This window comes from Zea mays, chromosome 1 (assembly GCF_902167145.1).
Source record: "Zea mays cultivar B73 chromosome 1, Zm-B73-REFERENCE-NAM-5.0, whole genome shotgun sequence".
NCBI classification, from domain to species: domain Eukaryota; kingdom Viridiplantae; phylum Streptophyta; class Magnoliopsida; order Poales; family Poaceae; genus Zea; species Zea mays.
Genome location: NC_050096.1, coordinates 251,804,925 through 251,874,711, shown reverse-complemented (window position 1 = coordinate 251,874,711; position 69,787 = coordinate 251,804,925). Strand labels below are relative to the sequence as shown.

The window sequence follows — 69,787 nt, the reverse complement described above, 5'->3', positions numbered from 1 at the left end:
GGGAGGAAGAAGACATGGTCGCCTTCCGAAAGGGGTCTCCCTCCTTTTTGAAGGCAACTCTCCCTACGTGCGCCCCCAAACGCCACGGGCTGAGTCTTCTCCAACACGCTCCAAGGCCCTCCCCTGCGACTCGGGGGCTGGGTCCCGCATGTCATGCAAACCGGCTCAGAGCAGAAGAAGCCAAACCGCCGCGCGTGGTGCGCACAACCGCCCAGCGGTTACAAGCGACCCCCCACTTTTGCCCAGACCAACGGGCGGAAGGGGCGGGCAGCCATGCAGGCGGCATGCAACCGCGCCAGGTGGACGCGCTTCTCCGACTTCTGACACGCCAGCTTGGAGGCCCAGGCCCACGCGTCACGCAACCAGCGCGCCAGTTGCTGCATGCAAGCAACCGCGCCACCACTTGTGCCACCGTCGCGCCTCTTTGGTTGCGGAGCCTATGCCGCGACTCGAAGCGACCCAGCGCACGACCCAGCGGCGCCAGCCTGGCGCGACGGTCAATACGGCCGAAAGTGGGCCGGCAGTAATGACGGTGGCAGGCGGGCGGGAGCAGCAGTCACGTCGTCAGCCAGGCTCACGTCCCATCCAGGGACAGCGAGAGAGCCTCCTCCCACGGCGTGAAGACGGTGCGCCCGTGATCCGTCCCTCGAACGGCTCGCGCACGCGCAACGGCCGCCCCGCCAACCACTCGCCCCGTCGCATTAACTCCGCAGCGGGACAGGCGGTGCTTCCGGCAGGAGAAGCGGACGACGCTTCGCCTTCGCCGTAATAACCGTGCCAAAAAAGGTACGCCACGTCGTTCGATTTCGTATCCTTTTCCTTTTTTCCTCTTTCTCTATCTCTTGCAACAGGGACCGGGAAAGGGGGATACCCCGAAAAGGATCCTTCCCTGTGAAGGAACCGGGCTCCGAGCCCCCCCTACTGATCAGAGGTTCGAAGGCTGGCCCTCCGAAGGGTTCAACAGTCGCCTCAGATCGCGTGGGCCCGACACCCACTACTGGTCAGGGGTTCGAAGGCCAGCCCCCCGAAGGGCTCCATGGCCACCTCAGGCTACTCGAGCTCCGCGCCCATTACTGATCAGAGGTTCGAAGGCTGGCCCCCGAAGGGTTCACAGTCGCCTCAGACACCGAGCGAGGGATGACCAGGGGTACGTTCGATACATAACCGAGGCTCGGGCTGCGCTCCCGAGGTACCCTAGGACATTTCCGAGACCAGCGGGAGCGATCTTGTAACGGAATCCCATCGGAGGGAGGCATCGAGCCCTCGGACCCCGTCGCCAGGGGACCGGGTCCGGCAGATCACCCGCAGGTACTTTTGGGCGTGCCTCTGCGCCCCTAGCCGACCCCCAACGAACGGGGCACGGACGTCCACTCGGATTACCCGCTTGCAGCTCACCGGAGACACCATGTTCGGTGCCCATCGAGGGTAACATGGCGCACTCCCCCCCTCCTCCTTGCGGAAAGGCGACGTAGGGGCGTATGTAAAAAGTCGAGTCTGTCCCTGATCGCCCTCTCGCCCTGTGCGGAGGCTCGGGGGCTGCTCTCGCAAACCCGGCTCCGGCCGAACCGTTGACAGCGTCAACATACCAGCCCGAGAGCTTGGGCCCCGACCGTGCACCCGGGCTACGGCCAGTTCGCATGAGGGAACGACCAGACCAGCCGAAGCGTTACGCAAGGCATTAAGACCTCGAAGGAGTGAAACCACTCCTCCGAGGCCTCGGGGGCTACACCCGGCGGGTGCGCTCGCGCGCACCCACCGGAACAAAATGCAACCGAGAAAGGCTGGTCCCCTTGCAAAAAAGTGCGACGAAAGCCTCCAAGCGAGTGCTAACACTCCCTTCGAGGCTCGGGGGCTACTGTCGGGGACCATAATTAGGGGTACCCTCAAGACGCCTAATTCTCAGCTGGTAACCCCCATCAGCATAAAGCTGCAGAGGCCTGATGGGTGCGATTAAGTCAGGGATCAGTCCATACGAGTGACTCGATCACGCTTCACCCGAGCCTAGCCTCGGACTCGGGCAGCCGACCTCGAGGGACTTCCGTCTCGCCCGAGGCCCCCCTTTTAACGGCGGACACATCTCCGGCTCGCCCGAGGCCTTGGCTTCGCTAAGAAGCAACCCTGACTAAATCACCGCACCGACTGACCAAGTTTCAGGAGCATTTAACGCAAAGGTGGCCTAACACCTTTATCCTGACGCGCGCCCCCCGGCAGAGCCGAAGTGACCGCCGTCACTCCGCCGCTCCACTGACCGGTCTGACAGAAGGACAGCGACGCCTGCGCCACTCCGACTGCAGTGCCACTCAATAGAGTGAGTCTGACAGGCAGTCAGGCCTTGCCAAAGGCGCCATAGGAAGCTCCGCTCCGCCCGACCCAGGGCTCGGACTCGGGCTCAGCCCCGGAAGACGGCGAACTCCGCTCTGCCCGACCCCAGGGCTCGGACTCGGGCTAAGACCCGGAAGACGGCGAACTCAGATCCGCCCGACCCCAGGGCTCGGACTCGGGCTAAGACCCAGAAGACGGCGAACTCCGCTCCGCCCGACCCCAGGGCTCGGACTCGGGCTAAGACCCGGAAGACGGCGAACTCCGCTCCGCCCAACCCCAGGGCTCGGACTCGGGCTAAGACCCGGAAGACGACGAACTCCGCTCCGCCCGACCCCAGGGCTCGGACTCGGGCTAAGACCCGGAAGACGACGAACTCCGCTCCGCCCGACCCCAGGGCTCGGACTCCGCCTTGGCCTCTGCCGAACGACCTCCGCCTCGCCCGACCCAGGGGCTCGGGCTCGGCCTCGGCCATGGAAGACAGACTCGACCTCGGCTTCGGAGGAGCCCCCACGTCGCCCGACCTAGGGCACAGGCCCGCCACGTCAACGGGAAGCGCCATCATCATCCTACCCCGAGCCGACTCGGGTCACGGAGAACAAGACCGGTGTCCCCTCTGGCCAGCTCCGCCAGATGGGCAATGATGGCGCCCCACAAGCTCTATGACGACGGCGGCTCTCAGCTCTCTTACGGAAGCAGGGGGACGTCAGCAAGGACTCGACCGCTCCGACAGCTGTCCCTCCGCCAGGCTCCGTTGCTCCTCCGACTGCCACGACATCACGCCAGCAGGGCGCCAACATCTCTCCGGCTGCCAAATTGGCATGTACTTAGGGCGCTAGCTCTCCCTCCTCTAGACACGTAGCACTCTGCTACACCCCCATTGTACACCTGGATCCTCTCCTTGCGCCTATAAAAGGAAGGACCAGGGCCTTCTAAGAGAAGGTTGGCCGCGTGGGACCGAGGACGGGACACGCGCTCTCTTGGGGCCGCTCGCTTCCCTCACCCGCGTGGACGCTTGTAACCCCCCTACTGCAAGCGCACCCGACCTGGGCGCGGGACGAACACGAAGGCCACGGGACTTCCACCTCTCTCACGCCCGTCTCCGGCCACCTCACCTCTCCCCCCTTCGCGCTCGCCCACGCGCTCGACCCATCTGGGCTGGGGCACGCAGCACACTCACTCGTCGGCTTAGGGACCCCCGGTCTCGAAACGCCGACAGACATGAACTCAAGACTCCCGAAACGGAGCACCGTCCCGGGCTGGAAAGGTTGCTGGAGACTGCCCATCTAGAGCTTGACGGGAAGCTGTTCGTCAACACGTAGCAGGCCCCTACCTGGCGCGCCAACTGTCGGCGTTTCGAACCCGGGGGGTCCATAGACCGACGAGTAAATTGTCGCCGCGTGCCCCAGCCCAGATGGGTCGGCGCGAGACGGAGCGCGAAGGGGGGAAGAAGCCGGAGGGAGACAGGCGTGAGAGGTGAAACCCGCAGCCTTCGTGTTTGTCCCGCACCCAGGTCGGGTGCGCTTGCAGTAGGGGGTTACAAGCGTCCACGCGGGAGGGAGCGAGCGGCCTTACGCGAGCGCCGTCCCGTCCTTCCCCGCGCGGCCAGCCCTCTGTGAGAGGGCCCTGTACCTTCCTTTTATAGGCGTAAGGAAAGGATCCAGGTGTACAATGGGGGGTGTAGCAGTGTGCTAACGTGTCTAGCGGAGGAGAGCTAGTGCCCTAAGTACATGCCATCGTGGCAGTCGGAGGGGTTTTGGCACCCGGTTCGTGTGGTGTCGTGGCCGTCGGAGGAGCGCTGGAGCCTGGCGGAAGGACAGCTGTTGGGGCCGTCGAGTCCTTGCTGACGTCCTCTTGCTTCCGTAAGGGGGCTGAGAGCCGTCGTCGTCATGGAGCGTGCGGGGCGCCATCATTACTTGTTTAGCGGAGCGAGCCAGATGGGACGCCGGTCTTGTTCCTCGAAGCCTGAGTCAGCTTGGGGTAGGGTAATGATGGCGCCTCCTGTGACGTGGTCGGTCCGAGCCCTGGGTTGGGTGAGGTGGAGGCTCCTCCGAGGTCGAGGTCGAGTCTGTCTTCCAAGGCCGAGGTCGAGTCCGAGCCCCTGGGTCGGGTGAGGCGGAGACCGTCGGCTGAGGCCAGGGCTGAGTCCGAGCCCTGGGGTTGGGCGAAGCGGAGTTCGTCATCTTCCGGGGCTGAGCCCGAGTCCGAGCCCTAGGGTCGGGCGAAGCGGAGTTCGTCGTCTTCCGGGGCTGAGCCCGAGTCCGAACCCTGGGGTCGGGCAAAGCGGAGTTCGTCGTCTTCCGGGGCTGAGCCCGAGTCCGAGCCCTGGGGTCGGGCGAAGCGGAGTTCGTCGTCTTCCGGGGCTGAGCCCGTGTCCGAGCCCTGGGGTCGGGCGAAGCGGAGTTTCCTATGGCGCCTGAGGCTGGACTTGGCTGCTGTCAGCCTCACTCTGTCGAGTGGCACAGCAGTCAGAGCGGCGCAGGCGGCGCTGTCCTCTTGACAGGCCGGTCAGTGGAGCGGCGAAGTGACTACGATCACTTCGGCCCTGTCGACTGGAGGGCGCGCGTCAGGATAAAGGTGTCAGACCACCTTTGCATTAAATGCCTCTGCGATTCGGTCGGTTGGCGTGGTGATTTGGCCAAGGTTGCTTCTTGGTGAAGACTGGGCCTCGGGCGAGCCGAAGGTGTGTCCGTTGCTGGAGGGGGTCCTCGGGCGAGACGTAAATCCTCCGGGGTCGGCTGTCTTTGCCCGAGGCTGGGCTCGGGCGAGGCGTGATCGCGTCCCTCGAATGGACCGATCCTTGACTTAATCGCACCCATCAGGCCTTTGCAGCTTTGTGCTGATGGGGGTTACCAGCTGAGATTTAGGAGTCTTGAGGGTACCCCTAATTATGGTCCCCGACAGTATCTTCATATGAAAATTTACCATAAATAGCTGGAACGCTCTCGCTCCACGAAAACGACCGGACGCGAGCGCTCTCCTCCCTCTCATCCCATCTACACTCATACGGCTCTCCAACCAAACAAAGAAAGAAGCGGCTCAACTCTATTCTACTGTTCAACCAAAAAAAAAATAGAGCGGTTCTGTTCTTCTTGCTAAACACATAATAGAACGGCTCTATTCTCAAATACTGAAATAAAACTACTCTATTTTATTTAACTCAACCAAACGCATCCTAAGAGTTGAAGGCCATTCAGCAGTAACGTGCTCACATGACACCTCCTTTTTTTTGTTTTTGTTTGATGGTACCCATCTACGTAAGCAATTAAGCATCTGTGGATATGATTCTATTCTAGCTAGTTTTACTGGAAAAGTCTAGAGCACATCTGGAGCTGGTCGTCCTACAGCCGAAACGCCTGTGCACAAGCGCCCGGCCTACTATTTCACGGCCACAGCACTACGCGATGCCGACTGCACCAGATGGCTGCGCAAGCTGTGCTCCTCCACCTGCAGGGTTGTGATCAAACAATGAGACTTGCAAAACGTACGCGAGGCATTCGATCAATCAACGAAAGAAACATCACTGCTGTCTATTATTACCTGCAGTGCAGAGACCAACCTAAGCAGCTCGACGCACTCTTGCAACGTAGCTTGCTCTTCCCTTGCCACAAGCACCAGCTTTGAGATCAGTGACGCCGTGTCCTCAGCCTGGAGGGAGCCAATGATTAGCACAGGTGAAATCGTCCTGAGCTTATTTTTCACGTGTTTATTAGCTAGCCTGTTACCATCGGACTGGATGATCTTGTCACTGTCTTGGCCGTCAACGTGAGCTCAAGAGCTTGCTGCAGAATGGTCGCCAATGGCGCTAGGGATACCTGTGTCGAGTTGCGTGTTTCATTCATGTTGCTATTGTTGACAAAAAAATATTCATTGCTGAAAAATGCAACCAAAATACCTTGGCACCATTGGTGACGGGAAGCCTGCAAACGGCTGCTCGGGCGCAACCCACTGTTGAGGCCAGGGCGGAGTCATGTGCGGTCTGCAGCTGCTGCCCCCAGCTCTCCAAATCTTTTATCTGCAGGCGTATTCATGACCATCTCATCGTCGTCTCAGAAACAGAAGTATCAATGCGGAGTCTTTTTAAATGGTATACAAAATCGCAAAATTCAATTGGGTATTAACTGAACCTGGAAATAGAGCACGGTGTCTAGTTTAATCTTCTGCTTCTCCTTCTCAAGCTGCACTCGCTTCCGCGCCACCTTCCCTCTCATCTCCGACACGCTTGCCCACGTGCCCATCAACTCCAGCTCGGCGCTGCCCGTCTTCCTCTTGCGGACGGCGTCCGCGTTAGCGTTCGCGAAGCGCCACTGCAGGAGGCGGCAGTGCGCCATCCTCACGTGGTGGCCGGCCTCCCCGCCGCTGCTGCGCGATGACGATGGCACCGGCGAGGACAGCAGGGTGGCCGTGGCAGCGGCGGCGATGGACGCGTCCTCGGCCGCGTGCTTCCGCCGGTGGAAGATATGGCCCCACCCCAGGCTGATCAGGCTCTTCTTCCCTTTGCTCTCCGGCACCGTGGCCAGCGTCGTCGTCGTCGCCGCCTGCTTGAGCGGCGACCCGCTGCGCCGACCCGGCGAGAGCGCCCACTGCGTGTTGCTCGACCCGAGCAAGCGGACGGAACCCGTGCGGGGGAGCAACGGAGACCGCGGCTTGGACGCCGTCCTCGGCGTGGTGGTGGAGCCCCTGGAGGCGTCGCTGCACTCCGACCCGGAGCTGGCGACGTCGGCGGCGGCGTCCAGGGAAACGGCCATGTTGCCGAGCCTGCGGAGGTCCGACGGCGCGACGCGGCCCGGGGTGAGCGTCACGCCCGCGGGCCTGGTGGACGGGAGGAAGCGCATGGAGCGGCCGAACGCGTGCCCGGCGCCCTTCCCTGATGCCTGCTTCCCGATCTTCCTGGCCTCCGCGTCCGCGTCGGCGAAGCGCGGGACCTCGGTGCAGCTGCGCTGCCGGGAGAGAGAACGTGGCGAGTCGTCTTTGACGAGGTGGTCCGCGAGGGTGGCCACGGACGGCGACGGCGGCGGAGGTGGCGCGGAGGACAAGGGAGACGGCGGGCGCGGGGCCTTGCTCTTGCCGCTCTTGTTGCCGGTGGACGAGGAAGGCCAGAGCGTGCGAGCGATCGAGACGGCCACGGGGGATGTTGTGGCGCCGGGTTCCGGTCGGGAGACTGAGCGCCGGGCGCTCTGGCGGACTGGCGAGAGCGCGGAGGCGGGTAGGGGCGACCGCCCAGGCAGCTCCGCCGTGCCGGAGGCGGACGTCCACCGCTTCGACGACGACATGATGGCACCAGCGCGATGGTCAGGCCAGGTAGAGCTCGGCACGCCAGGTGTGCTTTGGATAAGCAACGACATATATGATGCTCTCGCGTTGGACGTGGGCATCGGCACTCTGGCCGTTTGGCGTAGCAACGGCCGGCCGGCCGCTAGCGATCCAGAGCGAGGCCGGCCGGCGTCCGAGAGGAGAACGAGTCAGCTGCGTGTTCCGCCGTGCAGGACAGCGGACGACGCCGTCGCCCCGTGATGAGAGACAAATGGAAGAGCATCCTTGATGGCTCGGCGACACTACGCACGGAGACGGGAGACGTCGACACCAGAATCGAAGCAACAAGCGAACAGGTGATCTGACGACTCACAGAAAGGGAAACAAATCATATTCCATTCAACAAATTCGATTGATATATGCGATGCGTGTGTATCTTTGCTTCAGCTTGATATATAGAAACTTACATCTCTAGTTTTTTCCATCCATAAAAAATTCTCCATCTGTGCGTGTGCGGGCGGGTGAGCGCGGGGACGAACCACGTGTTCTGGGACCTCGTCCATCCGACGGAGGCCACGTCGCGGAAGCTCACGGCCATTGCCTTCGACGGCTCCCCGCGCCATTGGTTTCACCCATGGATGTGAGGAAGCTGTGTGGCTAGCTTGCAAGCCAGGAGCGTTGGCGTACCATTGTCTACTATACTACTGTTAAGAGCATCTTCAACAACTCACCAATAATTCATCTTCAATGTGAGGTTATCTTTTGTGATCTTTCTCGGTTCAGGTTACGATTAAGCCTTTTCTTAATATAATATTGTGAGGCGGTTTTTCTCTACTGACCAAGTTTATGTGACGATATTAGTGGCCATGCACCAATACTGATTTTGTTACTATTTGAAAGACATGCTCTAGCAGATCATCAGTACTCTCCCTCAGTATGTATGACCTATCGATCAAAATACAATTTATTTATTTTCTTTTTTCCCCTCTTCCCCTGTCTCATCTTCTCCCACACATCGTCCTGACGACTGAAGCTGAATATTGCCAAAGCCTTTGATAGTGCTAGATGAGATTATCTGCTTGAGGTGTTGCATCAGTTGGGTTTCGGTGCTAGATGGAAAGCCTGGGTTTCAATTCTCCTCAGAACAGCCAGCTTCGCAGTCCTTAGGCAGTTTTTTCAACCATGGCTGGGGTTTGAGACAAGGAGAACCTCTCTCTCTCTCATTTGCTTTTCATTCTTTCCATCGACCCCATGCAGAAATTGTTCGCCATGGCATCTCGAGAGAGTGCCCTTACCCCTATCCTCTCTCTCATTCTGCAAGGAGAGTGAATCTGTACGCGGATGCTGCTGCTATTTTCTTAAATTCGAATAGATCAGGAGAAGTGCATGTCACAACTCTGCGGTACCTCGTAGTGCTAGACTCGCTAATGGCCCTCATATGCAGATCATGCAGCGGGCACAATGCAACCTCTGTCACAAACTTGGCCTCTTGGCCAATGACGGAACTCCTAATTTTGATAATGCTTTCCAGGACTTTCAGGCTTGGTTCCAGAAACCATTATCTAAGGAGGTAGGGGCGACTTTGGAAGCCCTGTTCAACATTCATATGCCGGACACCGAACACGTTGACAAGGCACTGATGGGAATTGCAGGTGAAGCTATAGAAGAAATACATGATGAGATGGATAATCTGCAAGCGGAAGCAAGGAGCAATGCTGCAGCACGTCTGGTGGCTGTCTGGTTCCTTGCCAGCCTGTCCGGGTGTATTTTGGTTTTAGATGATGTACTGCAACTCAGTTTTAGTCCCTTTTGCAATCGGCTGCGCTGAGCTGCTGGTTGTGGGTTTTATTTTGGTCGAGATGTTGTACTGCATCTTAGTTTCAGCTTCAATTACGAACAACTCCGGATATGTTGCGCTGCTGCTAGCTTCCAGCCTTGTTGTAGAATACTATTCCAAGGCAATGATGGCCCTTATTAATTTAACAACTGTTAATTGTGTGCTGCTATCAGTCTGGGGTTCATCTATGAATTATGTCAGATTTTAGCATCCTCTCTTGGAATGTTAGGGGGCTAAATCAGCAAGCACGCCGCGATGCGGTGCGTGAATTGATCTCTGCCACGTCCTGCCACCTTGTCTGTTTGCAAGAGACTAAATTATCAACAATCGATAGGTTCACAGCAGATGCTCTAGGAGGGCCAAAGCTCAACAATTTCAGATTCAAGCCTGCTGAAGGAAATAGTGGAACCCAGGGAGGCATCCTTTTGCTTTGGGATAGTGACGTCTTAGACCTGTCTAATGTAACTGTTGGGGAGTTCCACTTATCTGCAAGTGTGACACTTAAGGATCGCCGAGCTTCCTTCTCCCTAACAGTCGTCTATGGGCCAACCTGTAGAAGCCGCAAGCCTTCCTTCCTTAGAGAGATGAACGATCAGAGACCTCCTTTGTCTTCCCCATGGCTGATCCTCGGTGATTTCAATTGCACATACAAAGCTAGTGACAAAAATAATTCTAGAATAAATCATCGCCTTATGCAGTTGTTCAGACAAGCTCTCGATAATTGCGACCTAAAGGAAATTCCTCTGCAAAATAGAAAATTCACTTGGAGCAATGAGAGGCGACACCCCACTTTGGTCAGGCTTGATAGGTTCTTTTGCAACCCAGAGTGGGAGGAGTTTTTCGACAACTATGGGGCTGCACACTCTTTCATCTTCAGTCTCTGACCACTGCCCGCTGCTTCTATCTAATAATGCTAGGCTGAGGCGTCCGTGCTCCTTCAAATTTGAGAATTTTTGGACGGTTTTACCGGGTTTCAAGCAGGTGGTCGAGCACGCTTGGTCGAAGCCGACCCAACATCATGAACCTTTCCATAGACTGTATTATAAACTCCAGAGCACAGCCCGGGCGCTCAGGGGATGGAGCTCCATGCTTGTTCCTGATTCTAAGCTGTTCATGCATATGGCCATGGAAGTTCTCCTTAGGCTAGACCTAGCACAAGAAAATAGGCGGTTGTCGGACTTCGAGTCAAGTCTCCGAAGCAGACTGAAGATGCGTATCCTTGGCTATGCTGTTATTGAAAGGGCACAGAAAAGGCATAATTCCCGTATGTTAAGCCTTAGATTCGGTGATGCCAACACCAAATTCTTTCATCGAAAAGCTAGCTCCAGGAGGCGAAAAAATTTCATTCAACGACTAAAGGTCGGCAATGGATGGGCCCTCTCTCATGAAGACAAGGCCCAGGAGATCCAAAACTTCTTCCAGAATGCGATGAAACAACCACCGCCTAGGAATGTTGACCTTAACTGGGAGATTATTTCTAATAGGCAACATAACCTCTCCAGCTTAGACGCGCCTTTTTCAGAGGTTGAAATTAAAGCAAGCATCGATCTTCTGCCTGCCGATAAGGCACCGGGACCCGACGGCTTCACCGGCTCTTTCCTCAAATCTTGTTGGGCCACTATAAAATACGATTTCATGGCAGCGGTGAATGCTTTCTACAACCTTCGTTGTTGCAACCTTCATCTAATAAATTCGGCCAGCATCATCCTAATTCCTAAAAAAGATGGAGCGGAAACAGTCGGGGACTTCAGGCCGATAAGCCTAATTCATTCATTTATTAAGATTATTACCAAAACACTTGCTCTTCGGTTGGCTCCGAGAATGAATGAGATTATCTCTCCTTTTCAAAGCGCCTTTATTAAATCACGGAGCATCCATGAGAACTTCCTTGCTGTGAGAAGCATGATTAGGCGTTTCCAGCGTAACAACTCACCAACTCTATTCATCAAGCTGGACATTGCGAAGGTATTTGACTCTGTGCGATGGGACTACTTGATATCCTTACCCGACAGGTGGATTGACTGGATTGCTACAATCCTTTATACTTCATCCTCAAGAGTAACCGTTAATGGGGTGCCTAATCCTCCTATTCGCCATGGCAGAGGCCTTAGGCAGGGCGACCCTCTCTCCCCCCTTCTTTTTGTATTGGCGATCGACCCGTTGCAAAAAATCCTGAATATTGTTGCTGAGTCTGGAGCTTTGAGCAAGCTGGGGAACCGCTCGCCTATCCTCAGGATTTCGTTGTATGCCGATGACGCGGCTCTGTTTGTTAAGCCAAAAAAAGAGGAAATTGAGACAATTGTCAGTTTGCTGACCTTATTTGGAGAGGCTTCTGGTCTGATGACCAATTTTCGAAAGTCCACAATTGTGCCCATTTGTTGCCAGGGACTACCGCTTGACGACATTCTTGACGGCCTCCCTGCTGGAAGAGCAACCTTCCCGATCCGATACTTGGGTCTGCCTCTCACTTCGACTAGGCTAAGGAAACGAGACCTTCAGTTTTTGGTAGACAAGGTCTTGGGCAAGCTGAGTAGTTGGAATATGAGGAATTTCTCGTTGGCGGGCCGTTTGACTCTTGTTAAAACGGTGATCACCTCGCAAGCAATCTACATGCTATCCGCCCTTAACGCGCCCAAGGAAATTATAAATCTCCTTGACTCCAAAAGAAGACAGTTCCTTTGGGCGGGTTTAGACAGGCTAACTGGAGGAAAATGCAAAGTTAATTGGAAGCGTGTGGCGAGGCCAAAAGCCCTCGGGGGCTTGGGGGTCTTGCATTTGGGTGCTTTTGCGCGTGCCTTGCGCTTAAGGTGGTTATGGCAAATTTGCACATCTCCTTATAATGCCTGGGGAAATTTGGAAACGCCTTGCACTAATGTTGATTGTCTGCTTTTTGTGGCATCAACAGAAATTAAGATTGGAGATGGCTCCAAGATATCATTTTGGGATAGCGCTTGGGCAGGGGGAAGGAGGCCGAAAGACTTGGCACCTAGTCTATTCTCCATATCAAGACATAAGGGCAAATCACTGGCAGGGGCGGTTAGGGACAATGCGTGGATCACAGATCTCGCACTGCTAGGCAGTGTAATTACGACCCACCACCTTCATGAGTTCTTTATTCTTTGGTCCGAGGTTCAAAAGATCCAGCTTGACCCAGGGGCTCAGGATATCATCACCTGGAAATTCACTGCAGACCATCGCTACTCAGTGAAATCAGCATATTTGGCGCTGCTTTTAGGCTCAGTTCGCACTAACTTAGACCTCATCATTTGGAAGAATTGGGCGCCACCAAAGTGCAAGTTTTTCAGCTGGCTAGCGATTCAAAATCGCATTTGGACTGCCGACCGTTTAGCTACCAGAAATTGGCCCCATTCCCCGACTTGTGTTCTTTGTCAAGGTGTTCTGGAATCAGGTCTGCATCTATTTGTGGAATGCCGGTTCACTAAACGGATTTGGGAGGAGATTGCTGTTTGGGTTGCCATTGAGGATTTGAAGCTGTCTAACTGGGAGCTATCTCACACGCTGATGCATTGGTGGGAGAACTTGGCTATGATATCGGGGTGTAGCAGAAAGGGGCTCAGATCATTGTGATCCTTGTTAATTGGATAATATGGCGGGAAAGGAATGCGAGGACTTTTGATCGCAGGTTTTCGACCAGTCAGCAGATCATAACTCTGATTAAATGCGACGCGGCAGCCTGGATTGCAGCCGGGGCTAGGCAATTAGCTACCCTTTTATCCTCGTCAACTTAGCTAGGTTGCTTGTTGTGTGTCTTTTTTAGTTGCTAAGGGATGCTTAGAGAGTATTGTTGTGCTTGACATCACCTGTGTATTGACTCTTTTGCCTTAAGGCATTTCTCTTCTTATCAATATATAAGACAGAACTCCTGCCTGCTTGTTAAAAAAAAAACTCAGATTCTTACTGCTTTTAGTGAAGCCTCTGGTTTAACTGTCAATCTAAGCAAATGTGCAGTATACCCCATATGTTGTGACCTCTTCCAACTAGAGAATATTACGCAGCCTTTCCCGTGTGCAATCAAATCCTTACCGTGAAAATACCTTAGATTACCTCTGATTTGGCGGCCCTTGCGTAGAGCGGAGTTTTCAATCCTTGATAAGGTGGCTAGAAAATTATCAGCGTGGAAAAGAAAGCTGCTCGACAAATCCGGGAGACTTACTCTAGCGAACTCAGTACCCTTGCGTAGAGCGGAGTTTTCTTTCCTTTGAAGAAGTGGGTCATAGAAAGCTTGACAATATCAGTAGGTCTTTTATTTGGAGAGGATCAGAAAATGCAAATGGTGGGGGCATTGCTTGGTGAACTGGATCAGAGCAGCTAGGCCAAAATATCTTGGCGGTTTGGGAGTACTCGATCTTGAACGTTTCAGTCAGTCCTTGCGACTAAGATGGTTATGGTTCAGTTAGACTGACTCCTCTAGGCCATGGATTGGATCTAAAGCACCCAATGACAACACTGACATTGCTCTTTTCCGTGCTTCAACAATTTTCACAGTCGGCAATGGACAAAAGGCTAGTTTTTGGCATGATTGTTGGCTTTCTGGGAAAGCACCGATCGGACTTGGCTCCAGGTCTATATCCTCTAGCTTGGCGAAAGAACAAATCAGTGCCTGAGCAATTAACTAATCTCAGCTGGACTAGAGGGCTGTGGAGGTATGGAGGATGGAAAACACACAACAGTTTACTGAATTCATCTATCTCTGGAACCTTCTTGAGGGCGTTCAACTCAATGATCAACTGGACGATATCCAGTGGATTTGGACTGACAATGGCGCCTACTCCTCCAAATCAGCTTATCTTGCGCAGTTTAAAGGGTCTTTCTGTACCTTCAGAGCAAAGTAAGTGTGCAAAGCTCATGCGGAAGGAAAACACAAATTCTTTGCCTGGCTCCATATTCAGGCCAAGATCCTCACAGTTGACAAACTCCTCCTGAGAAAATTGGCCTTGCAATCCTGTGTGCGTTCTTTGTGATCAAGAGCCGGAGATAGCTATGCATCTATGCATCAAATGCCCTTTTGCCTTGGAAGTGTAGGAGAAAGTCAGGTCTTGGACGAACAATCTCGTAGTGCCTCCTAGCCCGGACCCGGACACGCAAAGCATTGAACTATGGTGGGATTCGGCTCTTCACAGCAGATCCAAGGCTTACTGATGTACTTTACCTGGAATATTTGGAAGGAAAGAAATCAGTGCATCTTTGACGGCAAATCGACTTCGGTTTCGGTGTTTTTTTTCAGACGACACAAGATGAGATGGCTTTGAGGCGAGCTGCAGTTGGGCATCCATGTGTACCTTATGGCGTGTTCGTTTGTTGGTGTTAGTTTTGAGTTTATCCATTTATGTAATTTCAACTTTGTATGAACTGTTGCTTTCTCCCTTCCTTAAATGAAATAGCAGAGCCCCTGTCGTTTGTTTTTCTTTATAAAAAAAGAGCATCAGCCCCGCCACCCCGTGAGAACACGAGCCTCACTCAGATCCCAATCTATCGTCGCCTACTCAGGCAGCATCAGCCCCCTCTCCATCGCGCTTTGGCCTTCATTTGGGAATCCTCGGCCCAACATTTGATGTTGACATGTTGTCATGCGTGAGCCACAAATGTTGTCATGCGTGAGCCACTCATCATGCGTCAATTCCATGTTGGTGGTGCGCAGGGTTGACAATAAACTCTAAATTTTACACTATAAAATTTAAAAATTGAATTGAATAAGGTTTAGATTCTATTTTTTATTGATTTTTAAACTAAAACTAATTGAGGGCCCTAACTTATTGTGAAGAAATATTTGGATGGTGATATATTATCATCTCTAGTGGTACGTTTGGGGTGGTGGAGAGAAACAGATGCCAATGTTCAGCCTTAGCCTCAGCCTCGACGTCCGCCCAAGTCCTCTAGCGAGCCATGAACTAGTGCTGAGAATTCTCTCTATCCTTTATTAACTGTTATTGTAGAAATATATTGATCAATCTTTTTAGAATTTGACTTGATATATAAAAATATTAGCAATATTTGTATCTCTAAATAAGTTTATTACAACAAATAAACTTAAATATTTATCAGATAATTTAATCGAAGTGAAATATATTTAACTTTCTAGGAAGCCAAAAACGATAGTTACATAGGGGACAGAGGGAGTAGGTCAACACCGTCCAGAATTAATAATCTATATCGCTGTCTCTTTGACTCTTTGTCGTGTGTGAACGGCATCCAACACAATACACACAAACAAATATGGATAGCAGGAAGCATGCTGGCATACAGATCATATTGATGAATGACGATTCTTGAGAATGTGAGAGAATTGCTTGACCTTGGAAGCCTCATAACAATAACATGTAGCAGGCACCAGGCAACACACACGTCGCTAGCTCTAGGCAATACTACATAACTAACTAGGCAGAATATCGATTCCTTTGCGCGTTTCCATCAGTCCACCTCGTTTTCGGCACGCACCGCCCTCCGTACGCGACAGCTAGCGCGCGGTGGCACACTAGCGATGGGGAATTTGGGATCAATCCGCTCGAACTGCCATATGGTGCTATTATAGATGTCTAAATGGGCGGGCCATGTCAACCCAGTCCGGATTAGCTAGCGGGTCGTGCTGTGCCGACCCACGAGCCCCAAGCGAGACCAAGCACGACCCGCTAGTGTCGGGGACCATAATTAGGAGTACTCCCAAGACTACTAAACTCGGCTGTTAATCACCATCAGCACAAGCTGCAGAAGTCTGATGGACGCAATTCAGGTCAAGGCTCCGTCCACTCAAGTGACACGATCTCGCCTCGCCCGAGCCCAGCCTCGGGCAGGAACAGTAGACCCAGGCGGATTCACGCCTCGCCCGAGGGCCTCCTCAAGCAACGGGCGCACCTTCGACTCGCCCGAGGCCCAGCTCGGACAGGTTTCGCAGTGAAGCAACCTTGGCTAGATCGCCTAGCCAACCGACCGTATCGCAGGAGCATTCAAAGCAAGGATCGCCTGACACCTTATCCTGACGCGCGTTCCTCAGTCGACCGAAGTGACCGCAGTCACTTCGCCTCTTCACTGACTGACCTGACAAGAAAACAGCGCCGCCTGCCCTGCTCCGACTGTTGTGCCACCCGCCAGGGTGAGGCTGACAACAACTAAGTCCCGCCTCAGGCGCCACAGGAAGCTCCGCCTCGCCCGACCCCAGGGGCTCGACCCCCGCCTCGGCCTCAGAAGGTGGACTCCGCCTCGCCCGACCCCAGGGCTCGGCCTCGACCTCGACCTCGGAAGGTGGACTCCGCCTCGCCCGACCCCGAGGCTCGGCCTCGACCTCGACCTCGGAAGGTGGTCTCCGCCTCGCCCGTCCTTGGGCTCGGACCGACCGCGCCACAGGGGGATCATCATTACCCTACCCCTAGCTAGCTCAGGCTACGGGGAACAAGACCGGCGTCCCATCTGGCTCGCCCCGGTAAACAAGTAATGATGGCACCCCGCGTGCGCCATGACGACGGCGGTTCTCAGCCCCCTACGGAAGCAAGGAGACGTCAGCAAGGTCCCGGCAGCCCCGACAGCTGTGCTTCTATAGGGCTCAAGCGCTCCTCCGATGGCCACGACATCGCATGCACAGGGCCCTAGCGCCTCTCCGACAACCACGTTGGCATGTACATAGGGCTCTGGCTCCTCTCTGCCGGACACGTTAGCATATTGCTACACTCCCCATTGTACACCTGGACCCTCTCCTTACATCTATAAAAGGAAGGTCCAGGGCCCTCGTACGAAAGGGGCGGCCGCGCGGGAGGACGAGCTGACGAACAGGCTCTCTCTCTCCCTCGCGAACGCTTGTAACCCCCTACTGCAAGCGCATCCGCCCTGGGCGCAGGATAACACGAGTCGCGGTTTCCTTTCCCCCTTGTGTTCCATCTCGCGCCGACCCATCTGGGCTGGGACACGCAGCGACAATTTACTCGTCGGTCCAGGGACCCCCAGGGTCGAAACGCCGACAGTTGGCGCGCCAGGTAGGGGCCTGTTGCGTGTTGACGAACAGCTTCTCGTCAAGCTCCAGATGGATAGTCTCCATCAACCTCTTCAGCCCGGGACGCTGCTCCGTTTCGGGAGTCTCGAGTTCATGTCCCTCGACGGCAGCTACGACATGGTACTCCTTCCTCCGTCGCGCGACAGCGACAATGGCGGCCGTCAACCCGCCCGGCGGCGGCGGACTCGGCGACGTCTTCTCCCCATGGCGGAAGAGCCGCATCCGGGTTTGTCCCGTCGCCTTCCTCGCCGCAGGAGAAGGAGGCGGGGCAACCACGGCCAAGCAGGAGGCGGCACCTCGTTGGTTGTCGAGCGAGTCGACGACGCCGACGCCCCAGCGGGGGACACGTCGGGCGTTGACCTCGCGTCTGAGACGAAGACGAGCGTCGTTTCCTCGCAACACGCCAACCCCAAGCGGACAGATGACGCCAGCACGCTCGCGAAGGACTTGCTGGGCGTTAGCCTCGTACCTGAGATAACGGTGCAGTACGTCCCCGACGCGACTTCATCACCATCCGTCGATCAAGAGGTACCGTCCGTTTTCCACCCTGTGCCTGTTAGATTCAGCTTCGACCCACCAAGCGACCCCGCTTCGGTGGATGCTTTCATAAAGGCATATCCTAACCTTCCGGGGTACCATATGTGATCAACCTAGGACCGACTGACGGCCGTCTCGACCTACGGGCCCCCGGGTTCCGAGGAAGATGACGAGCCCGACTCTGGTTGGGATTTCTCCGGGCTCGGTAATCCTAGCGCCATGCGAGACTTCATGACCGCATGAGACTACTACCTCTCCAATTGCTCCGATGATGGCCACAGCCTTGACAACGAGGGCTGTGGCCCAAGTCGCGAATGTTTCCACGTCGATCTAGGGGGTCACGACGAAGGCAACCACCTTGGTATGCCAAAGGACGACGATCCCCCTAGGCCTGCGCCTCGCGTTGACATCCTTCGGGAGCTAGCTGTGGTCCTAGACCCTGCGGGGGTCAGGACACATAGCTCGAGCAATTCCGCGAGATGCAGAACAAGCTCGACGAGGAAGCAGGACAACTTGTGCAGCTCCAGCAAAACATCGAGCAGTAGTGGGCAGGCCGAGCACTAGCCGGAGAAGCGCGTCATCAGGCCCAGGACGTCCAGCACTGCATCGCTGACGATGCCAGGGCAAGGCTACCCCTGGCTTCCAGTGGGGTCGGCCAGAACCTAGCTGCAGCGGCAATACTACTCCGAGTGATGCCGGAGCCATCCACCACCGAGGGGCAGCGTATCTAGGGAGAGCTCAAAAATCTCCTGGAGGATGTCGCGGTCCGATGGGCCGAGAGCTCTGCCTCCCGAAGGCAAGGGTACCCCCCGGAGCATCACGTCGCGACTTCCCGATTCATGCGGGAAGCCTCGGTCCACACCGGGCGCACGTGGGACGCAACGCCTGCAGCCCCGGGTCGCCTCGGCAATGAGCACCACCGCCGCGACCGTCGAGCCTACCTCGACGAGAAGGTGCGCCGAGGCTACCACCCCAGGTGTGAGGGACGGACAGCGGGGAGGATCGGAGCCCCTCGCCCGAACCACCCGGTCCGCAAGCTTTCAGCCGGGCCATACGACGGGCGCCGTTCCCGACCCGGTTCCGAGCCCCGACTACCATCACTAAGTACTCGGGGGAAACAAGGCCGGAACTGTGGCTCGTGGACTACCGGCTGGCCTGCCAGCTGGGTGGAACGGACGATGACAACCTCATCATCCGCAACCTCCCCCTGTTCCTCTCCGACGCCGCCCGAGCCTAGCTGGAGCATCTGCCTCCTGCGCAGATCTCCAACTGGGACGACCGGGCCAATGCGTGCTCGGGCCGGGCTGGCCCGGCACACACAGTTGGACATGTATAGACCCTGTCGGGGAGGAGAGATCCTAGGGTGTGTCTTGGTGGCGTAGGTAGACCACCCAATACGCCTCTAATCGACATAAAACCGTACAAAGATGAAAATTCGTGGTAGAGGGAGGCTAAACTAGAGCTACTCCTAATGCATAAAGTAAAAATAATAAGTAAAATTGATTTGATCGATTGTGGGGGTTCAATCGACCGTAGCCCTTTATCTATATAAAGGGGAGGTCTGGACCCGTTACAAGTAAGTTCTCGAGTTAATCCCGCATTTTTAGCTAATAAATCTCGCAAGAAATCTGGAACACTAACTATGTGATTGGTTGTGGTATTGTAGTAGAATGGTCCGGCTTGGCCAGTATGTAAACAATCAAGCTTCTTATGTCCTAGGTGGCTAGGTACATGAGTAGACTTTTGTTTGGTTGTTTGCGTTAATATATTCAGATTGGATATAGTTAGTGTTTGGTTGTTTGCATCAAAATAAAGATCACATAAAATAAATAAATAAATCTTCAATATTTATATAATAAATGTGGTATAGTTTTGTTTATAAAAATGTTAAGAACATATATCTAAAATCAGTTTAGTGATTGGATATTTGATCTAAGAGATATGGTAAAAAAGCTAAAGAGAATATTTTTGGAATCTGTCTCATGGCATAGAGGTGCATGCCGTCAGCCTGCATCCGCTCAAACGCAGGTACGCACGTATGTAGCGAGCCTGGCCCGATCTCTGAATTTACATGCGCTCGGCTTGATACACTTAACCAAACATGACATGTTTTGAAGATCCACGGGTGCAGGTGCAGGTACAGGCTAGATGCTTGAAACACTCAACCAAACATGACATGCTTTGAAGATCCACTGGTGCAGGTGCAGGTACAGACTAGATGCAGCTAGTCAAACAGACGCTAACTGATTCTACGCATGTGCGGACAGTCCACGTCACTATGACGAATAGTTCGGACCGTGGACCGTTTGGCTTCATGGCCCGCTGGGATTTTTTTGTTGAAACATTTCAGCTAGCTAGGCACACGCCGCACACCTCATGGTCGGGTTTTTCTAATATCCTCCCCGTCGTTGGACACGATCGAGCGCCGGCTTGTTATTGCTGAATAATAAAATTTGGGATGGACGTGGACCATGTGAATACGTCCCGCGGGAGAGGCGGGCGCACGGCGAATCAAACAGACAGGTAACAGCAGAACCCATCGGCCATCGCCCTATCGGTATCCGAAGACGGAAGCTCCACCCCGTCCCACACGCTCGCCGATTGCCTGCTCCCGCGCGCGCGGCGCGCCATATGCCCACGCCGTCTTCTCCACGCGCCACACATCTGATACACACTCGTACGCTTGACAACTGCGTACGTCCACCGCTCCGTCCCCTCTCTCCCGGTACACACCTTAGTGAGCAAGCTCCATCACTTGCTAGCACTGCTTCAGGTCCTCACCCGGCTCTCTAGCTATAAATTGGCCTGCCCAGCGGCAGCGAGCTCACACATTCATCCATTCATCACCCATCGTGTGCTTCAGCTACTACGCATAGATATAATTAATTAAGCGCGGACGACGACGTACGTAACAGTATGGCTGCTGCTGCTGCTACTGTCGTCACACCATCCTCGCCTCGCTCCATGGCTGTTGCCGCCGCCATTATTGCCTTCTTCTTCGCGGTGACCGCGGCGGCAGCGTCGCCGGTGCCCGCGATCTACGTGCTCGGGGACTCCCTGGCGGACGTCGGGAACAACAACCACCTGGTGACGCTGCTCAAGGCCGACTTCCCGCACAACGGCATCGACTACCCGGGCCAGAAGGCCACCGGCCGCTTCAGCAACGGCAAGAACTCCGTCGACTTCCTCGGTACGTGCGGTTCCGATCGATACGATTTTCGATTCATCTGCATATGCATTCCAATTTGGATTTCTGATCGACCAGCTTCTTTCTCATCACGACATTATTATTACTTTTATTGTTTGGAGCTTACTTTGCATCGATCCCAGCAGGCCAGTGGTAGGCTCATCACTCACAAGGTGTGAGCTCACACTGTTACTGCGCTCTGCTATTCTTTAGTTTTTTTTTTGTGAGAGGTTTACTGCATCTCCTATTCTATTTGAAGCTAGTACATCACAAGATTAGTAAGTCGACCTAAACTAAACTTCGCACATGGTCTGTTTGGTTTTCTGTCTAACTTACAACAATTTGGCTAACTTTTTTCGCTTAAGGTTAATTCTTTAATTTGGAGATTAACCTTATACAAAGTGTGACAAAGTTAACCGTGAACCAAATATGTCTTATAAACACAGCACGCTAATCAAACTCTGTTATAGGAGGGGGACTGGAGAGAAATATCTTCTGAACAATGTCATCATTCATCAACGTTCTGATAATTTTAAGTACAGTGTCACACTATCAGTACTTTGTATTTTAGTGTACGCATGTTCTTTTATTTCGGACCTGTTAAAATAGGTTTAAATTTCACAGGATTGTCTTGATGTGACAGGCAGCCGAGCAGTAACTAGTGCTGTTGCATAATAACAGTCTGAATTTGGATAAATTATTAATGCAAACAACGCTTTATTTCTTGCGTTCCCTATCTGAAAACCAGTGGTCTAGGTAGCCCAATAGTAAAATGTATATATGAGATATTGAGATGCATCTAGGACCAAGAAAAATCTCCATATTATTCTTCTTGTTTCTCTATTTTTTGTTTGGCTTCATGCACATGCCTTCCTTTTCCTTCTGAAATAAGAGACGCAGAAATTGACTCTTGGTGATCAGTCACCAGTCAGATAATGATCCCACAGGTTGGCATCATTCTGCATGCATTTCACTTTCGCAGCTCGAATACATTCAGAAAAGAATAGACCAGCAGAGCGTGTGGGCGCGTTAACGAAATTCTTGCAAACATGACCTGTCCTCCGGTCCGAGTTTGATGTCGACAACTGAATTTCCTACACACTAGAATTGATTGGCGGTATTGTTTTTCTTTTTTTCTTATCCAGTTATGCTTGCATGCATTGACCGACTGATATTTAGGCCATGTTTGAAACCCTAGAGCTAATAGTTAGTCAGCTAATTAACTAGTTGTTAGTTGTGAGGTAGCTAACAATTAGATGTGGTATTAGCTAATAGTGTTTGAACCCAACAATTAATTTTTAGTAGCTAACTATTAATTTTAGGCTCTGTTTGGAACCCCCTAGAGCTAATAGTTAGCCAACTAATAAATTATTAGCTGGGTTGAGCCAGCTAATGAACTAATTGTTAGTTGTGAGGTAACTAACAATTAGTTGTGATATTAGCTGATGGTGTTTGGAACCAAACAACTAATTTTTAGTATTTAACTATTAGTTTTAGAGGTTTCAAATAGGTCCTTAAAGCATCTCCAGTAGTTTTATAAAAAAAAAGCTTCCTAAAGATATATAGATGTGAGGAATTGCTAAATGATAGTAGGGTTTAAAATAATATATGTTCTCCATTTGTTCCCTATTTTAGCTGCCAAATATTTCAAAGTATGTCAGCTAGAAACTCTTCTCGCTCTCACGTTTTAAAAAGTTTTATGTTCTCATCAAACATGATATTGTTCTTGCAATGGTTCTAAAATTCTGCGTACAAAACAGACACAAATCTCTATGATTCATCGATTTCAAACATGGCCTAAATTACAAACTATAGAAATAAAAAAGTGTAACATGCAGCAAATTTCTTTTTCACGTAGTAGCCCGAAGTTTATTAATAAAAAATAAAAGAGAATAAAAACAAAATGAATATAATAATAATTTCGTAGAAAAAAGTTCTTTAAGGAGTCCCTCTCGGATTGCTAAATGTGGGGACAAGAAAGGATAAAATAGCAACTTTTAAATTTAGCCACATCGATTAAGGTACCCATTGAAGATGTGTTTTTTAATAACTTCGTAAACTGAGATTTAGGAACCTTTTTACATAAGAGAATTGGAGATGCTCTTAGAGCAAATCCAATAGTTCTCTAAACAACTCTCTAAATTTTAAATTTAAAAAGTGAACATAAAAATGCTTCTCCAATGGTTCTCTAAATGGACTTGTTAATTTTACTTAGTTGCTATTCAACTCTATTTACTCTCCACATTTAGCAACTCGGTAACAACTCCCTAAATGCAGTTGACGTCAATTTCTTCACACTAGCGTGATTATTTTTCCCTTTCCTACACAGTGAGGTAGCCAGGTATAGCACGCTCTTTTTTCACTTTCTAGCATAATGAGGTAGCTAGGTCAAACACATATGACACTAGTTTCTCCTTTACCGTCGAACCCAACTTCCTCATAGGTTGCGTCACCGGACCACCACTCCTCCATAGTTCATATCGATCGGCCTTTTCTCTTCCGTCCTCATATCCTCTGCTCTCAACCTTCTTGTCAGGCAGATCTCATAAGGGCAGAGCCGCTAAAGCTAGATTCTAAACCCTAAACTACTTCCTAAATATGAGCAATTATTGGAGACTAAGTTATTTTTTTACTTTCAATAGCTATTTAGCAACTTGCTAAACATGATTTTAGCAAGCTATTTTTAGAGAACTATTGGAGTTGCTCTTAGAAAGCTAAATCATTCCGTTCCGTATCTTGGGAGGAAAGTTTTAAATTTAGTTGACACATGCACATGATGAGTTAAGTTTGTACATCTTTCAGAGAAATTCAAACATGTCATATTTGTCATCATCCTTTGCAGCCGAAAACCTGGGGCTGGCGACCTCGCCGCCGTACCTCGCCTTGTCGTCGAGCAGCAACCCCAACTACGCCAACGGTGTCAACTTCGCTTCCGGTGGCGCCGGAGTCTCCAACCTCACAAACAAGGTGCGCCAATCTCAAATCATGATTGCTAGTATTTGAGATGGGAGAAAAGATGTCGGACAAGCATGTATGAATGATACGATCCAGGGGCGAATCTAGGGGGGTTTATCAGGGTCAGCCGACCTCGATAAATTTTATAAATCCTTTAGTAAAATACTGTTAAAATTCATAAAAATTTATATAATATAGCAAAGCTGCTTTTGATGACCCCGATTATATTATCGGCTAGATTCGCTACCGATACGATCGATGATGATCTATATGATATCGATGTTGCGCACGCATGTATGCAGGACCAATGTATCAGCTTCGACAAGCAGATCGACTACTTCGCGACGGTGTACGCGTCGCTGGTGCAGAGCCTGGGGCAGGCGCAGGCCACGGCTCACCTGGCCAAGTCCCTCTTCGCCATCACCATCGGCAGCAACGACATCATCCACTACGCCAAATCCAACTCCGCCGCCAATACCAAGCAGGCCAGTGCCAGTGGCGCCGCCGCCGACCCATCGCAGCAGTTCGTGGACGCGCTGATCCACATGCTCACCGGGCAGCTGCAGCGCCTCTACGCCCTGGGCGCGCGCAAGGTGCTGTTCCTGGGCACGGGGCCCGTGGGGTGCTGCCCGTCGCTGCGGGAGCTCAGCCCCGCCAAGGACTGCAGCGCCGAGGCCAATGGCATCTCCGTGCGCTACAACGCCGCCGCGGCGTCCCTCCTCGGCGCCATGGCCGCGCGCTACGCGGACATGCACTACGCGCTCTTCGACTCCTCCGCCGCGCTGCTCCAGTACATCGACCACCCTGCGGCGCACGGGTTCACCGAGGCCAAGGCCGCCTGCTGCGGGCTCGGGGACATGAACGCCAAGATCGGGTGCACCCCGCTAAGCTTCTACTGCGACAACAGGACCAGCCACGTCTTCTGGGACTTCTACCATCCCACGGAGACCACCGCCCGGATGCTCACCAGCACGGCGTTCGACGGCTCGGCGCCGCTCATCTTCCCCATGAACATAAGGCAGCTCAGCGCCATATAGCTAGGCCACCAGAATTAGAGTGGTGTCCTTCTACCTTGTATATGTTGTTGTGTATCACATAGTGGCCTTGGACGTATGTACGTCGTCCTAGAAGAAATCAAACGATATAGCAAACCTCATAGAAACTTGCATATCTCCAAAGAATGTATGAATTCTAGATTCATATACAAATTAACAAATCTCATAGAAGCTTGCATTGGCAACGCACGCGTTTAAAGAATTTGAATTCTACCTTAAGTCAAAGTCAACTTATCTTAAGTATAACTAAGCACATAAAAATTATATATATATGGGTCCTATGGGTCCGTTTGGTTGGGCTGTGGCTGTGGAAAAAGTTGCTGTGGGCTGTGAGCTGTGGAAAAAGCTACTGTAGGCTGTGTGCTGTTAAAAAGCTAAAAATCGTTTGGTGGAAACCACTAAAAGTCGTTAAAATTTCTTCGATATATGTTTTCACAGTTCCATACAAAAGCCACTAAAAGCAGGTCCAGGGGTGCTTTCAGTTTTGCACTATGAGAAAGTCGGCTTTTAGAAAAAGCTGCTTCCTGGATCCAGCCCTTTGGTTGGCTTTTGGCTTTTAGAGGGCAAAAGCCAAAGCCAAAAGCCAAACCAAACACACCCATAATTTATCATCTACTTTGAAGAGCTTCACCCAGTCGGTAATAATCGATGAAGCTATGATATATGTCAACTAAGGTAAAGCTTCACCCAGACCCAAGCAATCAGCCAAACGATCCATCAAGCGAACTAGCTAGCACACCAAATTGCCCTGTGTCCGTAATCTACTAACGGGTCGTGTGCCACGCGCGCCCTTCCACAACCCACATGCGCCCACCCATGCGCCATGTCATCTTTCGGTAATTTGTGTCCTTTCAGTCATTTATCGCTCAATTTCAGTAATTATCAGCAAGCACAATAATTGTTATTGCAAAAAGAATAATTACTAACGAAACATTCAACAATTTATCACTTCAGCAGTGAAGAAACGACCGATAATTACTGACGAAACGTTCAGTAATTACTGGCGTTATGCTCTTTTAGTCATTCATCGTTTAATTTTAGAAATTATCAGTAAGTACAGTAATTATTAGTGCAAAAAATTGCTAACGAACCATTTAGTAATATATCAATTCAGCAGTGAAGAAACATTCGATAATTATGGACGAAACATTTAGTAATTACTGACATTATGATCTTTCAATCATTCATCGCTTAATTTCAGCAATTATTAGGAAGCATATTAATTGCTAGTGCAAATTGAATAATTACTGACCAAACATTTAGTAACTTATCTCTTTTCAGCATTGAAGAAACGTTCGATAATTATTGATAGAACGTTTAATTATTAATAACAAAATGTTCAGTTATTCTGATGAAACGTTTAATTATTACTAACGAAATATTTAATTATTACTTACGAATATGAATAACCGACGAGTTGGATCGAGCATGCGGGTGGTAGGGGAGCGGATCATGGACCCATCGCGACGTGGGTCTCGAGGCGACCGGGCACCGGATTTTTTGAATTTTAACTTTTTTTTGAAAAATATTCACGTTTAGACCTCTGGATAACTTAATTTTATTTTTAGACCCTTTGCTTTGCGCTACAGGCTGTGGCATCGAGGTAACACGTCTTGGCGCCATAGATCTTGACATGGAGGTGCAAGCTTTACTCACGACGAGAGACTGACATGGCACCAAAATGGACACGTTGCAGGTTTACAGCGACCTCTGCTCTCTCCGTTGACCTGCTGCACTGCACATTAGCAGTAGTAGTACACTAGTGTGTACTGGTACTGAGGTGGAACGTTCAGCGACAGCGATGTACTCAATCCGACACGAACAATGGCAAAAGCCAGGACACGATGAATCCTTGACTGGAAGTATAACTCATGGAGATCCCCGCGGAATGGCAGCTGCAGGCGCGGGCCGGACCTGGAACTGTGCAAGAAACAATAGGAACTTGAGATGCTGTAAAGCTTTTGATTGTCTGATAAAAAAAATCGAGAGCCGCTCAATCAAACTAAACGTGACGTGGGAAGTCTGCCGCTTAAGGCCTTGTTCGGTTATTCCCAATACACATGGATTGGATGGGATTGGAAAAAATTCTTAAGAATTTTGACTTGTTTGAGATTCAAACCCATCCAATCCCACTCAATCCACATGGATTGAGAGCTAACCGAACAAGCTCTAATAATGCCGTAAAGCTGATGTAACAAAGACATCAATATACAAGTAAAGAATTGGGACCCGTTTTCTCTCTACGTGGAAGATGGGTGAGATAACTGCTGAGACTGACTGAGAGCATCTCTAGGAGCTCCCCAGAAAAATGGCTCCTCAAAATCAGTTTTAAGGATATCTAAATAATTAGTGTGGGTAGATTTTAATCTTTTCTCCAACAGATCACTTAAAGCGGCAGATTGTTTTTAGGGAGCTAAAAAATCCTTAGGGTGTTTTTGGTTTGGCTTTTGGCTTTGGCTTTTGCCCTCTAAAAGCCAAAAGTCAAACCAAATGGTTGAATCTGGAAAACAGCTTTTTCTAAAAGCCGACTTTCTTGTAGTGCAAAATTGAAAGCACCTCTAGACCTGCTTTTAGTAGCTTTTAGGTGGAACTGTGAAAATATATATGGAAGAATTTTCAGCGACTTTTAGTGGTTTCTACCAAACGATTTTTAGCATTTTAGCTGTTCACAGCCCACATCAGCTTTTTTCACAGCTCACAGTCCACAACAGCTTTTTTCACAGCCACAGCCCAACCAAACAGACCCTTATTTGTAGCTACAAATGAGGGAGTTTTAAGGGCTATGAAAAAGTTTGGAGCGATTTAGGGGAACTGTTGGAGACACGTTTTTGTGTTTTTCCAAAAAACTGGATTTATGAGAGACTTCTGGGGAGCTCTTGGAGATGCTCTGAGAGCTGTGTATCACACAAGCCGTGGTGGGAGACAAGAGCTCGGCGTCATGATTCATGACGCGGAGCTCGGCCACGTCAGTGCAATATTAGCTTCTCGTCGCTAGCAGAGCACATACCTCGACGTTAAAATCTATGGCGTTGAACAAAGGTCTAAAAATAAGATTAAGTCATCAAGAATATAAACGTGAATATTTTCAAGAAAAAGGCTAAAATATAAAAATTCGGCGACCGGGCACATGAGGCTAGGTGCGCGCCGGGACGGGGTGGGTGCTAGTCCAGATGAAGCTTCACCATTAACTAGGTATATGCCCGTGCGTTGCCACGGGAGTTAAAACAATGAACATGCACTTTATAAAGACAACATCAACGACCACACAAAGTAAACTTAAAAGAATATGTGATGTAGCCAACAAACATCCAATTGATAGGTCCAACCAAACACATTCATAAATCAATCACAACTGCGGAGCTAGTTACTATTAAATTCATGATGACTACACACTACATGTGCCGCCCCCATAGCCACAATGGACTGTAATGCAAAAACACACTACATCGGTTAAAAAACAAAAATCGTTCTACATCCAGTTGTTACAAGCCATTGGTGAAACCCTTGACGAAAGAGAAAGAGCTATTCTCGATGACAAACCAGAGAACACCATAACATGCCATGAAAATCAAACGAGCCAATTTAGTATAAGATTAAATACCAAAGATAAACAAAAGACACAAAATCCTATTAGGCTACCAAAGAGAAGGCTCGTACAAGACCACAGTTGGCACAGAGAACAACTGAAGAAGAGTATAAACACCAAGACAATCAACACAGTGAAGTAATAGAAATAATAGAAAAGGACACAATTCTAAAAGATTAGTAAAGAAGAGTAGAGAAGTTAAAAAACATTCATTATAGTAACTACAGTATTCAAATTCATTACCACGGCTGCTGAAGAAAAGATGTATGTTAGCCGACCGTTATCCTATTCCATTCCTCCCAAACTTTTAGAACACTGCCTAGATGTAGTATGAACCAAGCACTAAACAACAATACTAATTATAATCGACACTAAATAATATAGGCAAACAACAATATGCTATCTTGAGACTAAGACTTCACCCCTAACAATCCTAAAAATTGAATAAAGCACGCATTATAATAGTAGATAAATGTTTGGGAAGAATGGTGCCAAACATCTTTATGGTGCCCAACATAAAAATTGAATCTTTATGGCTGCATTATAATAGTAGAGAAATGTGGTCAAAACTTAGAACGTCATGTGCTCTAATACAAAGTTTATAATAGGCTACTCTTTTTTGTGGGAAGCACACATAATAAAGCACGCCTCATACTCTAATGATGGATTATATAAGCACCATATATTTGCACACAACGATTTATCAAGAGAGATGCTTTCTATAGTACTCGATTAGAAGCACCAGGAGCTGAAGCAGTAAAACAATGCAGAGGAGGTGGCAAGAAAATAATTTTAGCTTTCCGATAGCAACACTGAACTAAGCAAAAGCTTCAACCTAAAAGAACTCTAGCAACATTTGCATAATTCATTTATGTCAATATATACAAAACTCGAGTGGGCAAACTATATAAGACTGCTTACTTATCTTGTCCCATCTGGATGGCATCATGCTCTGTCACTGATTAGCGCTGCTCTTGCCTGTTCTAGTCTTCCTCCTTGGCAATCCTCACCAAGCAGTGCTGCAGGCGTCGGAGTTCTGTCCAGCTCATTAGCAATCTTCCTCTGCATATCAGCTAGGAGGGAGGGATACTGCTCGCAGAGATCACCATCTATCACATCCTGTAACAGACAAACACATCAGTAACAACATGTTTCAAACTGCATGTGCAGTTCAGCTGTAACAACGAAAAAACAAACATATCAAATTGTGAATGAGCAGCAGCCCACCTCTTGTTGTCTCCTGCTTGATCTGGCCTTCCCACCTCGCTGTAGTCCTGTGCTGCGCCCTTCTGTCCTCCAATCTCCGTGTCTCCACTGGTAAAACAAAACTGGGAAGGAAGACAACCCAAAACCCGTGATAAATATGTTAGTCTAGGATCCATTAAGTCTGTGCATCCTAGGAGTAAGTGGGACGATCATCAATAGATCTTAATAACATGGGCAGTAAAGTTGAGGTAAATTACTCAGCTTTCGGACTCTTCTTTCTTCTAACTGATTCTCCCTTTCTCTCCTTCCTGATCAAAAGAATAAACAACCATGAAACTGAACTTTTAGAACAGTTCAGGTAAGAACATGCTTGGTGTCAATGGACAGATATGCCCGAGGGGGAGCAGGTCACCGCGGCGATGGATGAGTAAGCAGCGGCGTCAGGGCACTCAATGGCCAGATCTGGCTACTGTCTCCGCGGAGGCCCGCTCGGCGTCGAGCTCATGCCGCAGCCCCCGTGTGGCGTCCTTCGCGGCCTCCCTGCGTCGCAGCCGCCTAGGCATCCTGTGTACCCGTCTCTTGCCGTTATGCGGCCACGAACATCCTCCTGAGCCCACGCATCATGGCAGAGAAGAAGTGGGGAGTTCAGGCAGACAATGAGCTAGCAAAGAAGTAGAGAAAGAAGTAGCTTACCTCAGACATCATGAGCCATGGAATGGCACCCATACCAAACGAGAAGGTAATGACGAAAGACTGAACATATACAGTTGCACGGGTCATTATTTTGGCATAGGTTCCACATTTGTATCCATTTTTTCAGAAGAAACAAAACTGACACATACCACAATACCAACAAGGGAGATCATTCTTAAGATGTAGTACGAGTTAGAATCCTATGAAATGTTATCCTGAAAAAAAAGAACCATAAAAAAGGATTAGAAGAAACCTCAGTAGATATTGTACAGGATCTGCATAAGGCACGCATTACCAATAAAGTTTTATCATCTTCTCACTCGAATCCTAGATAAAGAAACCTGAACATACCTTGAGAAAAAATACCACAGAAATGGCAAGAAGGCATAGAGTCATGCCAGAGGTAGAAATCTGTCATTTGAAGACAATGCTAAGTCAATAGTTACAGAGAAAACATGCATGCTAGTTATTTCACAGGGAAGCGACAGTTACAATGAGAACTGAGAAGGATGCGTCGTCCAGCTCTGTCTAACAGCCATGTTGTAACTCCAGTAGCAAGGACCTGACGAAATGCAGTGATCGGCTCAATAAAAATTACAGATAAATTGTACTACCTCCGTTCTTAGATATATGACATCGTTGACTTTTGAAATCAGCACTGGTAACTGAAAAAAATCACAGGTATGCTAAGTGATGCTGTTGTCTGATCGATCAGCAAGAGAGTACACTTAACTGTAGGCTGTAGCGCTAGATCTTAAGTTACATGATCAAGATGTACTGCAACTGCAGAAATAACCATCTAGCACTGGTAACTGAAGAAAAATCACAGGTATGTTGTTGTTTTGTCAGTGTAGCACTGCAGAAATAACCATCTAGCAATTGCAATGCCCTAAATTTATGGCGGAGACATGCACAAGTAATTGGGGGAGAAACACGACCGTTTTGGAAGAAATTTTAACTTCCAAGTTTGTTAGACATACACATCACAACAGGAAAACAGATATAACTGAACGATCACAAGAGAAGGTTACACTATAGAGAATCCAAGTATTCCTTTCAGCGCTCATGGAAAACGGAAAGAAGTAAAGCCCAGACCTGGGTAAATCTTCTGGAGATAAAACAGTGTAGTTATACCATCTTCGTTTTTCTTCTGAAGTTCAGCCATGTTGTAGAGTACAATCTCAGAGTAATATGGAGTAAACACACTGCATAACAAAACATGAAGACACAGAATGTAAGAAAATAGTATAATTGAACAGCCAAACCAGGGGAAAAATGCACAGAACAAAATAATCAAATTGCAACCAAAAGAGAAGTGGCAAGTCCACAACTAAATGAACAAGCAATTAGACTAAAGGAGCCCCACCTAAAGGAGACCATTTCCGAAACAAGCCGTGCAACAGGCATTTCCATGAACAGTGAGTTCGTAAAGAACTGAAGTCTTCGCCTTCCTTCTAAATTTTTAGGGACAGTTGCAACAGATTCTTTAATTGTCAGAAGTGAATACAATCTCTTGATCAAGTCTTTCTGGGCAGATTACAAAAGAACAGATCAGACTAATGACTAAAGAAAAATGCAGGCTACCAAAAAATAAAGACACAATAGCAAAATGTGCATTCAGTACTTAGAAAATACCAATTTGGGATAATTTGGCCACTTGAGTTTATTGAAGAGGCGACCTTCAGCCCTTGCTAAATTAATTTGATCCCAGTCTTCAATGTGGCCACTAACATATCTAAACAAAGGGCTTTAGCAAAGTGAAAGTGTAAGGGCACAAAATCTGAGGATAAGGTAGAAGGAACACAGACAAACAACAGACCTCATATCAACCGAAAACGCTTCATGATGAACAACATCATATAGGTCTTGAATAGCATTAACCAAACCTTTTTTCAAATCACTGGACTCCGTCGTACCTCGCTACAAAACAATGTTCTCATAGTTAATATTCACAAGCACACACTTGAACCATCCAAAATAAAATGTTCAATTAGTGAAAACGCAAGTGACACATACACCGTATTTTACATCAGAAGGAAAATTTTGCCACTAACAAACTGCTGGAGAAAGGTCGATACGGCTGTGGTTAGGGGCTAGGAGGTTTTGGCATAAATTTGACGATCCATGGATTTTACTCTATATTCTACTGAAAAGATAGAAAAGCAATATTATAGGAGATTTCTAAAGGGATTTTAAAATTGTAAAGGAAAGCCAAATTTGAGATTTGACTCATGAATATGGTGATCCTGTAGCTAAGTTAGATAATTGGCTCGCCAATAGGGTGATTGCATAGTAAATAAGCCTCAGAAATACAAAGAGTCAACTTCCCTAAAAAAATACCAAAACATCATACATACCAGTATTCCCAATACAACAACAAGCTTGGCAATAACATTAAGCAGTTTTTTTGAATTGAAGATCACTTTGAATGGTCCGCTTCGAAATGCTGTCTCGGATACCACCATAAATTCTTTCCACCCTAAATTTTCCAAAAAAACAAAGCAACATGAAAATATGTCAAATTTGTGAGGTGAAATGAAACATCAGTGCCAAATTATTGTGTTTGCTGTTGTGATGGGCCTTGGCCCAGCTCATGTATTTCCCTCTGTGAAATATATAATACAACACACCTTGTTTTCGGGTTACGGTTTCCAACATGTTATCTAGCCAGCAATTTCTCTTCTCTTAGCCATCGTCGGCCTCTCTCCGACCATGGATGGCGCTCCCCTCATCTTTTCCGTTGTTGGGAGGTCATCGTTGCTAGATATTGGCATGCAGAGAACAATGTCTGAATAAAACTTTGATATTTAGTAGGAAAAACATTGCAATGATTTGAACACTATCTTTTCCCTAATTACAACATATATGTGTTACCAAGCATTAGAAAAAATATGTTACCAGAACTTACATGCCAATTGGTGCAGACTATCAACATGTTGCTTCTAAAGTCTGGGTTCTTTTTGCTCACTTGGTAATGAGGATGCTTCATCAGCTAGATATATTGGCATGCAGAGAACAGTGTCTGAACAATCACACGAAATAAATAGACCAACTTATGAAGTACAGACCACAGAGAATGCAAAATAAGTGACATTGAGATAAACCAAAAGGCAACACTGGGTTGATGTTCAGTGCCAGTGGCATGTTATCTGCAAAGTCAAATGGACGACACAACCTAGGGATCAGACGATGCAAGGCATCAGCTGTACGGTGGGATCGTTGGAGAGGACAGCCTGCACCATTGCCAACAAGCCATCGAGCTGCATAGGACAACACCAAGAAAATCATATCTGAATTCGACAGATCGAGTGCCACCCCGTGAGGGAGTGAGGGAGGGGGACACCGCTCCTTCTGCTATAGCCGGGAGGAGAGCCACACGGCCGCCAACGCCGTCCCGCTGGACGAGGCATCCGTGCCCAGGTTCGTGCACGACACCGGCAACGTAACCGTCATCTGTGCCATCGTCTCGGCGTCCTCGCTCGCGGTCGACCCCACTGCAGTCGGCTCTGACGTCAAGAGGTCTGAGATCCGACAAGGAAGCGCAACCAAGAGGGTACAGTGACTCAAGGCAGAGGGCAGGGAGGGCGAGCGTGGAAGCGGCGAGGTCCCAGCCATTGAAGTATGTGGCGACCCCGAGGCCCTACCGTCAGCGTCCATGGCTGGAGATCTGGCGGCCGGTGGCGAGGAAGGAGGGGAGCGAGGGTTTCCTTGGAGACCTTTCTGAGACGGGGAAGGCGAATCCGGTGCGCATGAGAGAGTGAAAGAAGAGGGAGCGGTTGCTGCAGTCTAGAGACATCGCGTGGAGGACGGCGTGGAGAGAGTGGAGACTGGAGAGAGGGGAGAGGAGATGCAGCGACACGCTCGTCGTCGTCATCAAGGGTGTGGGATGGGGCGTGGGATTTGGGCGCCGTGGCACCGGGCGGAGGGGTGCAGCCCTCGACGGTTAGACGAGCTTTGGCGACCTCGAAGCGCGAGGATCTAGGAGGGGGAGGGGTTGCGATGGACGATGGCGGCCTCGGGAGGAAGATGATCGAGCGGGCGGATGTGCCTCTGGAGAGCGAGGTTCCAGCACACGATTGAGCAGGCGGGTGGTCCTCGGGAGAGCGAGGATCAAGCGGCGGTGGTTGCGATGGACGATGGCGCAGGATGGATGGATGGTGCAGATTTACTGGAGGCAGAACGACAGAACAACAGAACCAGCAGAGGCAGACTACTTTTACTGCCTTAATAAGTAGTATAATAAGTATTCATATATTAAATAAAATTTCAGAATTGTTCCACTTCTGCCATACTCTAGAAGAAAATATGATGCACAAGGTATCTTAAGAAAAACATCATGCTTCGAGCTCATAAATGATGCATATTCTGATTCGTGTATGAGGCAAAGAAATATCAGAGTTGTAAGTAGATATTTAGATTTCTTACTGTCAACTCATAGTGCTAGCATGTCAAATTATTATGACAGAAGTAACTGCCTATCTTGTGAAATAGAAACTTTAGTGAAAATAACATAAAGGGGAAAACCTTGTCCTCTTCAGAAGTTGTGGTTGAATTCCATGGTAGCCGAAAGAATAAACAAAACCTGCAAAGAAAAATAGGCTATCCAATTATCAACATGGCAAACTTATTTAGATAATGCAGTAAAGGTAAATGGTTTTGTATAGGCACTAAAAAGGAAAAAATTAGCTGCAGAATTTACCTCACTTGCTTAAGATTTCCTTCGCGTTTCTTTCAACTTCTACAACTACAGAGATCAGGACAGACACCTGAGATCACAGAAGACCCTAATGCATGTTCCACTTTCAGAATTAGCTATGTAATGCAAAATAATTTCACAACAGTTGTGATAAGTGGCTATAGCCTCTATGGAGGCAAAGGTCGATTACGTTTTCTCACCATCTAAAAAAATTATTTTGATCAAGCAAATAATATTGCAAAGAATAATTAAATAAAGCATATTGCCATAGCTACTGCCCTGCCATCTACTGGCCAAAGCTCCAGCTTGCACAACAGCACAAGAACGACAAAAGGCAAACTAACACATTAGGCAATGACATTAAAATATCCAAGCCCGCTATTCAAGCTACATTGTAATGGTAAGCGACGATTAATTACATTGTATAAATCAAAACAGGACAACATACTAATGCTTGACCCTTGATCCAATGAAAAGGGCTACATTAACCCTCCAGCTGATGTAAACCACTATTAGTGGAGTCACGTAACTACAAGTGTTAGTCTATTGTTGCTATTGATCCTAAAAGAACAAGGGAGCTTGAGTCATTTTTTGCTACTGCTGGGATGAAAATACAACCGTTGGGGGCTGTTGGCGTTCGGTGAGGAGCCGCAGCTGGCCGCTTGGGCGAAGGGGCAGAGAGGGATCGTTGGGGCATCGAGGGGTCGAGTAGAAGCATGAGTGTGAGATAGGGAGAGGGATGGGACCTTGATGTGCTGCGTCATCGACGACCCTCTCCATGGCGATCCTCGACAGTGGTTGCTCCCCGTCGCCACCACCTCTGCCAGGCTGCACCATGGGCACGACGCAGGAGAATCAGTTGGAGCACCACACCTACAATCACCGGGCGCGGAGAATCAGTTGAAAACATGTAGAACCCTACATACCAATATTAGAGAATTTTGATTGTTACTTCTATTATTATTGTGTAAAATTATGAAATTAGGTATCAATATTAAATAGAAGATATTGTAGATGATCCAACTGGAGTTGCTCTAACAGCTATATATCAAATATTATACCTTGTTGTACTCAACTCCCAGTTTACTCTATTGGGTCATAATCATATGGATATCTAGATGGCATCTAGGTTCAGTTTGTTGATATTGGCATTTTTTTCCTGTTGATAGGAAGCAAGACAATTATTGTTTGGACTGAATTGTGCACAACCTATTGAGGCTATCTCACTGCATGCAAGTAACTTAAACATATAAAATAAAGAATGTTCTCATATGAATATAGCATAATAATAGTCATGTAGCTTGGTTACTGTTTGAGTCTTTCATCAACACAATTCATTTACCGTTTATCTTCAAGAAAGTAGTACACATAAATTATTCCTTAGTGATGATCCATTTTTATCTTTTTTACATCGTCTCTTTGTTTTTTGCTGCTAGACTCTCAATACCCGAGTAGCTTCTTTTTACAATGAAAATTGTAGTTTTTGTAACAGTGGACAGTTGCAAGTTTGAACCCACGTAAGTTTGGTTTATTTCCACTTAGTCTCCTTGTCTTTGGTTCTACTGTTTTTGTGGCCTTGAGAGGAGTAACAATCAAGTTTTGGTGAAGAATATGAAGAATGAAATATTGGGGATGGTAATAAGAGAGTTGAGATCTTGGAAAATGTTGGGCAGCTACCTCTTGCTTATGGTCTTGCTGTGCTTGTCAATTATTTTGAGGACTTCAAAAAATCTAGAAAGTACATTTCTGTGTTGACTATGTTTTTTGTAAGAAGGTAAGAAGCATATATGTGGTGTATGGAGGCTAAAATTTATCATCCTTGTTTTTATTGGCATATCATTTGCAACATTTCATAGTCCTATTTGTGGTTTTTGTAAGGCAAAATACCTTTTTTGTCTTGTAAGGAAAAATACCATAATAAAGTCCAAAAAAATACAAAATTCTTTTTGTCTACTTATGAAAGTGTCCAATGTAACAGAGCTAGAGATTACCAGTTTTCCTCCTTGTAATTCAATATCTTTGCAGAAGCGAACATGCAAGGGTTGAGGAGCAGTTGGAGGAAAATCTTCAGCTAGTATTGCAAATGGGCGAGCCGTTTTATCAAATTTGTCTAAGGTGATATATTTCCCAACTTCCTGCAATCTCTAGTCCATAATCGACATTGTGAAACATCATAATCAAGTAGACTAATATTAGAATTTAGAAGTGACATTGGGCCATGAAATACAAGAGGCAAAATTATTTATGGTAGGAGAGATATAACACCGAGACAAAAGCAAAAAAAAACACATCATGCAAAAAAACGGGGGAGGGACATGGAAGTAATATATGACCTTTCCATGCTGCACTTGGGCTGTTTTTATTTCAGCCCTCAAAGTCTCAATTGTCACAACATGTGCCTCAAGTTGTTCCCTGAGATCCTGAATCAATTTAAGCTACTAAGTTAGCAAATTACAAAGGTACAAAATTATTGTCATATCAAAGGAGCCAACTTACAACATTAGATTTTTCTAGTCTTCGGACATCATCTAGTGAAACAGGACCATCAGGAGAACCAATACCAAGACCCTTTAACCTCTTACTTCCAGAACCACCCTCCACTTCAGAATCAAACAAAATAACAGTGCACATATCAAAACTTGTAGCATAGCATGACCATCAAACGATGATAACTATCAAAACTTGTAACATACTGCCTCTGTTCCAAAAATGAATGCAATTGTCACTTCAAGTAATCAAACAAATTCAAGTTTGACCAAATTCATACAACAAAGTACTAATATTTATGATGTCAAATAAGTATCACCAGATAAATTCATAGTAAACCTATTTTGGAAATATAAATATTTCTATTATTTTCTACAAACTTGATCGAACTAAAGGAAGTTTGACTTGTCCCAAACCTACAATTGCATTCTTTTTGGATGGAGGGAGTAGTCATGATCACCAAACAATAAGATAGAAACTCCTCACCTGACTTCCTTTTAAGAATGGGAGCCCCATTCTCTACACGACTGATTGCATTTCCCGGTAGATAAATACAAAGGAATTGTCTGCAAAAGCAACATACAACTTGAATAGAAGATTTGAAACATCAATCACAACATAGCAGTAATAAAATGCCACAGAAACATTATGATGAACTGAACACAGAGAACAATAGTAGCACACAGTGCGTAATGAATACCTACCCCAGTAAACCCAGTATGAATGAATCAGAATTATTCATAGGATATTACCGTCATGAGGAGGTGATGATAATGATATAATGTCGCCATGATTAAGCTTGACCGGGGATGAATTTTTCTTGGCCTTTTCCAGTTGATGAATGTGCCATTTGAGCTGCATCAGAGATTAGTTCAACAAATGTAGGAAAAGAAAACAGAACTGACAGATAGAGGAAGATTCAGAAGAAGAAAAAACACCTTCTGCTATGTTGTGGGCATCCCAGCGGCGGTCGCGGTCGAGATTAGTTCAACAAATGTAGAAAAACACCTTCTGATAAAGAAAACAGAACTCTCCCATCCCAGCGGCGGTCGCGGTCGTCCCTCATCGGAGCAGGAGGGGCCGCATCAGCATCCCGCTCGAGCTCAAGGCGGAGGTTGCGGGCATGGTCGGGGTCGTCGGGGCGGGCGAGCCCGGGGAATTTGGCCGACTCCGCGCCAGTAGAGCCCTCGGCGACGGTGGCAGAGCTAGGGTTGGAAGCAGTAGGCTGGAGGATGGCGTGGATGATGGTGAGGAGCGTACGGACGAAGTAGTCGGGGAAGTCGGCGCCCTTCTCCTTGAGCTTGGCGTCGAACTCGGGGACGGTTTTGGAGTCGCGGCCGAGCTCGGTGATGAACTCGGCCAGCACCTTGTCGCCGACGCCGATGTGGGTTTCGAGCTCGCAGCAAGGACTTGTTCTTCTTCTTGCCTTCTTCGACGGCGACAGCTTCATCGTGCTGGTGGCCATGGCTCTTCCATTCGTCCTCGCCGCGTGGTGTAGTGCAGGTCGTGCGTGCGTAAGTGGCAGAGCTGACGGAGCGGTTGAGGTTGTGCTCGTGGGGAGGAGGTCGAGGAGTGCGGCGCGCAGGGAGGCCACCACCCACACCGAAGAGGATGGCAGGCGCGCTGGGCTGCACAATGGGCCGCACGAACCACTGGGCCGCACGAACCACTGGGCTGTATAAACTGCGACGCTGCTATGGGGTTTTTTTATTAGTGCCATACCGGCCACGGAGAGCATCGAAACGTGGCTTATAAGCATTAGTGTATGTTGTCTATTGTTCATACTAAAAGCATTAGTGTGTTGTCTGTTATTCAGATTTTTTGGCGGCGCGAGGCTGTCCGTCGATGGCAGAACGGGTCGGTGGCAGAACAGGTCAAAGGCAGAACAGTGAAAGGCAGACTACTATTACTTACTTAATAAGTAGTAGAGATGACAAATAACGCAAACCTCTCTTTCTTTCTCTCTCTACATATACTATTTTTCGTAGCCTCCAAGAACAATGCTAAAAGTCTCCGAATAAGGACTTTTAGCAATAAAATTCTGAAGTATTTTAACAATGTTTTCGGTAATATTTGTGGATACTACTCGAACAGTTTCTTTTTTATCATGTCTGCGTTTCTTATAGAGGTTAGTAAATCAGCAATAGTGTCCTTGCCCATAAGACTCTAATTCTAGGTTATTCCTAATTTTTCTATAATCAACATGTTTTGTCTTTTCTTTAAATTTAGGATTTTAAAGCATATACGTGAGACAAAATCAAGGCCGTTCCACTCACCTCCAACAACAGCTCGTGTAAACCTTCCTCATCTTTTCGCCGTCCCGCATCCAGGGCGATTGCTCCCGCGAATTTACGCGAGGTGAAATTCCCCCAATTCTGTCACTGGCGCGCGTAGCACCTGTTTATCGCGCCCATTTTCACCATCGCGCGCTTTGCGTTGGTATAGGGCAGGAGCCTTCGGTGAGAGAGGCCTGCTCGGTGCCGGAGGAGGCGGCGGCAGCGTCGACGCCAGGTTGTGGGAGATGCCGTCTCCAACGTCTGGTGGTCCGGATCTACAGGCGTAATCTCGCCGCGACAACCAGAGGGTGCAAACCAGGACTCCGACGGTGGTGTGTACCTGCGAGGTGCGTCCCTGGGTCAAGGAGCAGCCCAGCCTCCGATGTTAGGACGTGCTGGAGTCGATTCGAATCCACTTGGAGCTGCTTGTTAGTTGGATGGCCAAATAGATTGGATGGGCCTGTAAGAACATCTTTTCTGTTATGCTATCAAAGGCAACAAATAGATGCTAATAGCAGATGCTGAATGTTTGTTGCACCTCCCTTCCTCTGCCCGTGTGGTGCTGTAGACCCTCACTTTTCTGTTTTCTTGTCCACTAGCTCTAGGTTACTGCATGTAGCTTTGCTTCTTGCTGCTTCTACATCGTTTATAGAGTATTAATAACTTGCTGCTTTTTATCCCCTCTTCTATTTCTACAACTCTCCTGGACTGAACTAGATGGTTTACCATTTACATAAGGGCAGGCTCTCCTTTTCTGAATGCCAAAACGTGAAAGAAACAAAAGCATGGCATGTTTAGTGGCATCTACCCGTCTAGGCCCTGTTTGGGAACAAAGTTTTTGAAAACCACAGTTTTTGAAATACTACAGTATACTTTAGTCATGACAATACCGCAGTTTACAATACCGCAGTTTTGAAAACTGAGGTCCAGACCTAAGTTTAGAATAGCTTAAAACTACTATAGTATTTGCAATACTTCAGTTTTGGAAACAGAGATTTTAGCCAGCTTGCCAAACACCATTCTGTATATAATACTGCAGTATTTGAGAATATTGCATTATTCTTCCAAAACTGTGAAAAAACTTCACTCCCAAACACCCCCCTATCTGTGACATGCTGGGCAGCATCACCAGGAGCAGCGTAGAGGACGGGAGAAAGCTTCAATAATTTTTTTGGTTGCGAGTCTTTTTTAGCTGATCTGCACAACTTGCTGGCCTGCTTTGCAAACAATGTTTTGTCAGATTTGTTTCAACAAAGTTGGTGTATTTACTGTAACAGAGACACCACTTGCTCCTTCCCCAATTTCAGAAAATACGCCAATGCAGCGTCACTTGGCCTATGTTCTGTGCTACATTCAGTACTTTCTTTCTTCAGCTGGGAGGCGATGCAGCCGCTGGAACATGTGTTACATTCCGTAGTTTCTGTTCATAGTAGTATCTTTCTTCACCTGGACATAAAATCTAATTTGTTTTCCTAGGACAGAACTGGACAGAGATCATCCATGTGGATCCATAAGGCTGATTGATGGTTCAAAACTGTAAAACGAATGCTAGTGCCTTTTGTCTAGACAACATCATTGTGCTAAAATTAACTTTATAATAAGTTGCGCTTATTGCAAGTAACAAAAAGTAAAAATAAATTACAAGTAACAAGAACTTGGCGAGTTGGTCTAATAGGCCCAGATGTTGGTTAAAAAAATATTAGGGAACATATTAGCAGACTGATGTGGTTTTATATTTTTTAGCAACATTTTGTTTTTCAACAACCCCGGGGAAATTAAGTGCTCCTTTGCAGTTGCTAGGCTGGCTCCAGCAAGGGTCCCTAAAGGGTCCTCTACCCTAAATATAGAGGATTAAACGGTCATCTACGCTCTGCAGGAGCGTCCTCTAAACACCCTTCTAAATTTAGAGGACGCTGCTGAATTATCTATATATAGAGTTTATTTAAACGGTTCTCTATCCATTTGAATACCTTTATAACCGGTTTAACAAAACTAAAATATGTACAATACATTTAAGAGTATGACAAATAGGTACGTACAAAAAATAAAAATAAAAAATGTCTTTAATATAGGTATTTGAGTATAGAGGACGTTGTTGAAGAGGAAGGAGATATAGAGAATATAATCTTTTAGAGGAGACCGTAAAAGACGGATATAGAGGATGGATATAGAGAACGTTGCTGGAGACCTTATAGTCCTTATCACACTCTATATTTCAATCTCCGATCTGTAAAGAGTTGAAGCAAACGTTGAAGCAAACCTTACCCTAGAAACAATATGCGAATCGGTAACCTCGTACCGGACACGGACGCACTGCTTTTAAAGCAGGCTCTCCACTCGGAAGAATGTGTATGCTAGTTTCGTTCCATATTATAAAATACAACATATATTAGACTCGTTTGGTTTGGGATGACTAAAGTTTAGTGACTAAAGTTTAGTCATTTTTAGTCTCTAAAGAAGCAAACATGGTGACTAAAGTGGGGTGACTAAACTTTAGTTCTTTAGTCACTAAGAGGGTGACTAAAAGGGACTAAAGTAGTATTTTTACCTTATTTGCCCTCTCCACTTTCTTCTTATAACAAACATCCATTAATTAATATGGGTAAAATAGTCATTATTCATAGCAATTAATGATCTTTAGTCCGGTTTAGTCACTGGAACCAAACGAAGTACTTTAGCGACTAAACTTTAGTCACTAAAATTTAGTCTAGTGACTAAAGAAACCAAACAGGGCTATGATCCTATCACATTATTTGTTTACTGAGATTATTGGGTGGTTAATATTCACCCAGTTTCAACGGTTATAGGTAAAAACCAAAAAAAATAATTTAAAATAAGCATCTAATAACCTGCTTATGGATCATTATAATTTTGGTATCTAGATTATATAATTCGTCTCAATACTATATATTGTTTATTTGCCTCTTAACTTATTTAAGCTAGATTATATAATCCAGAGGGTAAACAAACAAGAACTTAGTTCGTTTATTTATGTGTCACTTTCCACATATAGATAGTAACAAGGTTGGGTGCCGTTGTGTAGAGAGGTCTAGGAGACTTTTAAGGCTTTGTTTGGGAGGCACGGAAACGAAGCGCATTGGAGGAGCTAAGATCAACTCCAATAGTTCTCTAAAAAAAGCTCTTCAAACTTATATTTAGCAAGTTGCTAAATAGCTATTGGGAATAAAAATAGCTTGGTCTTCAACAATTTCTCATATTTAGACAATAGTTCAATTTTGAATCTAGTTTTGGTAGGTCTGCTCCGGTCGGACCTAACTGACAGTAGGGTCTAGTGTAGTGGACATCGAAGACAGAGGAGAAGGTTGGTCGACATGACTTGTTGGGAAGCGACGGTCCGACGACGTGATCTATGGGTGAGTGGTGGTCTGACAGCAGAGGAGAAGGTTATGTCACACGTGTTGGACCTGACTGCCTCACTACACGGGAAATAAAAAAAGAGCACGCCGGACCTAACGACTTTGTTGTGCGGAAAAGGGAAAAATTAACACGTATGTGTCAAGGAATCGACGACAACTATTTGAAAGCTCTCTTGTGGGTTTTGGTGTTTAGATGACAACTCAATTAAAGGACTAACAAGTATGCTAAGTGTTGAACATGTGCTCAATGCAAAGCTAACAGAGTTCAACACAAGTGAACAAGTATGGTGGTCCAAAAACTAGATTATCTATAGATAATGGACATCACAAGTAAGATGGACATTGCTTAAGTGAGACTCGATGTGCGTAACTCAGAGACAACCGATCAAGCCAAGGATGGAGGCAAGAAGAGCTTCGAGGTACCGAGTGCACGGGAGAAGGTCAAGGAGACCAGGAACCCAAAAGCCAGGGGTGAAGAAGAAGACTTGCAAAGTCAAGGTTAATCGAGTTAAGAAGAGTTATGGCGTATCAAGGATCACTACATAAGGACATGACTTACAACCAATAATGTAACATCTACAATTATGTGGTGTAAGTCATAAAGCTCAAGATCAAGCTCTAGAAGTGAACAAGGTATGTTTCTGGACTCAGTGAATTGTTTTGTTCACTAACATGGTTATCTGAGTGCTAGAAATAGTGCCAAGAAAAGAAGAAAAGAGTTGGAGAAGATATGGCCTTGTATAGCCAAAACCAGCACCAGCCTGGCACACCGGACTGTCCGGTGGTGCACCGGACAGTGTCCGGTGCCCTAGGCTGACTCGGCGGTGGACTGCCAGCTCTCGGGAATCTGCGGGGAGTCGTGGCTAAAATTCACCGGACTGTCCGGTGGTGCACCGAACTGTCTGGTGAGTCTAAGCCGCCCGAGCCAACGGTCGGCAGCGTAATTAGCGGGCAACACGTGGCCTGAGCCAACGGTCAGTAGGCGCACCGGACTGTCCGGTGTGCACCGGACAGTGTCCGGTGCGCCAAACGGTCCGAAAGCGTAACGGTCGGCTTCGCCAGAAAAGGAAGGAGATCGGGCACCGGACAAGCACTGTTCATGTCTGGTGGCGCACCGGACTGTCCGGTGCGCCACCCGACAGAAAGCAAGGATTGCCTTCAAAAAGGAATTCCAACGGCTCCTAGGCTCCTTGGGTCTATAAAAGGGACCCCTAGGCGCCTCCAACAGTGACACAAGAGCAGCCAACAAGTGCATACATCATTTGGATCAATTCTCTCTCTCCCTCTCTTGTGTATCTCTCTAGTTTGTGTAGAGGCGAAGTTATAATCCTTTAGAGAGAGGGGAAGTGCTGCTGAGAGCTAGAGCAAAATCTTGAGCGCATTGTTACTCTGCCTGAGTGCTGTCGAGAAGATTGTAAGCAGCCACGACATCGTTGTAGCTGATATCAACATAGTGGAAGGCTCTATCTGTCGCACTAACAGATCTGAGCAAACGGAGGAAGGAGTTGAAATAGACTCCAAGCCAAGGTGTGGCTAACTACAACAAGGACTAGGCAAGCATTTCAGGCTTGGCCGAACCTCAGGATAAATCCCTGTGTCTGTGTGCTCTGCTATGTGCTTTGTGCTGTTTCTCTATCTTATTTGTTATTTATACTTGCACTTCTATATTTATATGTGGTACAAGTTGTCTCCGAAGTGCAGGGTATTTTAAGACAGGAACTTCAATTCCGCTGCAACCTACTCGAAGGGTCTTTCATTCCACTGCGATCCAGTCTTCGAGTAGAGTAAGAATTTTCGGTTTTAAAGTGATATTTATTATCCGCCTATTCACCCCCCTCTAGGCGACATCCAGATCCTGTTCCCAGGCATAGGGAACTTTCAATTGGTATCGGAGCTAGGCCTCTCCAGTGTGGGCTTAGCCGTCCGGAAATGACGATGTCGTCACAAGAGGTAACTCTAGAACTTCTTCTAGGCGATGGTTCTTGAGAGCACCTAGAGGGGGGGTGAATAGGTGATCCTATGAAACTTGAAACTTAATCCACAAAAACTTGATTAGGCGTTAGCACAATAATGCCAAGTGGCTAGAGAGGAGTCTCAACAAAACACAATAACCACAAGAGATCAATCATAGAGATGGCATAGTGGTTTATCCCGTGGTTCGGCCAAGACCAACGCTTGCCTACTCCACGTTGTGGCGTCCCAACGGACGAGGGTTGCAATCAACCCCTCTCAAGCGGTCCAAAGACCCACTTGAATACCACGGTGTTTTGCTTGCTTTACTATATCCCGTTTGCGAGGAATCTCCACACTTTGGAGCCTCTCACCCTTACACTTGAAGTTCACAAAGAAGCACGGAGTAAGGGAGGGATGAGCAACACACTCAAGACAAGAAATCACAGCAACACCACGCACACAAGTCGCAACAAGAGCTCACAACACAACTAGAGCTCTAATTGCTATTGCAAGGAATCAAAAGTGCGGAATCGATGTCTCAGTGCTTAGGAATGCTTAGAGAATGCTTGGTTTTCTCCTCCATGTGCCTAGGGGTCCCTTTTATAGCCCCAAGGCAGCTAGGAGTCGTTGAGTGCATTCCAGGAAGGCAATTCTTGCCTTCTGTCGCCTGGCGCACCGGACAGTCCGGTGCACCACCGGACACTGTCCGGTGCGGATTTCCTTCCTTATTTGGCGAAGCCGACCGTTGGCAGCCTTGGAGCCGTTGGCGCACCGGACAGTCCGGTGAATTATAGCCGTACGCCGTTAATTCCTTCCCGAGAGCAGCTAGTTCGCCTGAGCCAGCCTGGCGCACCGGACACTGTCCGGTGCACCACCGGACAGTCCGGTGCACCCAGACAGAGCTGACTTTGGCTGAACAAAGCCATCTCTTCTCCAATTCGATTTCTCCTGTTTCCAGCACTTAGACACAATACATTAGTCCCTAAAACAATGTACTAAGTCTAGAAACATACCTTTTGACTTGATTTGCACTTTGTCCACCACTTTGCATAGATTAACACTTAAGCACTTGTGTTGGCACTCAATCACCAAAATACTTAGAAATGGCCCAAGGGCACATTTCCCTTTCAATCTCCCCCTTTTTGGTGATTTATGCCAACACAACACAAAGCAAGTAGAACAAGTACAAAATCAATTCAAATAAGAACTTCAAATTTGTTTTGAATCAAATTTGGCATATATGGATCATTCTTTGCCACCACTTGGTTTGTTTTTGCAAATCAACCTCAACTTCCTATCTCTAAGTCAAAAACACTCGTTGAGACATAGCAAGAGTTGTTCCAAGAGAAATTGATCAACGATTTCAAAAAACTCCCCCTTTTTGCCATAACTAAACCTTCTCCCCACAAGAGACCAACTTTTGACAATAAGAGGCAAATAAGAGTATTTTGACAAACAAAAACTCTAACTCTACTATTTTTCAAAATTCACAAGTGGTAGTTGATCCATTTAACAAGTGGTAGCTGATCCATTTATTGCTTTGGCCTTATTTTCTCCCCCTTTGGCATCAAGCACCAAAACGGTCCATTAACCCCATTGCCTCACCAAAATCTTCAATTTAGAGTAAAAAGGCAATAAGAGTGCAAAGATGAACTTGGAAGAAGTTACTCTTTCATCGGAGTGCAGTGGAAGTCTTGCATGGTCCAGGTCCACCTTTTCCCTTTCAAACCATCTTTGAGACTAAGTTAAGCAACTTTAAGCACACAGTTAGTCTCAAAGTGTCAAGTTGTAGCACATCTCCCCCTAAATTTGTGCATCACTTGCAAATGTACTTGTAAGGTCCGGGGAGTGCTTGTACAACTTGAGCACCATAAATAAACAACAAAATGCATAAGGAACATGATCAAAGGCATAAACACATGTATGCTATAAATCAATCCAAGTTCCGCGAATCTAAGACATTTAGCTCACTCCGCAACTTGCAAAAGGTCTGCTCATCTAAAGGCTTGGTAAAGATATCGGCTAGCTGGTTCTCGGAGCTAACATGAAACACTTTGATATCTCCCTTTTGCTAGTGGTCTCTAAAAAAGTGATGCCGGATGTCTATGTGCTTTGTGCGGCTGTGTTCAACAGGATTATCCGCCATGCGGATAGCACTCTCATTATCACATAGGAGTGGGACTTTGCTCAGATTGTAGCCAAAGTCCCTGAGGGTTTGCCTCATCCAAAGTAGTTGTGCGCAACACTGTCCTGCGGCAACGTACTCGGCCTCAGCGGTGGATAGGGCAACAGAAGTTTGTTTCTTAGAACTCCATGACACCAGGGACCTTCCTAAGAATTGGCACGTCCCCGATGTGCTTTTCCTATCGACCTTACATCCAACATAGTCAGAGTCTGAATATCCAATCAAGTCAAAGGTAGACCCCTTTGGATACCAGATCCCGAAGCAAGGCGTAGCGACTAAATATCGAAGAATTCGCTTCATAGCCACTAAGTGACACTCCTTAGGATCGGATTGAAATCTAGCACACATGCATACGCTAAGCATAATATCTGGTCTACTAGCACATAAGTAAAGTAAAGACCCTATCATAGACCGGTATGCCTTTTGATCAACGGACTTACCTCCTTTGTTGAGGTCGGTGTGTCCGTCGGTTCCCATTGGAGTCTTTGCGGGCTTGGCGTCCTTCATCCCAAACCGCTTGATCAAGTCTTGCGTGTACTTGGTTTGAGAGATGATGGTTCCATCCTTGAGTTGCTTCACTTGGAACCCAAGGAAGTAGCTTAACTCGCCCATCATCGACATCTCGAATTTCTGAGTCATCACCCTGCTAAACTCTTCACAAGACTTTTGGTTAGTAGAACCAAATATTATGTCATCGACATAAATTTGGCACACAAAAAGATCACCATCACAAGTCTTAGTAAAAAGAGTTGGATCAGCTTTCCCAACCTTGAAAGCATTAGCAATTAAAAAGTCTCTAAGGCATTCATACCATGCTCTTGGGGCTTGCTTAAGTCCATAGAGCGCCTTAGAGAGCTTACACACGTGGTCAGGGTACCGTTCATCCTCGAAGCCAGGGGGTTGCTCCACGTACACCTCCTCCTTGATTGGCCCGTTGAGGAAAGCACTCTTCACATCCATTTGGAACAACCTGAAAGAATGGTGAGCGGCATATGCTAGCAAAATACGAATGGACTCTAGCCTAGCCACAGGAACAAAAGTCTCCTCAAAGTCCAAACCTGCGACTTGGGCATAACCTTTTGCCACAAGTCATGCCTTGTTCCTTGTCACCACCCCGTGCTCGTCTTGTTTGTTGCGGAACACCCACTTGGTTCCCACAACATTTTGCTTGGGACGAGGCACCAGTGTCCATACTTCATTTCTTTTGAAGTTGTTGAGCTCCTCCTGCATGGCCAACACCCAGTCCGGATCTAGCAAGGCCTCTTCTACCCTGAAAGGCTCAATAGAAGAGACAAAGGAGTAATGCTCACAAAAATTAACTAATCGAGATCGAGTAGTTACTCCCTTGCTAATGTCACCCAAAATCTGGTCGACGGGATGATCCCTTTGAATCATCGCTCGAACTTGGGTTGGAGGTGCCTCTTGCGCTTCTTCCTCTATTGCATGATCATCTTTTGCTCCCCCTTGATCACACGCCTCCTGTTCATCCTCTTGAGTTGGGGGTTGCACAATTGTTGAGGAAGAAGGCTGATCTCGCTCATCTTGTTCCTGTGGCCGCATATCTCCAATCGCCATGGTGCGTAATGCGGCCGTTGGAACTTCTTCTTCATCTACATCATCAAAATCAACAACTTGCTCTCTTGGAGAGCCATTAGTCTCATCAAATACAACGTCGCTAGAGACTTCAACCAAACCCGATGATTTGTTGAAGACTCTATACGCCTTTGTATTTGAGTCATATCCTAACAAAAACCCTTCTACGGCTTTGGGAGCAAATTTGGAATTCCTACCCTTCTTTCACTAGAATGTAGCATTTACTCCCAAAAACTCGAAAATACGAAACATTGGGTTTGTTACCGGTTAGTAGCTCATACGACGTCTTCTTGAGGAGGCGATGAAGGTATACCCTGTTGATGGCGTGGCAAGCCGTGTTCACGGCTTCCGACCAAAAGCACTCGGGGGTCTTGAACTCTCCAAGCATCGTCCTCGCCATATCTATAAGCGTCCTGTTCTTCCTTTCTACCACACCATTTTGTTGTGGTGTGTAGGGAGCGGAGAACTCGTGCTTGATCCCTTCCTCCTCAAGGTACTCCTCCACTTGAAGGTTCTTGAACTCGGACCCATTGTCCCTCCTTATCTTCTTCACCTTGAGCTCAAACTCGTTTTGAGCTCTTCTTAGGAAGCGCTTGAGGGTCCCTTGGGTTTCAGTTTTATCCTGCAAAAAGAATACCCAAGTGAAGCGGGAAAAGTCATCAACAATAACTAGACCATACTTACTTCCTCCTATGCTTAGATAGGTGACGGGTCCGAAGAGGTCCATATGTAGCAGCTCCAGAGGTCTTGACGTGGTCATCACATTCTTGCTGTGATGCACTCCTCCCACTTGTTTACCTGCTTGACAAGCTGCACAAGGTCTATCTTTTTCGAAAGTAACATTGGTTAGACCTATCACATGTTCTCCCTTTAGAAGCTTGTGAAGGTTCTTCATCCCCACATGTGCTAAGCGGCGATGCCACAGCCAGCCCATGCTAGTCTTAGCAATTAAGCATGCATCTAGACCGGCCTCCTCTTTTGCAAAATCAACTAAATAAAGTTTGCCGTCTAATACACCCTTAAAAGCTAATGAACCATCACTTCTTCTAAAGTCAGACACATCTACATTTGTGAATAGACAATTATATCCCATATTGCATAATTGACTAACAGATAACAAATTATATCCAAGAGACTCAACTAAAAACACATTAGATATAGAGTGCTCGGATGAAATAGCAATTTTACCTAACCCTTTTACCTTGCCTTGATTCCCATCACCGAATATTATTGAATCTTGGGAATCCTTGTTTTTGACGTAGAAGGTGAACATCTTCTTCTCCCCCATCATATGGTTTGTGCATCCACTGTCGATAATCCAGCTTGAACCCCCGGATGCATAAACCTGCAAGGCAAATTTAGGCTTGGGTCTTAGGTACCCAACTCATGTTGGGTCCTACAAGGTTAGTACAAATATCCTTAGGGACCCAAATGCAAGTTTTGTCTCCCTTGCATTTTGCCCCTAATTTTCTAGCAACTATCTTTCTATCCTTTCTACAAATAGCAAAGGAAGCATTTAAAGCATGATATATTGTAGAAGGTCCATTCATAATTTTCCTGGGAATATGAACAATATTCTTTCTAGGCACATGATGAATATTTTTCCTAGGCATATCTCTACCATGCATATAGGAAGAACCAGAAGCAATCATGGCATGAGAGTCAAAGGCATCATAAGCATTACAACTCCTATAAGACTGTCTTCTATCATGGTACATAAAAGCATGGTTCTTTTTAGCACTACTAGCCATAGGGGCCTTCCCTTTCTCCTTGGCGGAGATGGGAGCCTTATAGCTTGTTAAGTTCTTGGCTTCCCTCTTGAAGCCAAGTCCATCCTTAATTGAGGGGTGTCTACCAATCGTGTAGGCATCCCTTGCAAATTTTAGCTTGTCAAATTCATTCTTGCTAGTCTTAAGTTGGGCATTAAGACTAGCCAATTCATCATTCAATTTGGAAATTGAAACTAGGTGTTCACTACAAGCATCAATGTCAAAATCTTTACACCTATTGCAAATCATAACATGTTCTACACAAGAGTTAGATTTACTAGCTACTCCTAGCTTAGCATTCAAATCATCATTTATGCTCCTTAAGCTAGAAATTGTCTCATGGCAAGAAGATAGTTCACAAGAAAGCATTTCATTTCTTTTAACTTCTAAAGCATGATATTTTTGTGCCTCTACAAATTTGTCATGCTCTTCATATAAAAGGTCCTCTTGTTTCTCTAAAAGTCTATCCTTTTCATTCAAGGCATCAATCAATTCATTAATCTTATCTATTTTAGTTCTATCCAATCCCTTGAACAAACTAGAGTAATCTATTTCTTCATCACTAGACTCATCATCACTAGAAGAATCATAAGTGGCATTGTTTCGATTACATACCTTCTTCTCCTTCGCCATGAGGCATGTGTGACGCTCGTTTGGGAATAGGGATAACTTGTTGAAGGCAGTGGCGGCGAGTCCTTCATTGTCGGAGTCGGATGACGAACAATCTGAGTCCCACTCCTTGCCAAGGTGTGCCTCGCCCTTAGCCTTTTTGTATGCCTTCTTCTTCTCCCTCTTGTTTCCCTGTTCCTGGTCACTATCATTATCGGGGCAGTTAGCGATAAAATGACCAATCTTACCACACTTGAAGCATGAGCGCTTCCCCTTTGTCTTGGTCTTGCTTGGCTGCCCCTTGTGACCCTTTAGCGCCGTCTTGAAGCGCTTGATGATGAGAGCCATCTCTTCATCATTTAGCCCTGTCGCCTCAACTTGTGCCACCTTGCTAGGTAGCGCCTCCTTGCTTCTTGTTGCCTTGAGAGCAAAGGGTTGAGGCTCATTGATTGGACCATTCAATGCGTCGTCCACGTATCTCGCCTCCTTGATCATCATTCGCCCGCTCACGAACTTCCCAAGAACTTCTTCGGGCGACATCTTGGTGTACCTAGGATTTTCACGAATATTGTTCACTAGATGTGGATCAAGTACAGTAAAGGACCTTAGCATTAGGCGAACGACGTCATGGTCCGTCCATCGCGTGCTTCCGTAGCTCCTTATTTTGTTGATGAGGTTCTTGAGCCTGTTGTATGTTTGGGTTGGCTCCTCGCCCCTTATCATTGCAAATCTCCCGAGCTCGCCCTCTACTAACTCCATCTTGGTGAGCAAGGTGACGTCGTTCCCCTCATGAGAGATCTTGAGGGTGTCCCAGATCTGCTTGGCATTGTCCAAGCCGCTCACCTTATGATACTCATCCCTGCACAAAGAGGCTAACAACACAGTAGTAGCTTGTGCATTTTTATGAATCTGTTCATTAATAAATATAGGACTATCTGAGCTATCAAATTTCATTCCATTCTCAACAATCTCCCATATACTTGGATGGAGAGAGAACAGATGACTACGCATTTTGTGACTCCAAAATCCGTAGTCCTCCCCATCAAAGTGTGGAGGTTTGCCAAGAGGGATGGAAAGCAAATGTGCATTTGAGCTATGCGGAATACGAGAGTAATCGAAAGAAAAGTTCGAATTAACCGTCTTTCTTTTGTCGTAGTCGTTGTCGTCGTTGTCCTTTTGGGGAGAAGTGGACTCATCGCTGTCGTCGTAGTAGACGATCTCCTTGATGCGTCTTGTCTTCTTCTTCTTTCCATCTTTGCGTTTGTGGCCCGAGCCCGAGTCCGTAGGCTTGTCATCTTTGGGCTCGTTGACGAAGGACTCCTTCTCCTTATCATTGATCACAATCCCCTTGCCCTTAGGATCCATCTCTTCAGGCGGTTAGTCCCTTTCTTGAAGAGAACGGTTCTGATACCAATTGAGAGCACCTAGAGGGGGGGGGGTGAATAGGTGATCCTATGAAACTTGAAACTTAATCCACAAAAACTTGATTAGGCGTTAGCACAATAATGCCAAGTGGCTAGAGAGGAGTCTCAACAAAACACAATAACCACAAGAGATCAATCACAGAGATGGCACAGTGGTTTATCCCGTGGTTCGACCAAGACCAACGCTTGCCTACTCCATGTTGTGGCGTCCCAACGGACGAGGGTTGCAATCAACCCCTCTCAAGCGGTCCAAAGACCCACCTGAATACGACGGTGTTTTGCTTGCTTTACTATATCCCGTTTGCGAGGAATCTCCACACTTTGGAGCCTCTCGCCCTTACACTTGAAGTTCACAAAGAAGCACAGAGTAAGGGAGGGATGAGCAACACACTCAAGACAAGAAATCACAGCAACACCACGCACACAAGTCGCAACAAGAGCTCACAACACAACTCAATGAGTTCACAACTCAACTAGAGCTCTAATTGCTATTGCAAGGAATCAAAAGTGCGGAATCGATGTCTTAGTGCTTAGGAATGCTTAGAGAATGCTTGGTTTTCTCCTCCATACGCCTAGGGGTCCCTTTTATAGCCTCAAGGCAGCTAGGATTCATTGAGTGCATTCCAGGAAGGCAATTCTTGCCTTCTGTCGCCTGGCGCACCGGACACTGTCCGGTGCGGATTTCCTTCCTTATTTGGCGAAGCCGACCGTTGGCAGCCTTGGAGCCGTTGGCGCACCGGACACTGTCCGGACAGTCCGGTGCCCCCTCCCGACCGTTGGCTCGGCCACGTGTCTCGCGCAGATTGCGCAGCCGATCGTTGGCCCGGCCGACCGTTGGCCCGGCCGACCGTTGGCTCACCGGACAGTCCGGTGCACACCGGACAGTCCGGTGAATTATAGCCGTACACCGTTAATTCCTTCCCGAGAGCGGCTAGTTCGCCTGAGCCAGCCTGGCGCACCGGACACTGTCCGGTGCACCACCGAGCACTGTCCGGTGCACCACCGGACAGTCCGGTGCACCTAGACAGAGCTGACTTTGGCTAAACAAAGCCATCTCTTCTCCAATTCGATTTCTCCTGTTTCCAGCACTTAGACACAATACATTAGTACCTGAAACAATGTACTAAGTCTAGAAACATACCTTTTGACTTGATTTGCACTTTGTCCACCACTTTGCATAGATTAACACTTAAGCACTTGTGTTGGCACTCAATCACCAAAATACTTAGAAATGGCCCAAGGGCACATTTCCCTTTCAGTTCTAATTATAAATCTTGGTCTGTCTCTATTTATAATGCTTTCATGCATATTGATCCTGATTTGAGACAGATCTTTAGTAGAAGTATTTTTCCCTCTGATATTAGTAAAAACCTTCTAATGCTGAACTAAGATGTCTATCTCTCAATCACCATGCTTGCAACTTCTTAGTTGACTCTCTTTCTAGAGGTGCTTATTTTGCCATCATGAGTAGTGATAGTGATTTATTTGTTGATGTTCATGATCTATGGACTAGAATTAAAATAAAATATTCTGAGTCCAATTGTACTACTTCTACTCCCTATGTTGCTTGTGGTACTAACCTTTCAAAGGGAGAAGAAAAACGATGGCAACCAAACGATGAATCCACCTCACCGATAGGTTTGTCTTCCACTAGTTATAAATGTCTTATTGCTAACAATGATAGTGGAGACAAAAGCGATGATGAGGAGGAATATGAGGATGATAGCGAGGATGAGTCTTCATCACCACAAGGTACATTTTCCTGTATTGCTTCCACTGATAATAATGACAGGGAAAATGAGACCGACGATGTGGAAGAAGAGGAGATTCACCAGTTCTACACCCATCTCAACAAAGAAGACAAAGTGCTCTTGGTTAAGCTGTTGAGGAGGAACAAGAAACAAGGCGAGACGCTTCTCAGGCTAGAGGAGACTCTCATCAAAACCAACGACAACCTGGAGAAGATGACCAAAGAACATGAGGAGCTAAAGTGCTCTCATGATAATTTGGTCCAACGGTATGAATCTGTTTTATTTGAGCAAAGAAATAATCATGATGTATTATATGATGTTGCTCAACTTAAAACCGGGAATTCTATGCTTAAGAGTCAAGTAGAAATGATAAATTTAGAAAAACTTGCTCTAAGTGAAAAAATATGATATGCTATCTTATTCTCATAATAAATTAGTTGATGACCATATCATGCTCGATATTGCTCATGAGGTAGTAATTACTAGTTTAAACTCATGTGAACTACATTCTTGCATAAGTGATCAATTAGTTAAAATATCATCATGTGCTGACCTCTACTGCCCCAAGAAAGGCCAATTTTTGATTGAGCAACAAGTTGTAGGGTCAAAAAGAAAATTGCTTAGGAATAAGAAACAAAGACTATTGAGGAGTAGACGCCATGCTCGACTTCCTCAAGATATTTACAAACATGTGGTGAATAAGCTTGAGGAAGGAGGAACCGCAGCAAGGGTCAAACTCCGTGACAAAGAAGCTCCCAAGACAATCAACATGAACAAAGAAAAAGGTAAAGATTCAATTAGTCATGTTGTTTGCACTGATCATCTCTCTATGTTATCCAAGAGCAAAAAGAGAAGAGGAAAAGGAGGTGCTTCAAGTGCAATGAGTTAGGCCACCTCATTGCGTCTTGTCCATACAAAGACAAGGATGAAGGGATGAGGAGATGTTTTGGATGCAATGACAAGGATCATATGATCACTGCATGTCCGCTCATGAAGAATCAAACACGTGCACCCTCCAGGATGACCCTCACTAAGAAAAAAGACAAACAACAAGCGTCATGTCAGGTTGAGCAACGCTTCAGCTACATGTGTGGTGAGCATGGTCATCTACCTAAGGTATGTAAGAAGGGTAAGGCTTCTAAGCAAGTAAATTTATCTCAATATTATTCGCTTAGGAGACCCAAATCATACACTTGTGCTAGATCAGTAATGAGATCACCGAGAACTAGCACAAATGCTATTTGGGTACCAAAGGCTCTTTTAAATGAATGTTATGGACCCATCCCGAGATGGGTACCAAACTGTGCCAACTAGACCATGCAGGTGCCTCGAGATGGACTAGAGATCTTGGGAGAGCTTAAGATGGTTAATTCAAATTCTATGCTTAAGCTGTCAATTTTATTGTCTATTTATTGACCCAAGGTTGGATTATTGTGCAATACTAATCCCATGTTCATCTTGAGTTAAATAAGTTGTAAAGGCCCTTAATCAATATTGGTGAATCAAGCAAAGGACTTTGATGAGAATCTGCAACTTGCTCTCCAAAGGACGGTACCCGTGTATCTTAAGTGCATTATTTCTATTCAGCATTGCTTTTAAGTTGGATTGTCGTGCTATACCTACCCTTGGAGTAGTTATGCTTTTGAGATTGCTTGTGTTGAATATCTTTCAATTAATGATTCATGACTTCCAAGATCATAATCATGCTTGTTCAATCATGACTGAGTGCCTTATAGGTTATATCTCTTGAATCATTCAATGGGTAGCTTTTCATTTGATATATTTACCATGATTAACTCTCTTGGTGTATGTGGCTAAACCTATATCTTTTTGTAAATCATGTTGTGAAGTCTTTAATGATTATGTATTAACCTATGTGCAAGCATGATAGCTTTGTTTAGTCCATTTCACATGATTACGCTGTCTTGGTACTCTGTGTATACAAAAACAAGAAATCCATGTTGTGTCTCTAATGCACCCTCTCGAGCTATAAGGTGCATGAGCATAAGGAGCCCTCAATTGGTGACAACAGGTGCTCTCACTCCACACTACCTAAAAATAATGAATCTCATGGCATTCAGGTAAAAGGCAAAGGTATGAAGGATGGAACTATGCAATTTCATTGAATATCTTGAAGTTCTGTTGATTGTGATCATAGCTATGTTCTTGCCTTTCAATTGGTAGTATCTTGGCTTAGGTGCTTTATGCTTTAAAATGTTGTTTCCTTTGGTGTACCTAAGAAAATACTTCTTAATCATGGTGTGCTTAGACATTATGCTTTTATATGCATGATCTTGTCGTTTTTTAATTGGTATATGTGTTGCAATGATTATCATGTGTGAAGCGTGCCTAGGTTTCTTTTAAAATGTTATATATCTTAAGGCATGTATTGTTTCCACTAGTCATAAGTTGTATTATGTCATCTATTCAATTGGTATCTTTTTGTGATGTAATTTATATATTATGCCTAGACCAAGGTATGTTGTGATCCCCTCTAGTTCTGAGGACGCTACAATGTGCAAGATGCAAGTCATTCGAATACTTGATGCACAACTTTAGGGGGAGAACACATAACTTGTGTCTTTTGAGACTAACTGTTTCTTGAGTGATCCTATATAGTCTCAAGGTGGAAAAGGGAAGATGCGCAAGAAATGGAGCAATCAGGACTTGGGTACCACCACAAGTTGAGTAATTGGTATCTAAAGTTGTGAGTAATTGCATATTTAAAGATTGCTCGTGCTCTATAATAGTTGGTGATCCTAGATGCTTATATTTAAATATCATGGAGCTATGACAATGATGATCTTTCAATTGGTAGCCTTGGTAGTGTGCTTCAATTAGTATCTTTTGGTAATCACTAGAATAGAAGCTTCATCTTGTGCCACAATACTATAACTTGTTCTAAGTTTGGTGTCTTAGCAACAAGAAAAGGTCAGGATAAAGGATCAGGCACAAGTGTGAAGGAGCTCCCTAGAGATAAAACTTTCAAGATGGAAATCTTAAATTGATGACAAAAGCAACTCCGCCTACTTAGATGGAAAGTACACCATAACATGGTAAAGGTAAAAAAGGAGGTATTGACCTTTCTGCGTATTTGTACCTTAATCTTCCTCCAATGCTTGTGTTGCATTTGGTATCAGAGGGAGTAATGTTAGTGTGTTGCACTTTACCCGCTTAATACCCTGTTGTCCCTTGACATCATCCTATGTTCTTACTTGAATATGGTTTTGGTGTTTGATGTCAAAGGGGGAGAATTTGTGCATTAAAGCTTACCTCGACCTGAGAGGAAAGCTTATCCTAAGTGTAAAGAGGGTGAAGATTAAAGATTAATATTCACTGTGTGATAAAGGACTCAAAGGAGTTTCCTTGAGTTCCCTTGATCTTAAGGAAGAATGTGTTAGTTTTGTTGATAATTCTTATCATAGCTTCTTGTGTATTATATGGTGATAATACATAATTAGTGTTTCCGATGATGTCGGCGTTTCGAGACAGGGGGGTCCCTAAGCCGACGAGTGAGTGTGCTGCGTGCCCCAGCCCAGATGGGTCGAGCGCGTGGGCGAGCGCGAAGGGGGGAGAGGCGAGGTGGCCGGAGTCGGGCGTGAGAGAGGTGGAAGTCCCGCGGCCTTCGTGTTCGTCCCGCGCCCAGGTCGGGTGCGCTTGCAGTAGGGGGGTTACAAGCGTCCACGCGGGTGAGGGAAGCGAGCGGCCCCAAGAGAGCGCCTGTCCCGTCCTCGGTCCCGCGCGGCCAACCTCCTCTAAGAAGGCCCTGGTCCTTCCTTTTATAGTCGTAAGGAGAGGATCCAGGTGTACAATGGGAGGGGTGTAGCAGAGTGCTACGTGTCTAGCGGAGAGAGAGCTAGCGCCCTAGGTACATGCCAATGTGGCAGCCGGAGAGGTCTTGGCACCTTGCTGGCGTGATGTCGTGGCTGTCGGAGGAGCGACGGAGCCTGGCGGAGGGACAGCTGTTGGAGCGGTCGAGTCCTTGCTGACGTCGCCCTGCTTCCGTAAGAGAGCTGAGGGCCGCCGTCGTCACAGAGCTCGTGGAGCGCCATCATTGCCCATCCGGCGGAGCTGGCCGGATGGGACGCCGGTCTTGTTCTCCGTGACCCGAGTCGATTCGGGGTAGGACGATGATGGCGCTTCCTGTTGACGTGGCGGGCCTGTGCCCTAGGCAGGGCGACGTGGGGGCTCCTCCGAAGCCGAGGTCAAGTCTGTCTTCCGTTGCCGAGGCCGAGCCCGAGCCCCCGGGTCGGGCGAGGCGGAGATCGTTTGGCCGAGGCCAGGGCGGAGTCCGAGCCCTGGGGTCGGGCGAGGCGGAGTTTCGTCGTCTTCCGGGTCTTAGCCCGAGTCCGAGCCCTGGGGTCGGGCGGAGCGGAGTTCGCCGTCTTCCGGGTCTTAGCCCGAGTCCGAGCCCTGGGGTCGGGCGGAGCGGAGTTCGCCATCTTCCAGGTCTTAGCCCGAGTCCGAGCCCTGGGGTCGGGCGGAGCGGAGTCCGCCATCTTCCGGGTCTTAGCCCGAGTCCGAGCCCTGGGGTCGGGCGGAGCGGAGTTCGCTGTCTTCCGGGTCTTAGCCCGAGTCCGAGCCCTGGGGTCGGGCGGAGCGGAGTTCGCCGTCTTCCGGGTCTTAGCTCGAGTCCGAGCCCTAGGGTTGGGCGGAGCGGAGTTCGCCGTCTTTCGGGTCTTAGCCCGAGTCTGAGCCCTGGGGTCGGGCGGAGCGGAGTTCGCCGTCTTCCGGGTCTTAGCCCGAGTCCGAGCCCTGGGGTCGGAAGGAGCAGAGTTCGCCGTCTTCCGGGTCTTAGCCCGAGTCCGAGCCCTGGGGTCGGGCGGAGTGGAGTTCGCCGTCTTCCGGGTCTTAGCCCGAGTCCGAGCCCTGGGGTCGGGCGGAGCGGAGTTCGCTATGGCGCCTTTGGCAAGGCCTGACTGCCTGTCAGACTCACTATGTCGAGTGGCACTGCAGTCGGAGTGGCGCAGGCGGCGCTGTCCTTCTGTCAGACTGGTCAGTGGAGCGGTGGAGTGACGGCGGTCACTTCGGCTCTGCCGGGGGGCGCGTGTCAGGATAAAGGTGTTAGGCCACCTTTGCGTTAAATGCTCCTGCAACTTGGTCAGTCGGTGTGGCGATTTAGTCAGGGTTGCTTCTGAGCGAAGCCAAGGCCTCGGGCGAGCCGGAGGTGTGTCCGCCGTTAAAAGGGGGGCCTCGAGCGAGACGGAAGTCTCTCGAGGTCGGCTGCCCTTGGCCGAGGCTAGGCTCGGGTGAAGCGTGATCGAGTCACTCGTGTGGACTGATCCCTGACTTAATCGTACCCATCAGGCCTTTGCAGCTTTATGCTGATGGGGGTTACCAGCTGAGAATTAGGCGTCTTGAGAGTACCCCTAATTATGGTCCCCGATAGTAGCCCCCGAGCCTCGAAGGGAGTGTTAGCACTCGCTTGGAGGCTTTCGTCGCACTTTTTTGCAAGGGGACCAGCCTTTCTCGGTTGCATTTTGTTCCGGTGGGTGCGCGCGAGCGCACCCGCCGGGTGTAGCCCCCGAGGTCTCGGAGGAGTGGTTACACTCCTTCGAGGTCTTAATGCCTTGCGTAACGCTTCAGCTGGTCTGGTTGTTCCCTCATGCGAACTGGCCGTAGCCCGGGTGCACGGTCGGGGCCCAAGCTCTCGGGCTGGTATGTTGACGCTGTCAACGGTTTGGCCGGAGCCGGGTTTGCGAGAGCAGCCCCCGAGCCTCCGCACAGGGCGAGAGGACGATCAGGGACAGACTCGACTTTTTACATACGCCCCTATGTCGCCTTTCCGCAAGGAGGAGGGGGGGGGGAGTGCGCCATGTTACCCTCGATGGGCACCGAACATGGTGTCTCCGGTGAGCTGCAAGCGGGTAATCCGAGTGGACGTCCGTGCCCCGTTCGTTGGGGTCGGCTAGGGGCCCAGAGGCACGCCCAAAAGTACCTGCGGGTGATTTGCCGGACCCGGTCCCCTGGCGACGGGGTCCGAGGGCTCGATGCCTCCCTCCGATGGGATTCCGTTACAAGATCGTTCCCGCTGGTCTCGGAAATGTCCTAGGGTACCTCGGGAGCGCAGCCCGAGCCTCGGTTATGTATCGAACGTACCCCTGGTCATCCCTCGCTCGGTGTCTGAGGCGACTGTGAACCCTTCGGGGGCCAGCCTTCGAACCCCTGATCAGTAATGGGCGCGGAGCCCGAGTAGCCTGAGGCGGCCATGGAACCCTTCGGGGGGCTGGCCTTCGAACCCCTGACCAGTAGTGGGTGTCGGGCCCACGCGATCTGAAGCGACTGTTGAACCCTTCGGAGGGCCAGTCTTCGAACCTCTGATCAGTAGGGGGGCTCGGAGTCTGGTTCCTTCGCGGAGAAGGATCCTTTTCGGGGTATCCCCCTTTCCCGGTCCCTGTTGCAAGAGATAGAGAAAGAGGAAAAAGGAAAAGGATACGAAATCGAACGACGTGGCGTACCTTTTTTGACGCGGTTATTGCGGCGAAGGCGAAGCGTCGTCCGCTTCTCCTGCCAGAATCGCCGCCTGTCCCGCCGCGGAGTTAATGCGACGGGGCGAGTGGTTGGCGGGGCGGCCGTTGCGCGTGCGCGAGCCGTTCGAGGAACGGGTCACGGGTGCGCCGTCATCACGCCATGGGAGGAGACACCCTTGCTATCCCCGGACGGGACGTGAGCCTGGCCGATGACGTGACTATGGCTCCCGCCCGCCTGCCACCGTCATTACTGCCGGCCCACTTTCGGCCGCATTGACCGTCGTGCCAGGCTGGCGCCGCTGGGTCGTGCGCTAGTCGCCTCGAGTCGCGGCACAGGCTCAGCAACCGAAGAGGCGCGACGGTGGCACAAGTGGCGGTGCGGTTGCTTGCATGCAGCAACTGGCGCGCCGGTTGCTTGACGCGTGGGCCTGGGCTTCCAAGCTGGCGTGTCACAAGTCGGAGAAGCGCGTCCACCTGGCGCGGTTGCATGCCGCCTGCATGGCTGCCCGCCCCTTCCGCCCGTTGGTCTGGGCAAAAGTGGGGGGTCGCTTGTAACCGCTGGGCGGTTGTGCGCACCACGCGCGGCGGTTTGGCTTCTTCTGCCCTGAGCCGGTTTACATGACATGCGGGACCCAGCCCCCGAGTCGCAGGGGAGGGCCTTGGAGCGTGTTGGAGAAGACTCAGCCCGTGGCGTCTGGGGGCGCACGTAGGGAGAGTTGCCTTTAAAAGGAGGGAGACTCCTTTCAGAAGGCAACCATGTCTTCTTCCTCCCTTATGCGTCGTGTCTTTCCATCTTCCAAGCCCCCGGATGGGGGGTATCCGCCGCCTTTCCGCCTCCTCGTTGGAGGAACGCAACTCCATGGGAGTTGGTACCTCTCAGCCATCGTTCGGCTTCAAGGATTTTCATCACGCAGCCTGGCCACACCCCGCCACCGGCGGTCACCCAAGATGGTGACCTCCAGTTCGACGGTGGGGAAAGCGGGCCAGGCCGCGGCCTCTACTCCTCCCTCGGCCTCAAGGATTTTCGTCATCCAGGCCAAGATGGAAGATGAGGCGAGTCGGGGGGCTGCCCCGCGTGGGTCGGCTGCCTTTTTCTTCCCCCGCGCCAGGGGGAGAATGGCGTCCTTGAGTCCCACGGGGACTTCCTCCAGCCATGCCGGGATAGGTAGGGCGCCAGTGGCCCTGGGTCTCCGTCTCCCGGCCTGAATGGCTGGTTCTCGTCCTCAGCGGGGGAGAGCCCTCCTGTCGTGACACCTGCCCCAAAGCTACTGCCTAAGCCGCTTCGCTGCCCGGGGCGGGGGTGGTTGTCGTCGTGGTCAGAACGGGCGGCAGCGAGCCGCTCATCATTCTTCTGTTGCTCCGCAGGCCTTCCCCATGGAGTGGGGTCGTTCGTACCTGCGGAGGGGGAACCAGAGTTCCGTTCGTAATGGCACTTCGAATGCCAGTGTGTTTGTTCATTGCGGCTGTCGGGGCCTGAACATGTATGTAATTTTGGCACGGAGCCGTGTTTTTTCCTCATTTTTGAGCACTAAGTCTCGCCTGTTGATTATCTGAACCGCTTCACCAAGCATGAGTCGCCCCGTGTCAAGGTGACGAGTGAGGTATCCGTATCCCGGAGGCGTAGGAATCCCTCGGCTCGATCAGCCTTGTTGTCTGGGGCTCCTCTAGCTTAGTTAAAGAGACCCCTCGGCCGCTCTTCGATGAGCCGAGGCCAGGGGTAGCGATATCAGTATGAACAGAGGCGGAGTTGGCTCGAGAATGGGAACCTGGTTGGCCGGAGCCTAGCCGGGTTGTCCGTCAGCGGAGCCGACGCCGGAGTCGATCAGCCGAGGCCTCGGGTCGGGCCGGCGCCCTTGGAAGATGCTTGGCCGAGGCCTCAGGGGTAACCGGCCGAGCCGCCTGCTCGGGCCGGATTCCCGGAGAAGTCCTTGGACCGCGTCGCCGTCCGAGGTTGGGTCGGACCTCGCTGAAGGCGTCGTCGATGCCGAGGGTGCTTCGGCTTCCTTCAGCGTGAAGACCCGAGCCTGCAGGATCAGATCGTCTTGTAGCGTGTGCCTTCTGCGGCCGCCGAGGCCAGAAAAACACACCCTCGCCGTTCTTGCAAAGCTGCGTCTTTTTTCCTCTTGTTTCGAGCATCTGGACTCTCTGTCGGTAACAGGGATGTTTGTGTGAGCGAGAGTTGCTTCTCGCGGAAGGGACGAGTGAGGTATCCGTATCCCAGAGGCGTGGGAGTCCCTCGGCTCGGTCGGCCTTGCCGCTTACGCGTACTTTCACCCGTTCATGAGGCCCTGTCCCCGACTTAGTCGAGAAAGCTTGAAGGACTGCTTCGGCAGGAGAGCTTCCGAACGTGAAGACTTGTTCGGTCCACGGAGTCGCTTTATCCGAACGCGAGTTACTTATCGCAGAAGGTGATGAGTGAGGTATCCGTATCCCGGAGGCGTAGGAGTCCCTCGGCTCGGTCAGCCTTGGCTGCTTACGTGTACTCCGTCGTTTCCAGGATCCGCTTTCCGAAGTAGTCAAGAAGCACGAAAGAAATCCTGCTAAAAAGAGATCCTTTTTCGAGGAAAAATTCGACGCAGAGGGGGTCTCCCCCCTTTTAGCCCCCGAGGGAGGGTCGGGCTTTGCCGAGGCTAGGCCGACCCTTCCTTGACGACTAAACTTTGCGTAGGTGCGAGGTATATGAACAACTTGGAAACATCTTAAGGGTAGAAGCGACGTAGCTGTTTGATGTTCCAAGCGTTGCCGTAGATCTCGCCTTGATTGTTGGCCAGCTTGTATGTTCCGGGCTTCAGAACTTTGGCGATGACGAATGGCCCTTCCCAGGGGGGCGTGAGCTTGTGCCTCCCTGGGGCGTCTTGCCGCAGCCGAAGCACCAGATCGCCCACCTGGAGGTCTCGGGACCGGACCCCTCGGGCGTGGTAGCGTCGCAGGGACTGCTGGTACCGCGCCGAGTGTAGTAAGGCCCTGTCCCGAGCCTCTTCCAGCTGGTCCAGCGATTCTTCTCGGCTAGCTTGGTTGCTTTGATCGGTGTAGGCCCTCGTCCTCGGGGAGCCGTATTCCAGGTCAGTGGGCAAGATAGCTTCAGCCCCGTAGACCAGGAAAAACGGCGTGAAACCCGTGGCACGACTCGGCGTCGTCCTTAGGCTCCAGACCACCGAGGGGAGTTCCTTCATCCATCGCTTGCCGAACTTGTTGAGGTCGTTGTAGATCCGAGGCTTGAGCCCTTGTAGAATCATGCCGTTGGCACGCTCTACTTGCCCATTCGACATGGGATGAGCCACGGCGGCCCAGTCCACCCGGATATGGTGATCCTCGCAAAAATCCAAGAATTTATTGCCGGTGAACTGGGTACCGTTGTCGGTGATGATGGAGTTTGGGACCCCGAAGCGATGGATGATGTTGGTGAAGAACGCCACCGCCTGCTCGGACCTGATGCTGTTCAGGGGTCGGACCTCGATCCACTTGGAGAATTTGTCGATGGCGACCAGCAAGTGCGTGTAGCCCCCGGGCGCCTTCTGCAAGGGACCGACGAGGTCCAGACCCCATACAGCGAAGGGCCAGGTGATGGGTATCGTCTACAGAGCCTGAGCGGGCAGGTGGGTCTGCTTCGCATAGAATTGGCACCCTTCGCAGGTGCGGACAATTCTAGTGGCGTCAACCACCGCCGTTGGCCAGTAGAAGCCTTGCCGGAAAGCATTCCCGACAAGGGCTCGGGGCGCTGCGTGATGGCCGCAAGCCCCCGAGTGTATTTCTTGCAGTAGTTCCCGACCTTCGGCGATGGAGATGCATCGCTGGAGGATGCCCGAGGGGCTGCGATGGTAGAGCTCCTCTTCATCGCCCAGCAAGACGAACGACTTGGCGCGTCGCGCTACCCGCCGAGCCTCGACTTGGTCGGGGGGTAGCTCTCCTCGACGGAGATATTGCAGGTACGGGGCCTGCCAATCTCGATTAGGCGTGGCCCCGCTCTGCTCTTCCTCGACGTTCAGTACCTCGGCCTCGGGGGCCGAGGGTACCTCGGGCTGAGCCGAGGGTGCCTCGGGCCGAGCCGAGGGCACCTCGGCCTAAGCCGAGGGTGCCTCGGGCTCGGGCGCGTCGTCGATCTTGACAGAGGGTCGATGCAGATCCCGGGAGAAGACGTCCGGGGGGACCGTCGTTCGCCCCGAGGCTATTTTAGCCAGCTCGTCTGCAGTCTCGTTGTAGCGCCGAGCGACGTGGTTTAGCTCGAGCCCGAAGAACTTGTCTTCCAGGCGCCGAACCTCGTCGCAGTAGGCCTCCATCTTCGGGTCGCGGCAGTGGGAGTTCTTCATGACTTGGTCGATGACGAGCTGCGAATCACCGCGGGCGTCGAGGCGTCTGACCCCTAGCTCGATGGTGATCCGCAACCCGTTGACCAGAGCTTCGTACTCGGCCACATTGTTGGACGCCGGGAAATGGAGGCGCAGCACGTAGCGCAGGTGCTTTCCAAGGGGCGAGATGAAGAGCAGGCCCGCGTCGGCTCCTGTCTTCATCAGCGACCCGTCGAAAAACATGGTCCAGAGCTCCGGTTGGATCGGAGCCGTCGGCAACTGGGTGTCGACCCATTCGGCCACGAAGTCCGCCAACACCTGGGACTTGATGGCCTTCCGAGGGGCGAACGAGATCGTTTCGCCCATGATTTCCACCGCCCACTTTGCGATCCTGCCCGAGGCCTCTCGGCACTGGATGATCTCCCCCAGGGGGAAGGATGACACCACAGTTACCGGATGAGACTCGAAGTAGTGTCGTAACTTCCGCCTTGTCAGGATCACAGCATACAGCAGCTTTTGAACTTGTGGGTAGCGGATCTTGGTGTCGGACAGCACTTCGCTGACGAAGTAGACCGGTCTCTGAACGGGCAGTACATGCCCTTCCTCTTGCCTCTCGACCACAATCGCGGCGCTAACCACCTGAGTGGTGGCGGCGACGTAGACCAAGAGGGCTTCTCCATCAGCTGGGGGCACCAAGACTGGCGCCTTTGTAAGGAGCGCCTTCAGGTTCCCGAGGGCTTCCTCGGCCTCAGGGGTCCAAGCGAAACACTCGGCCTTCCTTAAGAGGCGGTACAGAGGCAGACCTCTTTCGCCGAGGCGTGAGATGAAGCGGCTCAGGGCCGCGAGGCATCCCATGACCCTCTGTACACCTTTTAAGTCCTTGATGGGTCCCATGCTGGTGATGGCTGCGATCTTCTCCGGGTTGGCTTCGATGCCTCGCTCAGAGACGATGAACCCCAGGAGCATGCCCCAGGGCACCCCGAAGACACACTTCTCAGGATTGAGCTTGACTCCTTTCGCCTTGAGACATCAGAATGTCACTTCAAGGTCGGAGAGGAGGTCGGAAGCCTTCCTTGTCTTGACTACAATGTCATCGACGTAGGCCTCGACTGTGCGACCGATGTGTTCGCCGAACACATGGTTCATGCACCGCTGGTACGTCGCGCCCGCATTCCTCAAACCGAACGGCATGGTGACATAGCAGTACATGCCGAACAGCGTGATGAAAGAAGTCGCGAGCTGGTCGGACTCTTTCATCCGGATCTGGTGATACCCTGAGTAGGCATCGAGGAAGGACAGGGTTTCGCACCCAGCGGTGGAATCCACGATTTGATCGATGCGAGGCAGAGGGTAGGGAACCTTCAGACATGCTTTGTTGAGACCAGTGTAGTCTACACACATCCGCCATTTCCCCCCTTTCTTTCTCACAAGCACAGGGTTGGCAAGCCATTCGGGATGGAATACCTCTTTGATGAACCCTGCTGCCATTAGCTTGTGGATCTCCTCGCCTATCACTCTGCGCTTCTCCTCGTCGAATCGGCGCAGAGGCTGCCTGACGGGTCGGGCTCCGGCCCGAATATCCAGCGAGTGCTCGGCGACATCCCTCGGTATGCCGGGCATGTCCGAGGGACTCCACGCAAAGACGTCGGCGTTTGCGCGGAGAAAGTCGACGAGCACTGCTTCCTATTTGGGGTCGAGCCCGGAACCGATCCGGATCTGCTTGGTGGTGTCGCCACTGGGGCCAAGAGGGACGGCCTTAACCGTCTCCGCTGGCTCGAAGTTGCCGGCATGGCGCTTCACGTCTGGCACCTCCTTGGAGAGGTTCTCCAGGTCGGCGATGAGGGCCTCGGACTCGGCGAGGGCCTCGGCGTACTCCACGCACTCCACGTCGCATTCGAACGCGTGTTTGTACGTGGGGCCGACGGTGATGACCCCGTTGGGGCCCGACATCTTGAGCTTCAGGCAGGTGTAGTTGGGGACGGCCATGAACTTCGCGTAGCATGGCCTCCCTAGTACGGCGTGGTAGGTTCCTCGGAACCCGACCACCTCGAACGTCAGGGTCTCCCTTCGGAAGTTGGAGGGCGTCCCGAAGCAGACGGGGAGGTCGAGTCGTCCGAGGGGCTGGACGCGCTTCCCAGGGATGATCCCGTGGAAGGGCGCAGCGCCTGCTCGGACGGAGGACAGATCGACGCGCAGGAGCTTGAGGGTCTCGGCGTAGATGATGTTGAGGCAGCTGCCCCCATCCATCAGGACCTTGGTGAGCCTGACGTTGCCGACGACGGGGTCGACGACGAGCGGGTATTTCCCCGGGCTCGGCACATGGTCGGGGTGGTCGGCCTGGTCGAAGGTGATGGGCTTGTCGGACCAGTCAAGGTAGACTGGCGCCGCCACCTTAACCGAGCAGACCTCCCGGCGCTCTTGCTTGCGATGCCGAGCCGAGGCATTCGCCGCATGCCCTCCGTAGATCATGAAGCAGTCGCGGACCTCGGGGAATTCTCCTGCTTGGTGATCTTCGTTCTTGTCGTTGTCGCGGGCCCTGCCACCCTCGGCGGGTGGCCCGGCCCTGTGGAAGTGACGCCGAAGCATAACGCACTCCTCGAGGGTGTGCTTGACGGGCCCCTGATGGTAGGGGCACGGCTCCTTGAGCATCTTGTCGAAGAGGTTTGCACCTCCGGGGGGCTTCCGAGGGTTCTTGTACTCGGCGGCGGCGACAAGGTCCGCGTCAGCGGCGTCGCGTTTCGATTGCGACTTCTTCTTGCCTTTCTTCTTGGCGCCGCGCGGAGCAGACGCCTCGGGAGCCTCTTCCGATGGGCGGCCCTGGGGCTGCTTGTCCTTTCGGAAGATAGCCTCGACCGCCTCCTGGCCAGAGGCGAACTTGGTGGCGATGTCCATCAGCTCGCTCGCCCTGGTGGGGGTCTTGCGACCCAGTTTGCTCACCAGGTCGCGGCAAGTGGTGCCGGCGAGGAACACGCCGATGACATCCGAGTCGGTGATGTTGGGCAGCTCGGTGCGCTGCTTCGAGAATCGCCGGATGTAGTCCCGGAGAGACTCTCCCGGCTGTTGCCGGCAGCTTCGAAGGTCCCAGGAATTCCCGGGGCGCACGTATGTGCCCTGGAAATTGCCAGCGAAGGCTTGGACCAAGTCGTCTGTTGGGGCGAAGGCAAAGACGCCACCCTTCGCTCCAGGCCTTCGCTGCAGCCGCTGGTCCGACGGAGGCAAAGCGGGCAGGGACACCCTTCGCAGGACTCGACACTTTGACGAAGACCTGCGGCGACGTCCTCACACGGCGCGGCCTCATTCAGCCCCAAGGCCCACGTGTGATCTGGCCCATTGTAACGGGCCCCGCGTGGCCGCCTCTGTCTTACGGGCCTGACTTGTAAAGGCATACTTGTAATTACAGCTTGTAACCCTGCTTTATGGGAATATTCCGGGGATAAACTAGGCGTCTGAGGGCACATGCGTCCTTAAGACAAGACGCTGGGCACTCAGACACCTATAAATACCCCCGCACAGTGCCCGTGAGAGGCTAGATCAACAGAGCTATTGCACCCGTGCACGTAACCCTGTTGTCGCCATTGTTCACCCCCGTTGGCCCACTTGCAGCAGAGAGCAAGTTCCAACATTTGGCGCCCACCGTTCGTGCTACGACAAAACCACCCGCGATGGCACCCAAGAGAGCTAACCCCAAGGCTGACGAGGCTGCGAAGGCAGCACTGCTGGCCGCAAGAAAGGGCAAGGCCCTCGCCCTCACCCAATCCACCCACCAAGAGCCCATCGAGGACAATGTTCCCCACACCGGCGAAGACGACGCCTTCCGCACCTGCGGAACCGAAGGACAGTCGCAGCCGCCCCCAGGCTTCGCCCCACCGGAAGGCGCCGACCTCACCGAGGACGGTGAGGCCCTCGGCGTCTCAACAGAAGAACAGCTGCAGCTGCGCGCCCTGCGCCTCAGGAACCGCAATCTCCAGAGGCAGAAAGAGATACTGGAGGCCAAGCGCCAACGTGTTTCCGCATTAGCCAAAGTGCGGCAAATGATACGCGACGAGGAGCAGAAAGCCCAAGACCTCGAGCGCGAGATCGCGCTGATGCAGTGCGAAGGCCACCTCGGTTTGCAGCAAGAACCACCCCTCCAACAACGCGCTCAGCCGGAGGACATGCGCGAAGGCTACCTCGGCCGACAGCACGGCCAACCCCTGCAGCACCGGGCGCAGCCGGAGAACCCGCGTTTCCCCCAGCATGACTACGCCCCCCAGCACGGCGCGCCATTCCAAGGGATCAACTACC

At 49.5% G+C, this 69,787-nt stretch overlaps 3 protein-coding genes and 5 long non-coding RNA genes across 8 annotated transcripts; 3 read left to right on the top strand and 5 right to left on the bottom strand.

Moving 5' to 3' along the window:
• Positions 1-5,450: 5,450 nt before the first annotated feature.
• On the bottom strand, positions 5,451-7,867 carry LOC103643626 (QWRF motif-containing protein 3). Its single transcript, XM_008666789.4, has 5 exons — positions 6,447-7,867; positions 6,215-6,334; positions 6,045-6,134; positions 5,860-5,967; positions 5,451-5,766 (listed from the first exon to the last, which is right to left on the bottom strand). Exons 1-5 carry the CDS (start codon positions 7,692-7,694, stop codon positions 5,698-5,700), a joined length of 1,635 nt encoding a protein of 544 aa, XP_008665011.1. The 5' UTR covers positions 7,695-7,867; the 3' UTR covers positions 5,451-5,697.
• On the top strand, positions 7,833-9,568 carry LOC103643627 (uncharacterized). Its single transcript, XR_004855516.1, has 2 exons — positions 7,833-7,928; positions 9,104-9,568. It is a non-coding gene; the product is annotated as an uncharacterized lncRNA (long non-coding RNA).
• Positions 9,569-20,771: 11,203 nt separating this feature from the next.
• LOC100281066 (anther-specific proline-rich protein APG) lies at positions 20,772-25,342 on the top strand. Its single transcript, NM_001153985.3, has 3 exons — positions 20,772-21,135; positions 23,975-24,099; positions 24,390-25,342. Exons 1-3 carry the CDS (start codon positions 20,862-20,864, stop codon positions 25,122-25,124), a joined length of 1,134 nt encoding a protein of 377 aa, NP_001147457.1. The 5' UTR covers positions 20,772-20,861; the 3' UTR covers positions 25,125-25,342.
• Positions 25,343-29,436: 4,094 nt separating this feature from the next.
• LOC109943767 (uncharacterized) lies at positions 29,437-30,688 on the bottom strand. Its single transcript, XR_002266846.1, has 3 exons — positions 30,628-30,688; positions 29,956-30,541; positions 29,437-29,847 (listed from the first exon to the last, which is right to left on the bottom strand). It is a non-coding gene; the product is annotated as an uncharacterized lncRNA (long non-coding RNA).
• A 65-nt stretch (positions 30,689-30,753) lies between these two features.
• LOC111590610 (uncharacterized) lies at positions 30,754-31,215 on the bottom strand. Its single transcript, XR_002749748.1, has 3 exons — positions 31,120-31,215; positions 30,979-31,038; positions 30,754-30,842 (listed from the first exon to the last, which is right to left on the bottom strand). It is a non-coding gene; the product is annotated as an uncharacterized lncRNA (long non-coding RNA).
• Positions 31,216-31,675: 460 nt separating this feature from the next.
• LOC103643623 (callose synthase 9) lies at positions 31,676-33,300 on the bottom strand. The gene is made up of 6 exons (XM_020547264.1): positions 33,258-33,300; positions 32,985-33,106; positions 32,447-32,547; positions 32,263-32,353; positions 31,994-32,154; positions 31,676-31,832 (listed from the first exon to the last, which is right to left on the bottom strand). The coding sequence occupies exons 1-6, from the start codon at positions 33,283-33,285 to the stop codon at positions 31,691-31,693; spliced, it is 645 nt and encodes a 214-aa protein (XP_020402853.1). The 5' UTR covers positions 33,286-33,300; the 3' UTR covers positions 31,676-31,690.
• A 4,018-nt stretch (positions 33,301-37,318) lies between these two features.
• On the bottom strand, positions 37,319-38,875 carry LOC103643624 (uncharacterized). Its single transcript, XR_561126.3, has 5 exons — positions 38,749-38,875; positions 38,563-38,665; positions 38,297-38,376; positions 37,820-37,923; positions 37,319-37,743 (listed from the first exon to the last, which is right to left on the bottom strand). It is a non-coding gene; the product is annotated as an uncharacterized lncRNA (long non-coding RNA).
• Positions 38,876-39,763: 888 nt separating this feature from the next.
• On the top strand, positions 39,764-41,070 carry LOC103643625 (uncharacterized). The gene is made up of 2 exons (XR_561127.4): positions 39,764-40,168; positions 40,256-41,070. It is a non-coding gene; the product is annotated as an uncharacterized lncRNA (long non-coding RNA).
• Positions 41,071-69,787: the final 28,717 nt, after the last annotated feature.

Bases quoted from the DNA above. Each gene is read 5' to 3' on its own strand.
- LOC103643626 (XM_008666789.4), bottom strand. From the start codon at position 7,694: ATGCCCACGTCCAACGCGAGAGCATCATATATGTCGTTGCTTATCCAA. The intron at 6,335-6,446 runs GTTCAGTTAATA...ATACGCCTGCAG, and splicing joins ACACCGTGCTCTATTTCCAG to ATAAAAGATTTGGAGAGCTG. The intron at 6,135-6,214 runs GTATTTTGGTTG...AACTCGACACAG, and splicing joins CCGTCACCAATGGTGCCAAG to GTATCCCTAGCGCCATTGGC.
- LOC103643623 (XM_020547264.1), bottom strand. From the start codon at position 33,285: ATGTTGGAAACCGTAACCCGAAAACAAG. The intron at 32,354-32,446 runs GTCTGTTGTTTG...TAGATATGTTAG, and splicing joins GCGTTTTCGGTTGATATGAG to TGGCCACATTGAAGACTGGG. The intron at 31,833-31,993 runs GTGGGGCTCCTT...TTTGTTATGCAG, and splicing joins TCGGAAATGGTCTCCTTTAG to TGTGTTTACTCCATATTACT.
- LOC100281066 (NM_001153985.3), top strand. From the start codon at position 20,862: ATGGCTGCTGCTGCTGCTACTGTCGTCACACCATCCTCGCCTCGCTCC. The intron at 21,136-23,974 runs GTACGTGCGGTT...CATCCTTTGCAG, and splicing joins GAACTCCGTCGACTTCCTCG to CCGAAAACCTGGGGCTGGCG. The intron at 24,100-24,389 runs GTGCGCCAATCT...GCATGTATGCAG, and splicing joins TCTCCAACCTCACAAACAAG to GACCAATGTATCAGCTTCGA.